This window comes from Beta vulgaris, chromosome 3, assembly GCF_026745355.1.
Source record: "Beta vulgaris subsp. vulgaris cultivar EL10 chromosome 3, EL10.2, whole genome shotgun sequence".
Taxonomy (NCBI): Eukaryota; Viridiplantae; Streptophyta; class Magnoliopsida; order Caryophyllales; family Amaranthaceae; genus Beta; species Beta vulgaris.
This window is the reverse complement of record NC_079204.1, coordinates 45,465,283-45,537,371: the sequence shown is the minus strand read 5'-3', so window position 1 is coordinate 45,537,371 and position 72,089 is coordinate 45,465,283. Positions and strand designations below refer to the sequence as shown.

At 36.1% G+C, this 72,089-nt stretch overlaps 1 protein-coding gene and 1 non-coding gene across 2 annotated transcripts; one reads left to right on the top strand and one right to left on the bottom strand.

Moving 5' to 3' along the window:
- The first annotated feature begins 28,601 nt into the window (after positions 1-28,601).
- On the top strand, positions 28,602-28,708 carry LOC125496140 (small nucleolar RNA R71). The gene has a single exon (XR_007272842.2). It is a non-coding gene; the product is annotated as a small nucleolar RNA R71 (small nucleolar RNA).
- Positions 28,709-35,926: 7,218 nt separating this feature from the next.
- Positions 35,927-36,436, bottom strand: LOC104888704 (arabinogalactan protein 13). Its single transcript, XM_010673736.4, has one exon. It carries the CDS (start codon positions 36,327-36,329, stop codon positions 36,150-36,152), a length of 180 nt encoding a protein of 59 aa, XP_010672038.2. The 5' UTR covers positions 36,330-36,436; the 3' UTR covers positions 35,927-36,149.
- Positions 36,437-72,089: the final 35,653 nt, after the last annotated feature.

Genomic DNA, 72,089 nt, shown 5'->3' with positions numbered 1-72,089 from the left:
TTAACAGATCTTTTTATGTGTCTCCATAAGGGCATTTGCATTGATTACCCTACAAAATCACACTTTTCCCACAATCATTAGAGAAGATTTTGTCTCTTCTTCCACATCATTTTCAATGTTCCAATCAACCTCTTCCCCATCATCACTATCCTCCACAACACTCTCTTTTGTAAGATCTATGTTTTGGTTGACAGTTTGTATTTCCATGATTTTTGGCACGAAAATTCACGAAAGGTGAATAAAAACCTGAATGATGACAAACCCTAGCATAGTAGCACTCCTCTAGACCTAATATACTCCTAGAGAAATGTAATCCCCTCATAATTTTAAAGGATTTTGTAAATATATTTTTGTATTTATATATTTATATTTTTAAACATAATTTAGTTTTAAATGGCTAATTATTTAAAGAAGGTTGACTATTTTAAAAGTCAAATGAAATTATTTAAGGATTTAAGGAAGTTAAAAATATTTTATTTAGGCATGCTTTGATAAATATTTGAAATATCAAGTTGATTTAGAAAAGAAGTCTAAGTGGGCTTGAGGAACCAAAATTCTAAATAGATGAGGAAAAAGGAGTTATATTGATGTTAGGAGTTCTATTTTTGTTATTTCCCTAGGAACACTACAAGAGGAGGGTGAATTGTAGGTGTAGAAATAAACGTAACTTTTTGCGGAAATTAAAACTTAAACGAATAAACAAGCTAAAGGAACACAAGGGATTTTTACGAGGAAAAACTTCTTGGGCCCAACAAGAAGAAACAACCTCGACCACTAGGGATTTTAAACTCAACACTTTCACTAATTAGGCCAAACAACTCTGTTACAACCTAATTCTAACTCGAGCCACACCTTGAGTTCCTAAACTCAAGTTCCTGAACCACTGTTCCCTTAACAGCAGTTCCTCTCAACTTCACTCGAAGTTTTCTCACACATACAAGCTTCACTCAAAGCCTTTCTCTTACAGAACTTCACTCAAAGTTCCCTTACCCCAAAAACCAAAATACAATTGATCGAAATAAGCTTAGTGGAATTAGAGTAAGAAGGCAAAGAACAAATGGCTATTATGAGAGAATGAAGGCACTGACACTTAATAAGTTAAACTCACTTAATTACTTAGTCAGACACAATTTGGAACTTATCTAGACTTCTATATTTATAGTGTTAATCATGAAGAACGTGGGATTAATGTTAGAGTACACGTTTTAATCCATTTACCCATGATGTTCCTTCCCCTAAGGAACACGTTTTACATCATGTCCCATGATCCCATGAACTATAAATGAACGTGGATAAAATGCAGCCATTACTCCTAAATAATAGGAGTTCCTTGAGCATTATCCGAAAATCAGTTTTTATAAACTCTTTTTATCTTTAAATCTGAATTTCTAATCTTTAAGAAAATAATATCTTTGAAATAAAATCTTTCTAACAACCGGATATTTATTTTCTTATTTTCCGAAAAATAAAATCTTTTCCAAAACAGATTTTCTTTTTAAAACTGATTTTATCATTTGAAATTAGAAATAACTAATTTCCTATAATCTAGGCATGACTTACTCCATTATCTTTTAACCGTTACACTAATTACACGCCTAAGTCTAGTTCCTTATATTAGTTCAGTTCCTTTAACATATTTGCTAAGTGCCACTTAGTTTGTTCCTTACAAAGGAACAAACGCTTCATTCTCAAATATATATTCTGCCACAGTTCCTTACCATTCTTTCTTTGTTCCTTTACATTGGAACTAGAAAATAAAACGCCTAGCTTCTATTATTCTTGATCCAATGCTTGCTCCAGTATCAACATAGAAACTTCTTTACTTAGCCTTTGAAATCCTCTCTTGACTTCTTCATTGACTTCGTATTCTCCCAGTTCCTTGCATTGATACCTTAAACACCATACACTTAAATAATTCATTAGTTCACTACTTAGTTTGTTCCTTTGTTTCTTTGTCATTATCAAAACTAGGGTTCAACAATTTCCCCCTTTTTGATGATGACAACAAAGGTACAAACTAAGGAAAATAACAAATAATATAAGTGAATGAAAATAAAAACATAAAGAAGAAAATGAAAAATAAAACACAATTATGTAAGTAACTGAAGTTTGATTTTTCATTTACCTTAACCTATTTTTGATTTTTCATTTACCTTATCCAATTTTTAATTTTTTTCAATTTTCATTTTTTAAGTTTATGTACAGTTTGTTCCTTAAATCCTTTTCCCCCTTTGTCATCCTCAAAAAGAATAGACTCTGCATGAATTGATGAATTGATTTAACACCTTAAGACCAATTAGCAAGCACCATTAGTGGTTAAGTTAGAAAATCAAAGAGTAAACTTGCTCAAACATCAATCACATAATACTAGCCATTCCAAGGAAGAAATTATGCAAATCATTTAGAAACATAGACAATATAGCAAAAGTCATTGATTATATAGCACTTGTTCCATAACAAAACAAAGAAAGAAAAGAAAAAAGAAGAAACAAAAGTTGTGTTCCTTGATGAAAGAAACAGGAACAAAAAACAACAATAAAAGAAACTAAGAAAGGGAAGGGGAATGGTGTTCCTCTACAACTTCTTCTTCAACCACATCCTCCAATTTTTCATCACCACCCCATGATTGTTCAACCTGTTCCTTCAGCTCCTCCAAGTACGAGCCATAGTGTCCATCTTCTTTTGCTGCGCAACCACGGTATCACTCAAATTCTTCATAAGACTTATCATAGTATCAGTTTTGGCATCCAAAGTCCAATGAAGATGATTGTAAAATTTTATCATATGTTGTGCAGGAAGGCAGACTTCATTAACCCAGTTAGTTCATCCGGATTTTCCTGTTCCTTACCCTTGGAACTAGAGGCAGAGGGGGGATGTTGTGAAGGAACTGGGAGGTTGAGTGGAAGGCTCATCTGTTCCAGGAATGGAAACAGAAGGTGAAGGGTGATAAATGGGAGGAAGAAATGGTGGTGTGGGTGGAAGAGTTGTGGAGGTGGAAGCAAAAGGATTTGGCCTTTTATTTCATCCTTCAACTGCTCAAAACTGAAGGAACAGAGAAGGACGAAGGTGAAATGGAGGGTATTTTTGTGAAAGGAACAGAGAGTTTGGGAGATGGTGGGGTATGGTTCCTTGAGAGTAGAGGGTACCTGTTCCTCATTATCCGAAAGGACTAAAGGAGAGTCCTCGTTGGAAGGAACAGGAAAGGAGCAATTTTTCGACGAGTGCTCTTTCTCACTCTCAAGGAACAGAGGGTTTAGGCTTAGTGGCAATGTGTTTGCGCCTCTTAGGTTTGTGTTCCTCCGGTTAGGAACAGGGTTATCCAAGATTACATCATCATCTTCTTCAAGTCAGTTTGGCAGTTTTCTTTTTCCTGAGGAACTGGAAGCCATTCTTTCCTTGAATGAGAACACCTTCTTGGACAGACAACCAAGTCCATTTAGGGTCTTCTCATTCAAGATGTTCCCTTGTTTGACCCTATGGTGGTCCAACCAGTAAGTCTTACTTCAAAATGATGAAGTAAGAAGTTATCAAGGCACCGTACCAATACACAAATTTCTCAATCAGTGGTTAAGTGTTGAATGAAGAGGGAAGGGAAATTGATTTGTATGTGTGGTCAAGCAAAACATGTAACACATATCCAAGAGACCCACTTCATTCCTCTTTTCAGTTCGAGGAATGAGTGCTCTCCAAACCAAGTTAAACAGTACTTTGTGAAGGGGAGAGAGTAGGTATGGTTAAGTTTGTTTTGGCCAGCTGTTCCTCCAAAATATTCTAAGATTTTGTCTTGAGGAAAATTCGGAAAGGAAACAGTTCCTTTCCTTTTAAAATACAAATCAGTTCCTTTGCAAGGAACTTCCCATACTTTGCTTAAAGTTGCTTGATTAAACCTTATTTTCTTCCTCTAACTTCAGTTGTGCAAGTTCCATTAGTATTAACAAATTTGCACAAAACTCATCCATAGCTAGAGGAACAAGAGCATTATTAAAGGCGAATTCAAACAAGAATTCCATGCCTTGTTCCTTTAGAATGGGGTTAATTCTAGAAATTCAATTTTTTGCCCATTCTAAATCGACGCAAAAGCCCAAGACATACCTAGATTCACTTCGTTCGACCCTTTTCTTGGAAGACGAAGAAACAGTTCCTTTGGAAGGAACAGGTGCAGTTTCTTCTTCTTCCCCCTGAGATTGTTCCGGGGTTTCTTCTTCATCTCTTCCCCAATCAATTTTCTTCTCCATGCTCCTTCTAGGAGATTCTAATTGCTGTTCCTCTATGGGGTTTTCTTGAATTATGTCGGTTTCAAGGGTTTTAGTTGGAGATGAAGAAATTTCCATTTTTGAAGTGTCGGTTGTTTTTGGTGTTGGAAAAGGTGAGTTTCTTGAAGTTTTTGCCATGATTTATGAAGGTTTGGAGGTTTTTATGGAGTATCAAAGGGTGTGATGAGGTTTCGGATTTGGTGAAGATGAAGCGTTTGAGAGGAACACGGTTTCTTAGATGAATTGAAGAAGGAAGTTTTGCATGTAATAGTAATTATGACACGCGGGAAAGAAATAAAGCAAAAGAAATAAAAATAAAAATAAAAATAAAAAGGAAGAAAACGAAAAGATAAAAAGAACCAAGATTTAATTAAACTGGTTCCCCTTATTTTTGGGATTTTATCGGATTTTTCGGATTTTTATGAATTTTAATTTTTGAAAGAAAATAAATGCTAAGGAACTTGTGCTATAGGAACAACTAATGCTACATATCAATATCCTTCATACTATGCATGTTTCTTGACCTTAGGAACAGTAAGGGGAGTATTATGTGACATTTGTGAGTTGTTTATTTCTTTGACTTCTATTTATGTTTTGCAACATTCCAATTTGCAATGGTCTTAGGCAATTAAACACAATTATTTTTAGCACACAAAGTCACTCAAATTGATTCAAACATGGGGGAATTGACATAGGAACAATCACTTAATTTTTATTAAGCCTAACTCAAGCCTTAATTTTCATATCTATCTCTTTGCAAAGGCTTAGTTAGGATATCAGCAATCTGATAATCAGTTTGACAAAACTCAAGTTTGATCAAACCTTTTTCAACATTTTCTCTTAAAAAGTGATGTCTAATATGTATATGCTTTACTCTAGAGTGATGCACTGGATCTTTAGATATACTATAGCACTTGTATTGTCACAATAAATAGGAACACATTCAAAGTTTATTCCATAGTCACTAAGTTGTTGTTTTATCCAAAGCATTTGAGAGCAACATGCAGCAGCAGCTACATATTCTGCTTCAGCAGTGGATAAAGCAACTGTGTTTTGTTTCTTGGTACTCCAAGAAACTAAACTATGACCAAGGAATTGTGCCATACCTGAGGTGCTTTTCCTATTACAAGATCTCCAGCATAATCTGCATCTGCATATCCTTTTAGTTCGAATGTATCACTTCTTGGATAGTAGAGTCCAAGATCATCTGTTCCTTTAAGGTATCTAAGAATTCTCTTCACAGCAGTGAGGTGAGACTCCTTTGGATTTGCTTGAAATCTAGCACACAAACCAACACTGAAAGCTATGTCTGGACGACTAGCAGTTAGATACAAAAGTGAACCAATCATTCCTCTATATTTTGTTTGATCAACACTTGTTCCTATGGAGTCTTCATCTAATCTAGTTGAAGTTCCCATAGGAGTGTGATTTATCTTTGAATTTTCGAGGCCATATTTCTTTAATAGTTCCTTTATGTATTTTTGTTGGTGAACAATTATACCTTTTTCAGTTTGTTTGATTTGTAGTCCAAGAAAGAAATTTAACTCACCCATCATACTCATTTCAAATTCATTGCTCATGAGACTTGAGAATTCTTTGCACAATGTTTCATTAGTAGCTCCGAATATGATGTCATCAACATATATTTGAACAAGCAAAATATCAGTTCCTTTAGATTTTAGGAACAAGGTTTTATCAACCTTTCCTCTTTTAAAGTTGTTTCTAAAAGGAACTTGATAATCTCTCATACCATGATCTAGGTGCTTGTTTTAACCCATAAAGAGCTTTATCAAGCTTGTAGACATGATTTGGGAGATTTTATTTTCAAACCAGGGGGTTGTTCAACATATACATCTTCGTTTAGATAGCCATTTAAAAATGCACACTTAACATCCATTTGATATAATTTGAATCCCATGTAAGCAGCAAATGCAATTAAGATTCTAATGGCTTCTAATCTAGCTACAGGAGCAAAGGTTTCTTCATAATCAATTCCTTCTTGTTGGTTATAACCTTTTACTACAAGTCTAGCTTTGTTTCTTACAATGGTTCCATATTCATCTAGTTTGTTTCTAAACACCCATTTTAAGCCAATTACTTTTTGTTGTTTAGATGAAGGAACTAGATGCCATACCTTGTTTCTTTCAAACTCATTTAATTCAGCTTGCATTGCAATAATCCAATCAGAGTCAGTTAAGGCTTCTTCATGATTTCTTGGTTCCATCATTGATAGGAACGCATGAAATGCACAAAAGTTCCTTAACTGAGATCTAGTTTGCGTACCTTTGGATATGTCGCTGATTATGAGTTCCACAGGATGTGACTTTTGTAATCTCCAAGGTTTTGGTTGAAACTCTCTTATAGGAACATGTTGTTCCTCATGAGTTCCTTGAGTGGATGAGGAACTCTGCTCAGTTGTTCCTCTGTTAGCCTCGGTGGACTCAGTTCCTTCATTTAGAGGAACAGGAGCATCTTCTCCTCCTTGAGGAACAGGAATCATTGATTCATTATTTTCGAATTCCTCGTTCCTTTCCTCTTTCACTCTTCTTCTTCTTGTGAATCTGTGTTCCTTACTAGGTTGTGCTAACCCTATCTCATAGTCATCAACCTGTATGCTTGGATTATGTTTGTCAGATTCATCAAAGATTACATGAATGCTTTCTTCAACACACATAGTTCTCTTGTTATATACTCTATAAGCTTTACTATGTGAGGAGTATCCTAAAAATGTTGCTTCATCACTCCTTGCATCAAATTTTCCAAGATTATCTTTTCCATTATTATGCACATAACATTTGCATCCAAATGTTCTAAAATAGGTGATGTTTGGTTTCTTTCCAAAGTAAAGTTCATAAGGAGTTTTATTAATGATAGGTCTCATCATGGCACGATTAATTATGTGACAAGCAGTATTAACAGCTTCAGCCCAAAAGTTCCTTGGAAGTTCACTAGCAATTAACATGGTTCTAGACATTTCCTCCAAAGTTCTATTTTTCCTTTCTACAACACCATTTTGTTGTGGTGTTCTAGGGGCAGAAAAATTATGATCTAGGCCATTATCTCTGCTTAGGTCATCAAATTTATAATTTTCGAATTCCTTGCCATGATCTGATCTAATGTGCATTATTTTATGTCCACTTAGGTTTTGAACTCTTTTAGCAAAGACAAGGAACTCATCATAAGTTTCATCTTTACTAGAGAGAAAAATAACCCAAGTGTACCTAGAGTAGTCATCTACAATCACAAGTACATACCTCTTTCCACTTCTGCTTTGAATTCTCATGGGTCCACATAAGTCCATATGAATTAACTCTAATGGTTTAGTGGTACTTACAATCGTTTTAGATTTGAAAGAGGATCTTACTTGTTTACCTCGTGCACATGCATCACAAACTTGATCAATATGAAATTTTATGGATGGTAATCCTAAAACAAGGTCTTTTGATCTAAGTTTCTCAAGTAATGAAAAGCTAGCATGTCCTAGACGCTTGTGCCATAGAAGTGAATCATCTTCAATAACACTAAGACAAGTTAAATTGATTTGAGGAACAAGGTCTAGATCCACAATGTATGTGTTCCCTTTCCTTGTTCCTTCCAAATAACCTTCTTAGTTTTAATGTTGATGATTAAGCATTTTTCTTATCAAATTTTACAGTATTTCCTTTGTCACAGAATTGAGAAATGCTTAATAGATTATGTTTTAGACCTTCAACTAAAAATACATTTTCAATGGAGTGTAATGGTGACTTACCGACCTTACCCATAGCAACAATGTTACCTTTCTTATTATCACCAAATGTTACACTGCCACCTTCATAGGTTGTGAGTGAGAGAAACTTCGTTTTGTCTCCTGTCATGTGCTTGGAACAACCACTATCGAGATACCAAGTGTTGTTCCCCCTCACTCCAACCTGCAAAAATCAACTAGTTGTTAGTTGAAGGAACCCCATCTTTCGTGGGTTCCTGTTCTTGACTAGGATTTGTTTTGACAACCCATTTTTTCTTACTTATTGTCACATTTTTCCCAATCATCTCAGATTTTAGTTGACATTGATTTATGTAATGACCTACCTTGCCACAATACATACAGAACTTATCACTAGGTAGATCAACATATTTCTTTGTCTTGTTCCTTTTCTTGTAGTTTTCAAAACCAAGACCTTCCTTCCTTTTGGTCTGTGGTTTCTCAATCCACTTAGGAACTTTCATGATTTTGCCTCTGTTCCTTGCGACAACCAGTTCCTTTTTAAGATTACAGATCTGTTCCTTTAAAATATTTTTCTCTTTATTTATTTTTTCAATCTCAGATCTGTATCCTTTCAAAGGGGTTGATCTTATATCAAAGGAACTCAGAACAGGGACAAATTCCTTCAAGTGTGAAATCTCTAAATTAATTAGATAATTTTCATTTTTCAAACTCTCATAACATTCTTTGATTTTTAAGTTTTTATCAAACAAATCAAAAATCTAGTTTCGACATCAGTTCTCATTTTCTTAAGCCATTCTATGTGTTCCTTGCAAACCTTTAAGGCTTGTTCCGTTTGTTCACGTTTTTCACGTTCATCTCTACATTCAAGAATTGCATCATAAAGAAGATCATATATTTCAGTCCTAGTTTTACCATCTAGTTCTGACTCAAGTCCATGTTGACTTACCTCAATTTTTTCTTCATCTTCTTTTTCGTCAGTGTTTGCCATGAGGCAAAGGTTTGCTGTTTCTTCAGTTGGTTGTTCCTCTTCTTCTTCCGTCTCTGAATCTCCCCAAGCAGCTATCATAGCTTTGCGCACATTTGCCTTAGAGAAAGGTGCTTTTGATTCTTTGTTCCTTTCAGCAAAGCGTTCCTTGTTCCTTTCTTTGGTTTTGTCTTTTCCCAAAGAGGACATTCTTTGATGAAGTGATCTGTACTTCCACATTTATGACAAGCAGCTTTGTTAGAAAATTTCTTAGTTTTACCTTTGAAGTTTCCATTCTTCATGTTCCTGTACATCTTTCGAAATTTTCGAACCATGAGGGCTGCTTCTTCTTCTTCAGAGTCCGAATCATCTTCATCATCTGCTTTGAGAGCAATTGATTTTGATTTGGAGCTTTCACCATATTCAGTATCAAGGTGAAGCTCATGAGTCATAAGTGACCCTGCCAGCTGTTCTAAGTTGAACTTAGTGAAGTCTTTTGTTTCTTGAAGACGTGACTTTAGCCATCCATCTGTCCTTAGGAAGACTCCTAAGAACCTTTCGAACCTGTTCCTCAGATGAAATAAACTTTCCAAGAGAAGCCAACTCATTTATAATGTTAGTAAAACGAGTAAACATGTCTCGGATGCTTTCTTTGGATTTCATGCAGAACAGTTCATATTGATTCATAAGTAAATCAATTTTCGATCTTTTAACTTCATTAGTTCCTTCGTGGGTTACTTCTAGTAAATCCCATATTTGCTTTGCGGATTTGCATCCCATGATCCTATTATGTTCATGGGGTCCAAGTCCACAATGCAATAATTTAATAGCCATGGCATTTACTTCCATTTTTTCAAAATCAGATTTTCATAATCAGAGAGGGGTTTAAGAGTTACCTCATTTTTGTCATTTGTAGTTGTGACTTCGAAATCACCAACTTCAATGACTCTCCATACCTGATAGTTTTCAGCCTTGATGAATATCTCCATGCGGTTCTTCCAATAGTTGTAGTACTTCCCATTGAACATAGGAGGCCTTTGAGTGGAATAACCTTCTTCAAGTTTCTCGGTGGTATTCATTGTTCCTTGGATCTTTTCCTCAATAGGGTTTCCTATCTTACGTGAGTTCTAGCTCTGATACCAATTGTTATTTCCCTAGGAACACTACAAGAGGGGGGGTGAATTGTAGGTGTAGAAATAAACGTAACTTTTTGCGGAAATTAAAACTTAAACGAATAAACAAGCTAAAGGAACACAAGGGATTTTTACGAGGAAAAACTTCTTGGGCCCAACAAGAAGAAACAACCTCGACCACTAGGGATTTTAAACTCAACACTTTCACTAATTAGGCCAAACAACTCTGTTACAACCTAATTCTAACTCGAGCCACACCTTGAGTTCCTAAACTCAAGTTCCTAACCACTGTTCCCTTAACAGCAGTTCCTCTCAACTTCACTCGAAGTTTTCTCACACATACAAGCTTCACTCAAAGCCTTTCTCTTACAGAACTTCACTCAAAGTTCCCTTACCCCAAAAACCAAAATACAATTGATCGAAATAAGCTTAGTGGAATTAGAGTAAGAAGGCAAAGAACAAATGGCTATTATGAGAGAATGAAGGCACTGACACTTAATAAGTTAAACTCACTTAATTACTTAGTCAGACACAATTTGGAACTTATCTAGACTTCTATATTTATAGTGTTAATCATGAAGAACGTGGGATTAATGTTAGAGTACACGTTTTAATCCATTTACCCATGATGTTCCTTCCCCTAAGGAACACGTTTTACATCATGTCCCATGATCCCATGAACTATAAATGAACGTGGATAAAATGCAGCCATTACTCCTAATTAATAGGAGTTCCTTGAGCATTATCCGAAAATCAGTTTTAAAACTCTTTTTATCTTTAAATCTGAATTTCTAATCTTTAAGAAAATAATATCTTTGAAATAAAATCTTTCTAACAACCGGATATTTATTTTCTTATTTTCCGAAAAATAAAATCTTTTCCAAAACAGATTTTCTTTTTTTAAAACTGATTTTATCATTTGAAATTAGAAATAACTAATTTCCTATAATCTAGGCATGACTTACTCCATTATCTTTTAACCGTTACACTAATTACACGCCTAAGTCTAGTTCCTTATATTAGTTCAGTTCCTTTAACATATTTGCTAAGTGCCACTTAGTTTGTTCCTTACATTGGAACTAGAAAATAAAACGCCTAGCTTCTATTATTCTTGATCCAATGCTTGCTCCAGTATTAACATAGAAACTTCTTTACTTAGCCTTTGAAATCCTCTCTCGACTTCTTCATTGACTTCGTATTCTCCCAGTTCCTTGCATTGATACCTTAAACACCATACACTTAAATAATTCATTAGTTCACTACTTAGTTTGTTCCTTTGTTTCTTTGTCATTATCAAAACTAGGGTTCAACAATTTTATTTATGCTATTCATCATCAAAATTTAAATGAGTCCAGTCTCCTTTTTTCTTAGCCCAAAAGGAAGTCTCCTTATGAATATTCTAATACCCAATTATTTTACCCCATACAATGATTATTTTCTCTCTCTTCTCTCTCAAAACTCCCGGCAGCTTTATTCTCCTCCCTCACCATTTTCTTTTCTCTCTCTCTCAAATCTTTTCTTCTTCATCAAGTAGCGTTTCTTCTTCAACAAGAAACGTCAAAAAACCTTCAAACCATTAAGTTGTGCGTTGAACTGCTGCTGTCGTGTACATCCTGTTTTCTGGCGCACCTTCCTTCTTCATTGTTCTTGGATATGTTGGTTAATTTCTTTTCTTCTCCCTCAAGTTTCCATTAAAGACTATGTTTTTATACTTTATTTTAATGCTAATCATGATTATTGATTTTAATTTTCTGTTTTAATAAATAATCTTGATTCATATATATATTATGTTATAAGAATAAAACTGTAGATTTGTTTATTATTTTTAGATTGAAGTTTTAATCATCAAACCAAGAATTTTAGGGTGTTAATTGTTAGAAAACCATAGTAGTATGTTGTACACTATGAGTTTATTTTAGATTATGAATTTAAGCATGTTTACATATGTTTAAAGAGGATTTTATGGTTTTATAAGTTGCTGGAATTTTAGAAAAGGCTTTAATAATGGAGTTTTAAGGATTTTAATTACTAGTATGGTAGTACTATGCTAGGAATTGAAAGTAATTGAAGTTTTGATAGTAAAATCAACTTTTGAATATGTTTAAAGGAGATTTTTAATTTTTTAACGTTGCTGTATTTTTTATTTAAGAGTATTGATTTTAGTTTATATTGATTATTTTAGGCGGAGAATACTCAGTATGTGACTTTTAAGGAATTAAAGGTGGCCTGCCAACTAGTTTACACGAGGTACGTACATACCTGTGTGCTATGTTATTAGTATCATGATTTAAGGAGAAAAAGTTGTAGTATCATGTATACGAACTTTATAAGTTCATATGTGATTTCTTGTATGATTGAATTTTACATGTTTTATGCCTGTGTGCAAGCATGTTATTTATAAGATTTATTATGAGTTAAAGATTTTCATGTTTGTATGGATTTATTGAAGCAAGCATGTGGATGGAAACTTTAGTTATTAATTCACATGGGGGAATGATATGTTATTGAGATTGAATCATGTTTTATTTATGTGTTCCTTACAATTATTATTTTCACTACTTTATGAGGAATGTGGGCCTTATTTGATAAGTTGATAAGTTATGCCTTTGAAAGGTAAGATTGATTGTTGGCTAGGTTCAACAAAATAAGAAAGATTGGGATTAAAGAAAGTAATCTTGGGTTGTAAGTTGTGACCACTTATTAAATCCTAAGATGAAAGAAGTTCATATGTGAATGCTTGATTTGATATTTCTGTGATTACTTGTGTGTGTGTCATAACAAGTAATAAAGTGTAAATCACGTAAAGTGTAACGAGGATAGCTATAGACTTTAGACTGGTGCACGTCTAGAGTTGGAGATTAGGAGTTGGGGTACATGTTGGTAGTTCATGGCTTTTCCTGGGAGATGGATTGATCACCATTCCTATTATAATAATAATAATAATAATGATAATGATAATGATAATAATAATAATAATAATAATACTAATAATAATAATAATAATAATAATAATAATTATTATTATTATTATTTTATTTATTTATTTATTTATTTCAAAGGTTCCTCAATATCGCAGGTCATTCTGGAATATGTGGCGCTCCCGTATTTCGTCTTCTTAGTGAAGGCATTAGTAGATAATACAACTCAAGTCCAATAATTATTCCATTAAAGTAATAAAAAGATGTTTAGAGTTTAGTTTAGTAAAAGTTATCTGCACAATGTTATATGATTATATTATTATTTATCCCTGCATGTTATTGATTAGTACTACCTCCGTTTCCTAACGATCTTTCTTGTTATTGTTCCTACAGATACCAAGGAGGATCCATTTGTGTGGGGTATGGAGTGGGTAAAGTAGGAGAGAGAAAGGGGTTAAGATAAATAAACAAATAAAAAGGGGTTAGAGTAGGAGAGAGAAATGGAGTAAAATTGAATAATAATGTAATGGTGGACTATATGATAGGGACATGAGAGGATAAAAAGGGAAATAAAAATTTCAAATAAGGAATAAAGTAAAAGAGGGAAGATCATTTGAAAACACACTTAAACGGAAAGAGGGAAGATCTTTAGGAAATGGAGGGAGTATCATGTTAGGAATGTTTATGTATTAGTATGTAGTACTCAGCTTTGCTGATTACATGCTTTGTTTGTGGTTTTTGATCATGGTTTTGCCTTATTGATCCTGTGATGATCCATTTTGGTGAGCAGATTCTTTAAAGAATTGACATTTACAGGTTCGCAGATGATGTATCATTAGGAATCTGGAAAAGGAGAGAATGTGTAATCTAGTACGTATATCTTATTTTCTGCAATAGTAGGAATGTACTTTAATAAGATTGTTTAAATAGACATATTTAGAATGTTCAATTTTAAGTACTTATTTATTTATTTATGATAATAAAGTTTTAAAATTTATTTATATGTTTTCCGCCGCAAAAATCTGAATAAGCCGATACGTTATCACACGGGCGATAATACTTGGGAAATTCTCTAAGTTTTATATTATAAAGGTATTTCTAAAAAGAGAGAATTATCGGGGTGTTACACGAAGGGAGGCTTCTTTCCGTAAATATTATTTGCGCCGATTTGGGGAGATGTTTTTTGGATTTAAGAGATATTATTTGATAAAGATAAAAAGATTCTTTAGAAAACCACGTTAAATAAAAAGGTTGTCCAGATCATAGTTGTGTCTAGCACAACGCTTTACGTCAGGCACACTCATGTGGATTGCACTAAATTCGGTGCTTGGCACACGTGGCATACGTGTGTGATGCACAGCTTTGCGTGCCCTACAATCTTTTGTGTGACGCACAATGTTCTTTCTTATCTTCTTTAAAAAAGTTTTCCTATAGATAGGTTAATGATTTCCACATCTCGTATACACTTTTTACACCCGAGTACTTGCGATCTCTCAAGGAGAAAAACACTCTCATGCTCTCATACTTACACACTTTCATGCTCAGTAAATAAACACATATTTTTACTTTGATCGATCTTCACAAGATTTCATTGAAAGGGTTCACGATTGCTCATCATGAAGGTTGTTATTCTCTCAATACCCAAATCGCATCGGTATATTCCGGAGGATCCTTAAATCTTTCTTTTCTTATTTATTTTATTGAAGTTACTAACGATCTTTTTATGATGTAGATCTTTAATAAAAATTGTTCTTTTATACATTATAAATATCTACTCCTTGTCTCCTTCTTATTTTCTTATATTTTTTATGATTGTCTTGCTTATGCTTTCATAACAAACATGTTATTATTGCTATACAAGGCCTAAGATATTGTTCTAACACCTAATCGGATAATGTGGACAACCTAATAGGAACCCAATAATTTTAATTGCTTAATAATGTGTCACTAAAAAAGTAGTATTTTTATGTGTTTGATGAACCAATCTAGACTATTTTTTTAGGGTGCTTGAAAATATTAATTATTTGGTTGTTATTTTGCATAAACTTAATCAATGTTAAGTTGATGCCATCAATCGGCGAACGTGTTCGTACCCTCACCCCCTAACTCAATTTTTGGTTCATGACCATTAATGAAATTATGGCGCAGAAATCTACATTGGATAAGTCCCTAAGTTTTAAATATTCAATTAGGTTTATGAGTTTTCCTCTAAACACTTGTTGGCGATTTTAAAACGGTTTTTTCACCAAATACCCCCGACAAATCGTTAAATTCACAATATACCCTCAATGTTTCAACAATTCACCACATACCCTTGACTTTTCATTTTTGTGCACCAAATACCCTTTTTCTAACCGCCGTTAAGTCACCGTTAGCTTTATTTACGATTTTGCCATTATTAACTCCTAACCCTTACTTCTAAACCTAATTCCTAACCCTAATCTAAACCTTAATTCCTGATCATAATCTAACCCCTAAACCACCCTACCCCCACCCCTTCCCCTCCACCCCAACGTAGCCCCCACTGCCCCACCACCTCACCCCGCACTGCCCACCAGTCTGCAGCCCCCGCAACCCCCTCCCCCGTCAGACTCGCAACCCCCCTCCCCCTGCCTCGCAACCCCCTCCCCCGTCAGACTCGCAACCCCCCCCCCTGCCTCGCAACCCCCTCCCTCTGCCTCGCAACCCCCTCCCTCTGCCTTGCATTTCCGACAAACCCACAACCCCCTCCCCCTGCCTCGCATTTCCGACGGACCCGCAACCCCCCTCCATCACAACCCCTTTCTCCCTTCAGACCCGCAACCCATTTTCGACAAACCCCCTCCCTCTGCCTCGCATTTCCGACGGACCTGCAACCCCCTCCATCGAAACCCCCATTTTTGAAAAAAAAATCAAAATTCGAAGGGGAGGGGAGGAGGAGAAGGTTGCGCGTCTGACGGGAGGGGAGGGGAGGAAGGTGCGCGTCTGGAAGGTTGCGCGTCTGACGGGAGGGGAGGGGGAGGAAGGTTGCACGTCTGGAAGGAGAAGGAGGGGGTTGTGCATCTGACGGGAGGGGGAGGGGAGGGTGAGGAAGGTTGCACGTCTGACGGGAGGGGGGTTGCGCGTTTGACGGGAGGCTTCGACGGGATGCTGTCGGGGAGGGGGGAGGCCGACGGTGGAAGGGAGGGGGATGCGGCGGTGGAGGGGGAAGGGGTGGGGCTGGGGGTCGGGGTGGGGGGGTTGGGCCTGGGGTGGAGGGGTGTTGGGCTGGGTTAGGGTTTGGGGTAAGGGTAAGGGTTAGATTAGGGTTAGGGTTAGATTAGAATTAGGGTTTAGGGTTAATAATGGCAATATCGTAAATAAAGCTAACGGTGACTTAACGGCAGTTAGAAAAAGAGTATTTGGTGAACGTTTTCGAACACTTAGGGGTATGTGGTGCATTTCTGGAACATTGAGGGTATATTATGAATTTGTTGATTTGTCGGGGGTATTTGGTGAAATAACCGATTTTAGAAATCTTTTTTTTATAAAACCTTAACAATGGGGTAGTCAATTGCGTGCTCACACCGCGTAGGCGAATGAAATCACCCCTACAATTGATATGTATTTATAAACATCATAAAAGTATGGGGGATTACACTAACTCTTTAGAGATATATTCCCGCCAACAAAGGAACTTCATACAAGGAAAGTTCAGGACACTACAAATTTGTACAAAGGATTCTAGTCATTCTCTAAATAAAACCTCTTATAAATATCTTCTAGACTTCCCAAGACCCTTCCGGAGCACTCTAAAACTTCCCGGATAGCAACACCATATGTGATGCTACTCCACGCCACTATCTCATGTTCTGGACCTCATCTTGAGAATCCGGCTCAATTAATCTCTTCACTAGGCCAAAATATGGTGTATTCCCAAGTTTTGTAACATTGGATCCCCGTTTAACGCAATAAATGGCCAATTATTGCATTATTGCATAATGTATGTTTGTTAGGAAAATTGCGTTTTTCATAGATAAACCCTCTTTAGGGAGAGGCGACACTCATCAACCCATGATGAACCCCCTAGCCCCCAATTTGCAACGTTGTTTAGGGATAATAGACGCGATGCCTTTGACGGAGGGGAAACAACTCGTGACAAATAGCTCTTTTATCCTTATGTAAAGTAGTGAATCCCAAGTGTCATTGCCATTTAAGGCTTTAGCTTTCCTTTTATATTGCAAGAACCAACCCAAATGATTTTTTAAGGTGTGTTCTTTTTACCTTTCCCCCTACCTGTTTGCACTTAGCATGGAGTACTTAAGCAGATGCTTGGGAGAGCTAAGTAAGAACCCTGATTTTAACTTTCATCCCAAATGTGAAAGGGTTCATCTGACTCATTTGATGTTTGCAGATGATCTGCTACTTTTCTGTAGAGCAGATCATAGCTTAGTGTCTAAGATTTGTACTGTTGTGGAAAAGTTTTCAGCTGCCTCTGTAAGTCCTGAGAAGAGTAATATTTACTTGGCTGGGCTGAAAACTGAGGAAGCTACTAGACTAATTGAGGTTAGTATTATGCAGTTGGGCACTTTACCATTCAAATACCTGGGTATCACTCTAAGTGCTAAAAAACTTACATACCCTCAGTGTTAACCACTAATTGAGAGAATAACAAATAGAGCTCATGGGTGGATTGCAAAGCTTCTATCTTATTGTTGGACGTCTTCAACTGGTCAGGAGTATCCTAAGTAGTATGCAAATTATTGGGGCCATATATTTACTTTACCAAAGAAAGTGATTAAAGAAGTTGAAGCTATCTGTAGAAGGTTCTTATGGACAGGGAACACCATTGAATCTAAGAAGGCTCATATAGCATGGAGAAAAATTTATGAACCTAAAACTTGTGGAGGCTGGAATTTGATTAATATGTCTCTTTGGAATAAGGCTGCATTGCTTAAGCTTTTGTGGGCTATTGCATACAAATCTGATAGATTGTGGGTGAAATGAGTGCATGCATATTATATTAAAAGACTCACATACTCCACTGCGAGCATCACTGCCAACTCTTCTTGGCTGCTGAGGAAGATTATTGACACTAGAGACACTCTGATTTTGCTTGGGGGATGGAATAACCTCAATAAGGCAGGCAAGTTTAGTATTACGCAAACTTATAGGCTTCTTCAGGGAGATCATCAGGGTGTTACATGGAAGAGACTAATGTGTAATAATCATGATTCACCTAAGAGCAAGTTTATTTTATGGTTAGCACTATATAACAGACTGGCTACTACAGATAGATTAAGCAAATGGAATATCCCTTGTAGAGTAACATGAAGTCTCTGTGATGGGGATGATGAAAGTGTCCAGCATTTGTTTTTTGCTTGTTCCTACTCTGCCAGTATCTGGAGCAGGGTTTGTTAGATTATCAAAATTGCTTGTTCAGGTGATATTTTTGATCATGAGTATACCAAAGCAATTGCAAAAGCAAGAGGCAAGTCTAGACAGGCAAGGCTTTGCACAATGTGCTTCACTGAAACCATTTATGCTGTGTGGGCTCAAAGAAACAACAAAATTTTCAATGGGAAATGTGTAGAGTGTAGGCAGGTGGTAAAATATATCATTTTCAAGGTTGCTTGTTTATGTAAAGAGGATGATAGGCAGATGTTAGTCTATTAATCCTCCTGGTTGGAGTTCCTTGCTTTTATTTTGCTTGTTGTGTTGTTGTCTGTGCTCAGGTAGAGTCTGTTCTACTGAGGACAGCTTCATGTGTTTTGGTTGTACCCTTTACCATATTTTTTTGGTAGTCAATAACAATTTTGAATTGCCAAAAAAAAAGATGTAATCATAATTAAGGTAAAAAATCAGATGTGATTAGGACCAATCAGAGCTAATAAGTTTAGTTCATATAAGTACAAGTGGAGAGAACGCTGATAGGCTAAAGTCGTATCACCTAATAAAAAATAACCTAAGGTCCACTAACTAGTAGTCAGGGAAGTCAGGATCGAATCCACATGGAGAAGTTATAATATCGTATCTGAACTCTAGTATTACGCTAACGAAATTAGATGAATGGTTGTGTTACTAAACTAAGCAGATAGCAGAACTAAATATGAAGGTGTAAATATATTAATAAACAACTAGAATCATGGATACAATAACAAGAATCATATAAACGCTCATACTTTGAAACATGGCAAATAACTAAGAAAATAATCTAATTACCAATGGAAGAAATAACAAAGAAATAATGAAGAAAGATTACAGAATTATATTGAACTATGAATAAGTAAAAGGTTTGATCTTGAATTGAAATCACAAAGCACTAAATTAAGGTTCTTGAAACACTCTCTAAAGAAAACTAATAATAAAAACCAAAAGAAGACTAATAATTCTGATTTTCCCTATTTATACAAGCCCTAAAACAATAGCCAAAAGTCTCGAAAAAGGGCCCGCATTCATCAAAAAACCCGCGTCTCGTCATCGCCCGATCGGGCCAAAGACGCCCGATGGAATCGGCTCCAAAGCGGGGAAAAAGCCAAAATCCCCAGTCGCCCGATGAGATCGGGCTGACCCGCCCGATGACATCGGGCGGTCTGATAACGTGGTAGGTAGCAGCAGCTGGCATGGGCGCCCGACGTCGGGCCAGGTCGCCCGATCGGGCGAGACACTGAATCACGACTGGGCGTCTGACGCCCGATCGGGCCCGCAATAGAAACATAAAACCTGCTTCTTCGCCCGATCGGGCTGGGCCGCCCGATCCTTAAGGGCCGATCAGTTTAAGCTCGTTTCTTGTTCTTCCTTTGCTCAAACTCCCGGAAAGCATCCTCGGGATCTAGAAACTCAGCGTCCAACCTCTCTAATCCAGTCTGCAATCATATAAAGTAGGTAATAGCTCCCTAAAACCTACAATCCAATACAGAACAGCAAACCACAACTAGATGGAGAGAGTTAGTACCAAATGGCTCCTAAGAACACCATAACCATAACTTTAGCACATAAATAGGGGAGAAAACTCTATATAAAATCATAATATCAAACTCCCCCAAGCTAAACCTTTGCTTGTCCCTAAGCAAAGCACAACATGAATATGAATAGAATTTGCTTCACCCCTCAAAGTATGAAACTCAAACATTTTGACCTCAAAAACCTTCAAGCAAGCAAAGTTCAAGTTCAGTTGATCAGATCATTTTGTTACCAATCACTTAAGCAAATTGTCCGAAATAGCAGCCATACATAACTTGCACATCTTGAAAAGGGACTCACCAGGGTGTCATCCTCTCAATTTTTATGGCGAGCATAAAGTGTGCCCGGACGCTCACCAACCCAACCATAATATCCCTTCTCTCTCACCTCTCATGTGTTTAGAAAAGGTAAAATATCGCTCATCCAATCAAGTCGACTCGAATAACAAACGTAAACTTCAACTTTGGCACATTGACTCTGTATCATTCTAATAAACATTCAAACAAGTGCTCAAAAGGTCTTTCTGAGGGTTGTAATGGGGTCGGGTAAAGGTATGGAATTATTTGGGGAATGTGGTGGAAAAGCCCATAAAAGGGGAGCAATCAACACTATTAAAACTAGGTGTGGTAAAAAAAACTTCCATGGTCTCAATCACATGCCCAAAATAATGACCAACTTTAGATTCTTCGAACCAACCAACAATTGTCTCCTTGATAGTTTTCAGCAAAATGTATTGTTCTGATTTTTACTCTTTTTTCTTTTCATGACTCGTGACTTCTTGATTCTTTTCATATGTTATTTTCTATATTTTTTTTCTTTGTTTTCTTTTCTCTTATTCACTTCACCTCATGTCAACATGGGCATATTATTTCCAATCAACCCGCAAAATCAACCCCACAATATAGTACTAACCTAACAAATGCTCCCCCAAGCTAGGCTTGGGACAATAAACATTGAAAAGGCTTAAGGCATGTAATGTGGCTTGATATAGATCCAAAAAGTCATTAGGCTCAGCGGGCTAGGGGAAATGATTCTTTTAAAAATTCTGAGGCCAAAAATCAAACAATTGAACGCTCTATCACAGCACAATGTCAAAGTCATCAGAAATCAACGAGTACAATGCCAAAGTCAAGATAAGAATGATATGAGGAACAACACACAAGGATAATTCGGACGTAAATATGCATCCGAAGGCTCGAATGAATCCTTACAATGTAACCAGTTCAAGCATGCAGTTAAAGTAGGTGTTTTATCATCAAAATCTACTCAAGACCAAGGCAATCAAAGATCACATCACAACATCCCAATCACAAATGCCCGACTATCCAGTATAATAAGTTAAAGCATTTTTCAAGGCAAAGTTTGGGGCACAGGGAAGCAATTAGACTATTCATGTTCAACTCGTATTTTTGGATTTTTTCAGCAATATTTCATTTTTTGTTGTTTTTTTTTATGAAAAGAAAAAAATTAACTAATTAACTAACTTAATCTAGCCTAAGAACACATAACTAACTATCTAAAAAGCAATAATATAGAGAGTGTACTTACAGAATCCTCCCCCAAGCTGAACGTGGCAATGACCTCATTGCAACAAGGGAAGGAGAGACATGGATATCAGTCATCCATGTGCATATCCTCACTAGCCTCATCTCCATCCACTCATCGTTCGGCTACTGTAGCTCGGGTTCCAAGTATACCAAGAGGGATGTGCATCATGCTCGCAATGCGATGAAGCGCAGTTCTCGTCGTACATCAATACACAGCCAGGTGCTGATCATGGCTAATGTATCGACCCGCTGACTGAGATTCTGAAGAAGACACCATTGGCATCAACCTGCTGGCTGATGCCCTGGATGGCCGCTGTGTTGGCTGCGATGCCAGTATCCATACGCTGAAGCAGGGTCATCATCTCCTGAAAATCAAAGGAAGGAGGAGCAGTAGAATATGGGGGAGGGGGAGCATCAGAAGATGAGGGATATCCTCAAATGGTGGACGACGGTAGTAGGTACGCTCAGGAATCGGGGGGTGAGGGGGTGGGAAAGTCAGAACCAGCAATGGGTAGGTGATAGTGAGGTTGGCCAGGTTTGATTTTTGCCAAAGGGTTGGGCAGTTCAATGGAAGCATTCCGTTAACTTGCCACTGTATGTATCCCCACCCCGTCAACCAATGAAGGCGAGTGAAATAGGCATAGTCCAATAAGGTAGGTCCTAAAGCCGGCTGATAACGAGTCTCGTCAAAGTCGGGAATGGCCCTAGCAAAAAGAGTGACTAGCCCCCCGTTTACGATGGGACGAGAGGAAAAGTCCCATCGGCGCGCCGCTTAGGGTATATGTGGCAATACGCTCCATTTGGACGCAACATGATGAGGGATTGTAGTGAAACGGCGGAGTACCCCGATACATATACTACCAATCAGATAAAGCTCATCCCCCGAATGAGCTGCCTTCAACCCTCTCAAACAAAGTCTTGACATAAAACGAACCCAAATTTTAAAATGAGGGTTGGTGGTATGTACCGACATGACAATGTTGCGGTAAAATCAGTTTCGTCCCCTGTAATGGCATAGTAAATGTCCTGTGATGATAGTCAGGGGGGTGCCCAATCTCCCCCCGGTTGAGGACACGGAGTATGCGAGCAAACTCCGGGAGGGTGAGGGTGAAGTCCCTATTTAAGAGCCGATAGGAAACATGCGAAATTGGTCCTGAGCGAGGGTGGGTCACTTTTAAGCTACTGTAAAATTCATACACAAGCACGGATATGTGTTGACATGAACAGTAAAAATGGATTCCATACCAATTATTTTCATAAAATCTCTAAATTCATTAGCAATCCCAATTTATCCAAAAATTCAATATCAAGGAACGTTGTAGGACTTACCTCGCCCCTTAGGCGCTGAAATCGTTCTCTTTGTTCCTCGTGGAGAAGATGACGTCCGGGAAGGTCTCATCTCGGGGAATTTCCGGTGGTGGTGGTGGTGGTGGTTGTGAGCCCGTTGTAGATTTTCGTCGCCTTGTGAACATGGTCTTGAATGTGCAAAAATGAAGCTTCAACTCACTCTCTAATGGGGAAAAGAGGGAAAACATTATCACTCAAATCCTCACTTTAATGGTGGAAAAGATGAAGAAGAAGATGGAGGGGAGAGATAGAGTGGGAGAAAAGTGAAGAAAGTGGAGTGAGAGATGAGTAGAAAGTGATGGAGAGAAAAATTGGTGAGAATTTGAAGGTTTGAGGAAGGGTCTTCAATGGTTGAAAGGGGGGTTTGGAGAAGAAGATGAGAAATTTGGGGTTAGGGTTTGGAGGAGAGAAAATGTGAGAGGAAGTGAGTGAAAAAGGGGAAAAACCCCTTTAATTTGCCACCGGACCGAGCCCGATCGGGCGTGATGCCCGATGCATCGGGCGTGTTTTTTTTTTCTTGAAATTTCTGAATCTGTTGCGGCCCGATCGGGACCTCCGATGCTTCCCAAAAGAATTGTTGCGAGCCCGATCGGGTGTCCACGCCCGATCGGGCGATTTTTTGTCTTCCCAGTTCTGGTTGCGGGCCCGATCGGGCGTCTGCCAATTCCTTGAGTTTTTGTCGTAAATTGAGTTGACGGAACTTCGCCCGATCGGGCGTCCAGGCCCGATCCCATCGGGCGATTGCTTTTTTTTTTTTTGTTCTATTCATGTTCCGTTGCGCGCCCGATGGCCTCGGGCTATGCCCAGTAAGCAATGGCTCGTATTTTTGAATGAACTTTTCCAGTGGGTAAGCAATCCTGCACACATGTAACCTGAAGAGGAATATCAGTACCCTCTCACTCTCTCACCAAACTACAAAAATAAGCAAAGTAAAAAATAAAATCTAGAAAAAAAACTACGAAAGAAAAGGAAAGAAATCGGGTTGCCTCCCGATTAGCGCTGGTTTATAAAGGTCCCGCACGACCATAATGCTTCATCCCTCAAACAGAAGGGGATGGGGGTTGAAGGTATAACTCCTCCACAGATCCAACAGGGATTCCGGTATAGTACAACTTCAGACGTTGTCCATTAACTTTGAACTTCTCACCTGTTGCATTCATCACCTCAATAGAACCAAACTTGTTAGTGTTAGTGACAGAAAAGGGACCAAACCACCTAGACTTTAGCTTACCAGGAAAAAGCTTTAGTCTAGAGTTGTACAATAAAACCTTGTCACCAATATTGAACTCCCTACTCAGAATTTTCTTATCATGCCATCTCTTAGTGCGCTCTTTGTAGAGACGCGAACTATCATAAGCATTTAGTCTAAGTTCATCAAGCTCATTGATTTGCAATAACGCTTTTCTCCTGCTAATTTAGCATCAAGGTTCAACTCTTTAACCGCCCAAAAAGCCTTATACTCTAGTTCGACAGGTAGGTGGCATGCTTTTCCATAGACTAGTCGATAAGGGGTGGTACCAATAGGGGTCTTAAAAGCAGTTCTATAAGCCCATAAGGTGTCATCTAACTTATCACTCCAATCTTTTCTCGATTTAGCTACCACTTTCTCCAAAATAGACTTTATTTCACGGTTAGACACTTCTACTTGCCCACTTGTCTGAGGGTGGTATGCTAGGCCAGTCCTATGGTAGACACCATACTTTTTGAGTAGGGCTTCAAAGGTTCTTTTGTGAAAGTGGGATCCCCATCACTAATGACAACTCTTGGTACCCCAAACCGTGGAAAGATAATCTTTTTGAACATTTTCATGATGACCTTAGAGTCATTGGTGGTGATGCAATAGCTTCTACCCACTTAGAACATAGTCAACAGCAACAAGTATGAAATTGTTGCCTGAGGAAGAGGAAAGACCCATAAAATCAATACCCCACACATCAAATAGTTCAACTTCTAGGATGGGGTTTGGGGCATCTCATGTCTACGGGAAATATTTCCTGTTCGTTGGCATGCATCACAAGACTTAACAAAAGTAAGCATCATGAAAAAGTGTTGGCCAATAAAAACCAGATTGAAGTACCTTTGCTACTGTTTTGGAGGGCCCAGCATGGCCTCCACATGGAAGGGAGTGAGAGTGCTTCAGAATGTCATGCACCTCCCACTCTGGGATACATCGCCTATAGATGGTGTCAGCACAGAGCTTGTAAAGAGAGGGTCATCCCAAAAGTATGTTTGGCATCATGGAGAAATTTCTTTCTCTGCTGGTAGCTCAGCTCTGGAGGGGTTTGTCCACTCACACAAAAGTTGGCGAAGTCCGCATACCACGGGGTAACAGAAGTGACTGCCAGGAGCTTATCATCAAGAAAGGAGTCTCAATGGGAGACCTTCTTCCATATCTTCATACTGCAATCGGGACAAATGGTCAGCCACTACATTTTCTGCACCCTTTTTATCTCTGATCTCCAAGTCGAATTCTTGGAGCAGCAAAATCCACCGAATGAGTCGAGGCTTGGCCTCCTTTTTGGCAGGAGGTACTTCAATGCAGCATGATCAGTGTAGACAATGACTTTAGACCCAAGCAGATAGGTCCTGAACTTGTCCAAGTGCATAGACCACAGCTAGAAGCTCTTTCTCTGTGGCATAATTAACTTGAGCTTCATCGAGTGTCTTGCTAGCATAGTAGATGGCATGGAGGATGTTGTCTTTTCTCTGACCAAGGACAGCTCCCACAGCATAATCACTGGCATCACACATAATCTCAAATGGGAGGGTCCAATCTGGAGATCGGATGATAGGAGCAGTAATCAGAGCTTGCTTGATCCTGTTAAAAGACACTAGACACTCATCAGTAAACAGGAAGGGGCATCCTTGAGGAGCAACTGAGTAAGTGGTTTAGCAATTTTAGAGAAGTCCTTGATAAAGCGGCGATAAAATCCCGCATGACCAAGAAAACCTCTAACACCCTTAACATTCACAGGAGGGGGTAATTGCTCAATCACTTGAATTTTTGCTTTGTCCACCTGGATGCCTCGTTCAGAAATAATATGACCAAGTACCACTCCTTCAGTAACCATGAAGTGGCACTTCTCCCAGTTCAAGACAAGGTGGACATCCTCACATCTTTTCAGTACTTTAGTCAAATTCAGCAAACATGCATCAAAATCAATGCCATACACACTAAAGTCATCCATAAATACTTCCATGATGGACTCAATAAATTCAGAAAATATGGCCATCATACAACGTTGGAAAGTAGCAGGGGCATTACATAGGCCAAAGGGCATCCTTCATATGCAAAGGTACCATAAGGACATGTAAAGGTGGTCTTCTCCTGGTCATCTGGGTGGATAGGGATTTGGAAGAAACCAGAATAGCCATCTAGATAACAAAAATGAGAATGACAAGCTAGACGTTCCAACATCTGATCAATGAAGGGAAGGGGAAAATGGTCTTTCTTAGTGGCAACATTTAATTTCCTATAATCAATGCACATACGCACCCAGTAACTACTCTTGTAGCAATTAATTCATTTTTCTCATTTTTAACTACAGTAGTACCACCCTTTTTAGGAACCACTTGAACTGGACTCACCCACTTAGAATCAGAAATAGGATAGATAATCCCAGCATCAAGCAATTTCATAACCTCTTTTTTGACAACTTCCTGCATATTCGGGTTCAAACGACGCTGACCTTGTATACTAGGACGATGATCATCCTCAAGATGAATTTTATGCATGCAAAAGTCAGGGCTTATGCCTTTCAAATCATCAATATTATATCCAATGGCCTTTTTATGTTGTCGCAAAACAGACAAAAGTTGAGACATTTGACCATCATTTAATGCAGCACTAACAATCACAGGGCAATTTTCAGAATCATCCAGAAAAGCATACGCAAGAGAGAAGGGGAAGGGGTTTCAGTTCAGGTTTCTTTACCTCTACCGGTGGAGTAGCACATACTAACCGTTTCCTCATGAGTGGTATACCGTCAAGCTCGACACAGGTAAAAGCTGCTTCCCAAGCATCCACTTCAGTAGTTCGGATAATATCATCACCTGTGGAAGAGGTAAAACAAAGCAAAGCCTCCAGTGGATCCCGCAAAAGGGATTGAGGCATGTCATCATTAACCAGCACATCAATGACATTTATTCTGTAACAGGCTTCCTCTAGCATGGGACTTTTCAAGGCATTGGTCAAACTAAAAGTTACCTTATCATCCCCACAGTCAAAGTAATTTCCCATTTTTTACATCTATGACAGCTCCAGCAGTATGAAGGAATGGTCTCCCTAAAATGATTGGGATTTGAGTATCCTCTTCCATGTCAAGCACAACAAAATCCACAGGAATTAAAATTTACCTACCCTCACAGGAACGTCCTCTAAGATACCTAGGGGGTATTTAACAGAACGGTCAGCCATTTGAAGAGTAATGTTGGTACATTTTAAATCTCCCATGTCAAGCTTTTGCAAACAGTCAAGGGCATGACACTAACACTAGCACCTAAATCACATAAGGCTTTGTCAATAAATATGGTGCCAATATTACAAGGGATGGAGAAACTCCCGGATCTTTCAATTTAGGAGGGGATTGATTTTGCAAAAGAGCACTACATTCTTCAGTAAAGGCAACAGTTTCTACTGCATTAAAGGCTCTTTTCCTAGTCAAAATTTCCTTCAAAAATTTAGCATATGCAGGTACTTGAGTAATGAGTTCAGTAAATGGAACAGTTACCTGAAGATTTTTCACTACCTCCATAAACTTACCAAGTTGGTGATCCAGCTTATTCTTTGATAGACGAGTGGGAATGGACCTTATCGCAGGAGTGGTGGAGGATTTTTTCAGGTACTATCTGCTTCTCTGCATTTGTGTTGGTGGTAGCCTCAGGAGCTGACGAAGTTTCAGTTGCTGCATTTTTTTCTGGCTCAACCGGACCATCCTTAGGCATTGGGGGACCATCATAATGTGTTCCACTCCTAAGAGTGATGGCATTGGCAGTGTCCCTTGGTTGCATTGATTGTGAAGGTAAGGCCCCAGGTGGCCTACTAGCAGAAGAACTAGCCAACTGAGCTAGTTGAGTCTCCAACATCTTGTTATGCGTGCCCAAATTTTCCAGTTGAGCTTTTGTGTCAGCTTGAAAAGCATTGAACCCTTTCTGCATCTGGAACATCATATTCTTCAACTCTGTCATGGCTGGGTCAGCAGAGGAGCAGGCTGTGGAGGTGCTTGATTTCTCTGAAAACCAGGTGGAGCTTGTTGTGAGGTTGGTATTGTTGACCCTGTTGTTGAGGTGGATATGGTTGTTGAGGTTGAGGGTTCAACACATTAGTACTCCTATATGAGAGGTTGGATGTGTCTTAACCCAGGATTTAGGTGTTGGAATAGGGTTGAACTGGTTCCTAGGTTGTGACTGGAAAGCATTGACGGCCTCACAGTTATTTCCCAAGCGCAGGACACTCTTGAGAGTTGTGCCCAGATATTCCACAAGCATCACATATATGCACATTATAGTTAGAAGCACTAGCCATCGCATTAACACTCATGGGAGGAATCATTACCTAACTTCAGGGATCAATTTTCTGAGTTAGAGAGCTAGTTGCCCAGACAGTAGGAAATGGCTTCAACATCATGTTTACCCCTTTTTCAAAGAGGAACGAATGGTAGAGGCTTGATTAGATGCTAGCTTCTCCAAAAGTTCATACCCTTCCTCAATTGCTTTATCCATGAAGAACCCACCAGATGCTCCATCAATTACCCGTCGTGTATCTGCATCAACTCTAGTGTAGAAAATCTGACACAAGTACCACTGGTCCAACCCATGATGAGGACATAGACGCTGCAGATCCTTGAACCGCTCCCAAGCTTCATATAGAGATTCACCAGGATCTTGGGTGAAAGTAACTATGGCATGTCTCATATCTGCAGTTTTCTGGTAAGGGTACCACTTGATAAGAAAAATCTTGGAAAGTTCTGGCCAGGTGGTGATGGTGGAAGGCAGCTTTTATACCAGAACAAAGCTTTATCGCGCAGAGAGAAACCAAATAGAGGAGTTTCATCTCATCAGGAGTACAGCTTGCTTCTGAGTAGCACAACACTGTAAAAATCTCTGCAGTGCTGATTTGGGTCTTCAGATGGTAACCCAGCGAACTGATTGTTCTGAACCATATTCAGAACATGAGACTTGATCTCAAAATTTGTAGCAGCAATAGTGGGCATCCGTACCCCAGTAGGCACGTTATCAGGAGATGGTTGTGCATAGTCTCTGAAGGTTCGAGTAACATTCTCACCCATGTTGAGTAATAGGTGAGGTGGGGTTTCTTGGTGTGGGGAAGATGGTGGAAAGGTGTCTTTTGGGAGGGTGTCCCTGCAGACAGCTTAGCTTGTTTAGTTTTCTTTCTGAGTCTACGAGCGGTCTTTTCAATCTCGGATCGAACGGGATGAGATTTGGAGATTTCAATTTCCTGCTCATACACCAAAAACACTAAAACAAACGTGAGATGCTCCAAAGAACAGGTGTTCTTCAGAGTAGAGGTTAGTTTAATACTATAATTCAGACAAAATAAAATAAACCGTCTCCCCGGCAACGGCGCCAAAATTTGATAGGCTGAAGTCGTATCACCTAATCAAAAATAACCTAAGGTCCACTAACTAGTAGTCAGGGAAGTCAGGATCGAATCCACAGGAAGAAGTTATAATATCGTATCTGAACTCTAATATTACGCTAACGAAATCAGATGAATGGTTGTGTTACTAAACTAAGCAGATAGCAGAACTAAATATGAAGGTGTAAATATATTAATAAACAACTAGAATCATGGATACAATAACAAGAATCATACAAACGCTCATAACTAAGAAAATAATCTAATTACCAATGGAAGAAATAATAAAGAAATAATGAAGAAAGATTACCGAATTATATTGAACTATGAATAAGTAAAGGTTTGATCTTGAATTGAAATCACAAAGCACTAAATTAAGGTTCTTGAAACACTCTCTAGAGAAAACTAATAATAAAAACCAGAAGAAGACTAATAATTCTGATTTTCCCTATTTATACAAGCCCTAAAACAATAGCCAAAAGTCTCGAAAAAAGGGCCCGCATTCATTAAAAACCCGCGTCTCGTCAGTCGCCCGATCGGGCCAAAGACCCCGATGGAATCGGGCTCCAAAGCGGAGCAAAAAGCAAAAATCCCCAGTCTCCCGATGAGATCGGGCTGACCCGCCCGATGACATCGGCGGTCTGATAACGTGGTAGGTAAGCAGCAGCTGGCATGGGCGCCCGACGTCGGGCCAGGTCGCCCAATCGGGCGAGACACCGAATCAAGACTAGGCGTCTGACGCCCGATCGGGCCCGCAACAGAAACATAAAACCTGCTTCTTCGCCCGATCGGGCTGGGCCGCCCGATCCTGTCGGGCCGATCAGTTTAAGCTCGTTTCTTGTTCTTCCTTTGCTCAAACTCCCGGAAAGCATTCTCGGGATCTAGAAACTCAGCGTCCAACCTCTCTAATCCAGTGTGCAATCATATAAAGTAGGTAATAGCTCCCTAAAACCTACAATCTAATACAAACAGCAACCAGCACTAGATGGAGAGAGTTAGTACCAAAATGGCTCCTAAGAGCACCATAACCATAACTTTAGCACATAAATAGGGGAGAAAACTATATATAAAATCATAATATCAAACACACCATTACTTTTTTATAAAATTCGCACAAACCATTACATTGGAAAGAAATTATTTCGTATTAGAGTCAAAGTTATCTTCATCACACCTTAAGTGTTTTACACTTTATTTAGCTTGACTAATCTGAAATAAACTTATTCATACTTATTTTAACTTATACCTTGTGTTTTAGGTAAAACTTTTGAGTAGGGATCTAACTGAGGTGTCAAGGAGATATGGTTTAAATAATGTCCGACATCCTTCGAAGAGTGTCATATTCTTGCAAAATAGAGGTTCGACTACCTCGAGGGTGGATTTGCAATCACCACTCTAATGCTTAAGTCAGTAAACTGTCAAAGGTGAGGTCTAGAGAGAAAAAGTAGAAAGAGAGTATGTTGGGTATTGTTCATTATCTCAATAAATGGGGAGCTAGTCCTTATATATAGCGACCAAAGTGATTATTTTTGCTAACGATAGACACAATGCTTGAATGATTCCATGTATATGGGCATATATTTTCACAAAATAAATCAAACATTATTTTATATGAGATTCACTTCTTTTTAAGTCCGTTTTTGGAGAGACGGTCTCACGTTAGTGTTAACGTTGTGAGACCACTGATGTCATGATGACATCACGCATGTGCATCAAACCACCAGTAAAATTAGTTAAGCGCTTGCTCCTATTAGTTATGCTAGCCTTAAATTGCTTCTGGATAAATTAGTTAAGCACTGAAGTATATACTAGTTAAGCGCTAGAGCATATTAGTTAAACGCTGGAGTATATTCCTTATATCATATATTCCAGATTATAATGCATTTTATTGACCCTAACTTCAGTATCACACTTATACATTCTCTCTTTCTTCTCTAATTCATCGAGACGTCCGACGTCCTAAAACCTATATTGTTTTCCTCCTCCATTCTCTACATACAACCTGCATTGGATGTTTAATTTTGATGCAAGTAAAATATATGAGCACGAGTTTGCAATGACAATTTCCACAAACACTTACTTTATTTTTTCATCTGATAAGATGTTTATCATGTTTGAAGTGAAAGAAGAGTTTAACACATATTTATCACAAAGGGTAATATATACTGCCCATTGTTAGATGATAACTTGCACTTGCAAAAACTTTGAAGAAACATATCAGATCACTTTTTGGTACCGAAAACTTAACTTTTGCTTTGGAAAGTGTAACTTTTTATTTGAAAAACATAACTAATACCTAAATGTTATTAGTTATTAATTTTATTCGTAATAGTTAAATAATATGAAGTAATAGTTATGCTGCTAGGATTATTGTTGAATTTTTATGCCTTGAGAATCATGCACATGCGTTCAATCACAAAAATACTACATAAGTATATGTACAAAAGATGGATTAGATATATAAAGAGGAAAGTGTGGAAAAGAGAAATGAATAGATAAACCAATTTAACCCCATGGCGATATGAAACCGTGAAAAATTAGTTCTCCAATCTCATTCTCAAAAGTCAGGATAATGAAAATGCAATAAAGACACTCCAAGAAGTCTATGAAAATACCACTGCAATTATAAACAAAGTCTTAACTACAAACTAATCGTAAAAGAACGATGCTCATCAAGTACAACTACATTGGTATTTTATACTCTTATGGTTCAAAAACAAAGATCGAAAGTGCAAGAAAGAAAAATCATTTTGAGAAGACTAAAAAAATAAATTCCAAGAACCAAACTGAAATTGGTACAATAATTACTCCAAATGTTAGGTTGTTTTAAGTTATTTTTTCAGGTTGTCTTTTGTATATGACATTTTAGATTTGTAAAAAAATGGTTTCTTCATTTATATTAGAAATCAAAATAATGCTCAATTAATCTTAACTAATTATAGAACAGCACTAACTAATGTATTGAATATGTTAACAAAAAAACAATGGAAGTCTACATAAAGATTACCAGCTCTAAACTATTGTGCTAAAATACTTAACTAATTCGCCAAAAATATTAACTAATTCGCCAAAATATTATCGTGAGAATTTGTAAGACGCGGACCGTTTTCAAAAAATATATATATCTTGGGTTGGTCAGGTCTCACATTAAGACTAACGTGAGACCATCTTTTTTAAGACTTTGTGCTTTTTTTTATTTCTCTTTAATCACATGGATTCCTCTTTTTCTTCCTTTCTATATTTCTCCTAATCCCGTGTCAAAATCTTATATTTTATTTAAAACAAAACGGATAAAGTATTATCTAAATGGAAGAGTTATTTACTAGTTGTTATGCTTCATATTAGAAGATCTCACATGAGTGTCTGACTGAGATTTACCGCACATTAGCACATGGGTGACTAGGTGTTGTCGAGTGTTTTTCTCCCTACCCTCCCTCATCAAACTACAGAATCACATGCGACAATTATTAAGCTTGTTTTAGCCTTTTAGGTCTACTAATCCATGTTTACCGAGCTATAATTTTAAGTAAGACATTGCTCGTAAAGGGTATCGTTGCTTATATCTTACAGATGGAAGTTACGACAAAAATTAGTCGACACTAGACCTTATTCTCGTGAAAATTTACTAATCGGTGATAAGAATATGTTCCAAAAATTTTGCAATTGAGTTCATTTTTGCACCTGAAATTTCACGATTTCAAAAAGTCTCAACATCAAACTAGTCATACTTTTGTAAAAAAAAGCTAGTCAATACAAGTACACAACTTGTGAAAACGGCAAACGAGTAAACGACCATATATCTACTTACACCTCTAAATAAATGTGGTTATTTCACTAAATACTCCTGACAAAAAAATTTATTCACCAAATATCTGTGACAAAAAAATTTATTCACCAAATACCTCCACTTTTTTCAAAATTCAACAAATACTCTTGACTTTTATAGAAATTCACTAGATACCCCTAACCTTTTAAAAAAATACCCAAAATTCCCTTAATGACTAACGGCGGTTAATTCCGCTAGTCATTAACGTTAATTAATCCTAAAAACTCTAATTAATCCTAAAAATCCTAAAAACCTAAAAAATCCTAACACACTCTCTCCCATAACCCACCCCTCCAGCCCCCTCACCCAAACAACCCCAACCCCACCAGCCCCGCTCCCCCTCCTTCTCCCTCGCAGCTCCACCCCCCCGCAGCTCCCCCCATTCCCGCAGTCGCGCCTCCTCCTCCCCCTTTCCCTCCCCCAGCTCGAATCCCCCTCCTCCCCCACCACTTCGAATCCCGAGCCCCTCACCCCCAGCTCGAATCCCCCTCGTCCCCGACCCCATCAAATCCCGATCCCTCACCCCCAGCCCGCAGAGAAGCCACTTCTTATAGACCTCGAATTCTACGATGCCATATATCTTGACGTTGTCGGTGCTAACATAGGTAACCTTAGAGGAATATTTGTCGACACGATCTCTTCGAAGAGTAGGCAATGACGTTTCGAAAACAGGGACACGATAGCTGTTATTTTCTAGTGGAACTCCGAGTTCTTCGCGATGGTATTGGCGGCATCGATTGCCCAAGGTGGGGGAGCTTGATTCGAAGGGAGGGAGGGGATTGCTGGATTCGATTGGGTGGAGGAGAGGTGGGGCTGCGAGCTAGGGTGGTGGGGGTGCAGCTTGAAGGTGGTTGGGTATGGTGGGGGGTTTGTGTCGGTGGAGGGAGGGGTAACGTGGGGCTGCGAGCTAGGGTGGTGGGGGTGCAGCTTGAAGGTGGTTGGGTATGGTGGGGGGTTTGTGTCGGTGGAGGGAGGGGTAACGTGGGGCGGCGACGAGAGTAGGGGAGGGGCTGCGTGACTGCTACTGCTGGGGAGGGGGCTAGTGGGGGTTGGTGGAGTTGGGGTTGGGTGGGGGCCTGGGGTCGGGTTAGGCCTAGTTAGGGTTTTTAGAGTTATTAGGGGTAACTTAAGGTCTTTTTGGATTAATTAGGTTTTTTAGGGTTAATTTAACGTTAATGACTAATGGAGTTAATCGCCGTTAGTCATTAAGAGGATCTGGTGAATTTTTCTAAAGGTTAGGGGTATCTGGTGAATCTTGAAAACAAGTGGAGGTATTTGGTGAATAAATTTTTTTGTCAAGGGTATTTGGTGAAATAACCGAAATAAATGTGTGATTTGAAATTTTAATTAGATAAAAAAGACTAATAGTGTGATTAGAGTTAGTTGATAGTTAACCTTGTATTAGAAGCTCTTCTTCCACGTGTTTAATTTTTAAACCTTGCAAAACGAAATTCTAATTTCTCCCACCAATTTGCAAGAGAACTACATCTAACATAAATATACCTTATCAATCTTCGTAGTTTAACTTTACACTTTTGCCAATTTATATTTTTAATGATAAATATTTTCTCTTTAAACTACGATAAATATTTTCAATAATTTTACACTTTTGCCAATCTTTAGCTAGCCATTGAAGTTGCTCTAAGTGGTTTGGTTATCAATTATTGAAAAGTAAATGTGGTAAAAGTTAATATTTAGTAAAAATAATATTAGTGTATTTTAAGGAGAAAATGTGGGCCAAGGTTAAAGTTTTTTTTTGACGGGAAGGTTAAAGTTGATAGGTAATAAAAATGATATTATTTTATTTGGAAGAGAGAGAATATAAACAATTATTAAAAGATAGAATGATTAGAACAATAGTAAGTCGTATTCTAAAATAGAAGTGTAAAGAATATTATGAGACAGATAAAAAGAAAATGTAAAAAGTATTTTGATACGGAAGGAGTTTGCATGGAGAAAAATTTAGAATATTGTATGTTATTCTAAGTAGCTCTAATATTCAATTAGAGCATCAATAAGTAACGCAAGAGTGGGTTATAAAACGGAAAATATTTTCTGCCAACTTTACGGATATAAAGTATTCATTCAATAGTTCTTAAGCAAATTGGAGTTAGAATTAAAATAGGAGTGGTTCTTGCAACAATAGAGCACAACAACAAGAGCAATATACTCTCTCCATTTCTTTTTAGGGTTATGCTATATGCAGCCTTTAGGGTTGCATATAAGACATAAATACATTGCTTAAAATGGAATTTAGTTGTAAATTTATGACAAAAGTTTGCATTAATCTATGTAATAAATGATAAGTTAATGTTTGTTTTTTCCATTTTTAACTTCTTATATGCAGCCCTTAGCGCTACATCTAGCTTTTTCCTTCTTTTTAATCTACAAACTTTTCTTTTTAGTCCGTTCCGTTCCTTTTTAATCTATACACTGTTGCTTTTTCTATATTTGATAACATATCAAATCTATTTTCTCCTTTTTTTTTCGTCCATGTCATTTACTTTTTAATATTTTAATCCACTCTTTTATTTTTCTTTCTACCTTTTTAATTTCTCTCTTATACTTTTGTAATTTTTTTCTTGGTTCTCCCAAAATAAACTTTTGTAATTTTTTTCTTGGTTCTCCCAAAATAAAATGAGTTAGTATGAAACGGAGAGAGTAAATGACAGCCAGAATGTTTGAAAAACAAGGCAACAGCCAACAAATATAGATCGAATAATGATAAGGTATATATAAATATATCTGATATTGAAACCACAACCATAATAGTAATTAAACAAAAAAGTTCCAATCCATATTATATATTACAAAAGAAAGAATGTGAAAACCATCCAAAATCCCACTCTACATCAGATAATCCAATCAATGAATGGTACCATAAATCCAATACCAAAATCTCCCCCGCCACCAAAAAAAACATACTATTAAATTTAGTAAAGTAGGCCGAAAGCAAGCGCAACAAGGGATGTCAATGCGACGGGAAAGAAAGCAGCAGCGTCAGATGTGGGTGCTGGCGCAGGGGCATCAACAGCAGCCACATTTTGGAATGAAAAGATAGCAATAATCATCAAAACGATGGCGAAAGCAGCTCTCATTCTCATTGCCTCCATTTTATTCTATCTCCTATAAAATTGATGAAGATGTTAAGGAATAAATAGGAGAGAGAGAGAGTGTGTTGAAGAAGTGTGAAATGTTGTTGACGGGTTAAGGAGAGAATAGAAGGAGGGGTTTATAAAGAGGGTTAGAAAGCCGAGAATCACGGGCAGGGGAGGAAATAGAGCCGTTGGTGATGGGGCTTAAAGAGAAAGGATATTAAAGAAAGAATAAAAGTGCCCGTTGCCCGAAGTAAGTGAGGGTTTGGAAGAGTTGTTTTGACAGACTGGAGTTAACTTCTAGATTGTTGGATACAGCTGGTATTATTGGGGATTGCAATTTGCGGCTGTTGTTAGGGGCCCATTTGATGCCTTGTCGTTTAACAACCACCTTTTCATTCGAGTATTGTACATTGTAATATAACAGGGAAATCAGGAATCATGATTCATGGCGATGCTTTTTAGGACGAATTTGCCCCTACTTTATGTAGAAGTGTGTGTCAAAATTAGAGTTGGTAAAGGTCGTTCCAAGCGAATAAGGGTTGGAGGGCGAGAGATAGTCTAGGATCGATTCTCACCCCTAATAAGTTAGGTTTTCTTTTATTTCCCTCAACTTGTTAAAGTTTCTTATTAGCTTGTTAAAAAAAATCGAATAAGGATTGGATCTATTTGATATACATTGGGTTCATTTGTGCTCGAGTCTAATAGGGAGTCTATGGTGTTGGATTAAAGTTTGGGATTAGCTCGGATCCACTTTAGTGGTACGTATAACGGGTCAAATCAAATGTTTGGATTTTCAATATTCCAGTATGAATTTCAATCTTTATTAAGATAATTTGAAATAATCAATAAAAGTTATAATAATACTAAATACACTTTAAAAATTTAGCCTTTAAATGGCATATGAGTCATATATATTCGAGTGATTAAGCTCTAGTCAATTTCTGTTCATGTCAATTTAGAGTTGCTAAGTTTAGGTTGGTACATTTAGGTCGATTGAGTTATTTTCCGATTTTTTGCAACCTTTTACATAATCTATACAATCCTTTCTCATAGTAGGCCAATAGTAATCATGTTCATGCAACACCCATCTTTTTTATAAGCAGTTTTGATGGGCACCACATAGCCATTGATGAATTTCTGCCATGAGGGTTAAAGCATCTCTAGCATTCACACATTTCCAAAAGTAATCCTTCTGGATCCTTTCTGTGTAGCTCACCAAGTTGGATGCAAAATTTGGTTGCATTCATTTTAACTATATCTGGCACTTTTATCCCAGTTGGGTTATAGAGATAGTGAATAATTTCATTTCTCTAGTCCTCATCCTGATCCTCCCTTAATATTGAAATTCTATAGACTTTCAATATGTTCTCTGATATTTCTTTATCAACTTCATTAAGAGGATCTAGGATCTTTTCCTGAAGAATAATATCTTCATTTTCTGAAGGTATCTCTTCTGTAGTAGAAGCTATTGGGATAACTGGTCTGCTATTCTATTTTCTTCTCTAGAAATGTGTATGAAAGTAATCTTCCTAAATTGTTTAGACAATTCTTGTGCTTTCTTGCTACGTTCCTGTGATACTGATGATATACATTTATATTCCTCAATCATTTGATAAATGGCCAGCTGAGAATCTCCATATATCTTGGCATTTTTAGCCCCCAGTTCTAATAGCAATTCCAACCCAACCAATAAAGCTTCGTATTATGCTCTATTGTTAGTGCATGGACCCTTTAGAGTTACTGCTAATTTGGTTGGAATCCCATCAGCAGATAGAATGTATATTCTAGCTCCTGCTGTCTCTCTGGTGTAAGATCCATCAAAGAACAATACCCATGGAAGTATGTCCTCATCAATGATTCAAGATTCACAGCAAGGATGGGTTACTAAGAAGTCGGCTAGAGTTTGACCTTTTACTGCCTTTTATGGCACATATACTAGGTCAAATTGTAGTAGGTGTAGACTCCATTTACTTAACCTACCTTTTATGAAATGTTGGGATATCATATACTCCCTCCGTCCCAAAATATAGTTCCCATTTTCCTTTTTTCACGGTAATTTATGCAAGTAGAATCTAAGAGGGATAGTAAATTTGTTTATTTAAATAAATGTTGTATGGAAAAAGATGATTTTATGAGAGAGAGTGGAGAATAATTGATAAAATAGCATTAATTGTAACATTTTGGTTGAATAAACAAAGGAAAAAACAAATTTCAAGAAAAAAATAAATGATGGGACACGGTTTTTCTAGACAAATTACGGAAAAATGTGGAACTAAATATGGAAATGGGAACTATATTTTGGGACACCCAAAATGAAAATGGGAACTATATTTTGGGATGGAGGGAGTATTTTATGACATCTATTGGAGACACCACTTCTACTGTAAAGGCTCAAAATAATGTATGAGCTTAATGGATGCATCATATAAGCACAAACATCATTTTTCTGCCATGGTATACCTTCGCTCTATGTCATGCAGGATTCCACTTAGATAGAAAATGGCCTGCTCATGTCCCTTCTCGTTTTCTTGAGTAAGGAGACTACCAATGGAATCTTCACAGGTTGATAGGTATAACCTTACTGGTTTTCCATTTTACCTTGGACGGATCAATACAGGAGGACATGCCAAATCTTGCTTGATTTCATCAAAAGCCTTTTGATGCTCCTCATTCCATTTGAAATCTGATTCATTTTTTAATCTCAATAGAGGTGAAAACTTTTTAGTCTTTCTTGCTAGATTGGCCATGAATCTTCTAACATACTTAACCTGCCCAAGGAATCTTTGCAGTTGCTTTTTATTAGAAGGTGGCTAAGCTATCAATAGTGCTTTTGTCTTATTTTGGTCAATTTCCATTCCGTTTTTATGGATGAGAAATCCCAAAAAGTTCTTGGCCTTAACTCCGAATGCACACTTAAGTGGATTCATTTTTAGATGATATTCTCTCATTCTTGTAAATGACTTAACCAAATGTTCTTTATGTCTTAGAAAATCATTTGATTTTACGAGTATGTTATCCATATAAACTTCCATAATCTTGCCAATCATATCTTAAAAGACTGCGTTCATGGCTCGTTGGTATGTAGCGCCAATATTTTTCAAACCAAATGGCATGGCCACGTATTCGAACAAACCTAATGATTTTGGACATCTAAAGGTTGTTTTATTACAGTCTTCTTGTGCACTCCTTAACTGGTGGTATCATGCATACCCATCAATAGAAGATATGTATTCATATCTTGAGGTTGCATCTATTAGAAGATCATCTACATGCATAGAATATCGGGCTTTAGGTGTTGCTATATTTAAATCCCTAAAGTCAATGCAGATTCTTATCTTCCCATTCTTCTTAACTACTGGGACTATATTAGAAATCCAGTCAGAATATTGGCAAGGCCTTATGAACTTTGGCTTAAGGAGTTGGTTTATCTCCTCTTGTATAGATTCTGTTAGTTTCTGGCTCCAGCCTTCTAGGACTTCGGGCCACAGGCTTATATCCTTCTTTGATAGGTAGTTTATGTTCTAATATTTTTCTATCAATACGAGGTATTTCATGATGCTCCCAAGCAAAAAAAATCTTTAAATTCTTTTAGAATTTCAATTATTTCGTGTTTTTCTTGATAAGTGAGAAGCTTACTTATGTAAGTAAAACGCGAATTTTCGTTATCCCCTAAATTTATTTCTTCTAGTGGATGATGAACTTCCTGTTTAATATCCTCACTTTTAGCCCATACTTTATCATCATATTCTTCTAGAGATTCAGATTCATGTAGGGTTGAGCAACATGTACTAGAATTTATGAGAAAATCCTCTTAGTATTTTCTAAAAACTAATTCTTTCATAACTTGGTCAACAATAGGGGTAAACCCATTACAACATTTTTTGTGGTCTACAAGCATGATAAACTTAAAAAAAAATATAGTCTAACTCTATAAAATAACTAGAGCTAGTGATTGATCATATCTTGACGCCTGTTGAATAAATTCATATTTTGATTGAATGTCTTCAACTTCTGGGACGTCTTCGATTTCTTGAATGAGAATTGCACTTGAGTCTTCTATCTCTTGGTGAGTTTGTGACTCAAGTTGTAGAGCAACCTCAATCCTGATAGCGAGAACTGGCTTTAGAGAGTCCTTGATTAAAACAGAATCAGGAGATGTTATTAGGCAAACTTCCTCATCTACTTGTACCATTTCATAGGTGTCACCATTACATAAAATTAGAATTTGATGGAGTGATGATGGTATAGTATAATTATGATGCAACCAATCTCTTCCTAGTACGGCATTAAAGTCGGCATCATTTTCTAATATGAAAAAACCGGTAAAGGTAGTTTTAGTTCCTACTCTGATCTTTAATATAGCCATTCCTTCAACCTATTCTGATAGACCGGAAAAACCTGTTATGTTGATTTGTATATTATGCAAATCTTTTCTAGTTTTTCCTAATTTCATAGATACAAAGAGTGGCATGATATTGACAGTAGCTCCGGTATCTACCAATACTTTGCCTAAACGAACCCCCTCAAAGTCTACATTTAGGAATATAACCTTAGTATATATGTTTATTATCAACATCGTATGATCAAAAGATTTTATCTATAATTAGCTTCTCTAAATCAGCTTTTAAGGATGTTTCACTAAGCACTCTTTTCTGTGGTGGATACAAATAAGAAGATAAACTTCGAGAAGAAGTAACTTTGAATTTACCTGCTCTCTCTTCTTTGTCAACCTCATCTGCCCATAATGTAGTAGTGGCTTGGAATCCTGGTTGTCCTCTGATTTCTTGAATTCCGTTGGTAGTATGACTACGTTACATTGCATGTTCTGGCTCTCATTAACTCCTGGCTGAGGTTCAATCATCAATGGATCTCCATCTAGCAACAGATCACTGTCTGATACCAACAAATCCAGATCTTCAGATCCAAATTCTGAATCATATTCTTTATTAACACCATTTCCCAAAGCCTCTTTCATAAGAGAATCTTTTACTTGAAGTTGCTGGTTATCCATCTTTAGAGATGATAAATTAGACTGCTTTTCTTCTGGAGGCAATAACCTTGTGATACGCTTCCCAATCCATTCTGATGTTTGCTATGAGAGACTCTTGCACGTTTTGAGTGTTGATTTGAGCCCTATCGGCAGCAACCTTGATGCTTAACTCTTTCATCCTTGATGACCTACTTTTATGTAGGTTTTGATCATCTTGTGGTGGTGCTACCTTTACCATTGACTTAAGTCATGTAACTCCTTGATTTCCTTTTGAATTTTCCTTTTTTATGAGGATCTTGGGCCTAGGAGTTTGACTTAGGTCGCTTTCTTTTCCTTTTGAGGAAAAGTACGACCCATGGCCATTGTTTTTCCTTGGTCCTTAACTTCTGGACCTTTTTTGGAATAGGCGCTGATAAGCAAGTATGTATATAGGATCATATTGTATAACATGTGTTCTAACCATTTCAAAGGTTAGTTTGTTTGCACATGATGAGCACATACCTCCCCTTAGAGCCTTTAATCCCTCTATTGCCCTGGTTTGCAACAAGCACATACCTCCCTTTAGAGCCAACCAAGTCGTGTATCTCCTCCCTCGTTTGCACATGTTCTTTCTCCTGCCCTCTCTTTTTCCCTCTCACCGAACTCTCTCTCTCTCTCGTGTTTCTCTCTCTCCTCGTGCGCCGACGAACCCAAGCCCAGCACCGCCAGAATTTCGCGCCGATGAGCCACGCCCAGTACCGCCGTGCTGCCGGAGCACCAGTCCACCACCCCACCTTCCTTCCTTCTTCCCCTGTTCCTTGTCTGCTCAATTGAGCAGAGGTATTAAAATACCTCTCTTAACTTTGTTTTCATTTCATTCTTTTGTTTAAATGAGTTAAGCCCAAACTTAGTCTTGTTACTCACTCAACTTGTTGGGCCAATAATCTGATTTTTGGTTCAATTAAACTAATCTACAAAATTCATCAACTTATTAAGCTTAATGGACTAATTAATTAGGTTACATTTTTAATTAGTTGTACTAATCAAGCAATAAGAACTAAAGTAATTTAGATAATTATCACCAATGGTTCACCTCATTCTTGTAATACAAAATTTGTTAGATTACTTAAGCTTAAAAATTAAATTATAAATTTAAGACAACTATTTATGATTATATTAGATAAACGTATAATCTTACGAATTGACGAGTAAACTTAGCAATAACATCACTTAGTAATAATAAAAGTATTAATAATAACTAAAGGTCAGTTGTTAAAATAAATCGAATATTTATACTTTTGTTGCGTCATTTCATGGTTAGATTAAACGAAAAGGATACTACAGCCTCCCCCGGCTTTCAAGGTTATTAAGCAAGAATCGAGGTAACATCTATTGCTAACACCCACGATCCCCTTCGAAACGTGTTTGTGAAATGATGTTTATAATTATGTTAAGGATTTTGTGATGTGATTATGTATATATGGATTGTGGGATACTTAAATTGTTTTCAAATGAGTTTCGCAAATGATGATCTTATGAGTTATTGATGTCCAAGTATGATTCATGAAAGATCTACGGCTTATGCCAATGAATGCAAAACAAACAAAAAGATGATAAATAAAAGTGGAAGAGGTTCTTGTAGTATAATGTTACGCTTATCTATTTTATGGCCGTGCACGTACCTTCGCACGTGTCGTACACTCGAAAAGGGACCCGGGTTCCTTGAGGGGTACCGCATGTTATGTTGCTACTTTATTTTTGGTGCGAGCGGTGTATCCAAAAAGGGAGCTGGGCTCCTTGAGGATCATCGCATGGTGGGAGACGTCCCGCATGTCTATTCTTGCCAGTTACCAAGCTAAAAGATGAAAAAATAATGGGAACTTATGAAGTTTCAAGACGCTACTTAAACTTGTTCACCTTCTTATTATTTCATTATTGATTTCTAACGTGTTTTACTATATTCTCTTCTCCCTGTTTGCAAATAAAATAAATTGAAATGAATTTACGTTGTTAGGTTAGTGTGTTACTGAGCTTCGGCTCACGATGTTGCTTTTGGCTTTAGAAATGATGAAGGTGACGGGTTGGCGTAGAAGTGAGGATGGTCAACTACTTTACTTTATGAAAAACTATATTAGTTAAACTTATGAACACTAGACCACGAACTTAGTTTAACTATAACTACGTAATTATCTATGCTTAGCTATTTATATTTGTATAATTAAGATGCTTATGAATTTTAATAATTATAATATGTTTATCGTCATGAACGAATGTTTGCCTTGTATTTTCTCGAAAGGAAAATACGACAGTAGCGCACCGACCATCTAAGTTCCGCTGCTAACGATGGATTAATTAACTTAAAAATGATGTTTAGAGGTCGGGGAGTTACAATATGCCATCTGCACATATCTTCTAATCCTTCTTTGTTGCTATCTTTGGCAAAATTAAGACTCCTTCATCAAGTAGTCTGTTGAAGAGCTGGTTACCAATTTCAGTAGCTTGAGATGCCTGTAGAAAATTACTGTTAATTTCCACCATATTACATAATTCAAATGGTTCTCCCATTCTAATCATATTAACATTTTCTTCATCAGGGAACATGATATCTTTCTTATCAATTTCATCCGGAATTGTGTTTCTAAACACAATACATTCAGAAGTATCATGGGATACTGAATCATGTCATTTACAGTATTTTTTACTCTTAACTTCATCAATGGTTTTTAATTTATGCCTTCCCACTAGTTTTATCTTTTTGTTAGATAATAACCAATCAAAGATGGCATTAGATTTTTTAGCATCAAATGTTCTCTTTTGTCAAGATTTCAAGTCCTTTGGTGCCAAGAATTCTTTCTTCTCAAGGGGAGAACATTATAAGGTACTCCCTGAATGATTTCAACCACATCCACTTCTTTTGCAGTTTCAAAGTGGAAAGGCTCTTCATTCTGAGCAAAGAACCTCTGGTGTCTTGCTGCACTCTCAGCTTGTAGGTTTCTTTCATACTTTACGGCTAATTCTGCTAACTCAACAAAATCAACAAAGGCATGACCATCAAACCTTTTACGAAACTGAATCATCATTCCCTTTTACGCCATTTATACAAATTCTCTTTCAGGGATGCTAACATGAAACCTGATCTTGGCCATTTTGAATCTAGATAGGTAGTCTTCTACAGACTCACCCAACTTTTGTTGGATTCTAGCCAGGTCACTTAGGTTTACTCCAGGCTTAGTGCGTGCAAAATGATTTGTAAATTGCACTTGTATGTCCTGCCATGAGGGGGATAGAGTTTGGTGCGTGGTAAATTTGTGTACCACCAAAAAGTTGTCTCAGTTAGAGACATGAAAAATATTCTTAATTTGAAAAACTCACTGTTAGCTGCTTTCCTACACTGACAATTGAACCTAACTAAATGTTTCTCAGCTAATACTCTATCAATTCCTGAGAATAAAGTAAAGTCAGGTATTTCCTACTAGTCTTTGGACTAGTGCCTCAACTTGTGCTGCTAAGTGATCCCGATTTCTCCCCGGATATCCCATATTCCCATTCCTCATACTTTCTAACTGGTCATACATAGGTTTCGGGTTAGGTATGAAAGATTGATTTTGATAACCTCCCATAGGAACATCATGGCGCTGCACATAGTTAGGATTAGTTGTTCCTTGTGCCATTTGTGGCTGGAATGCATGCCCATTTGTGGGTACTCCCTGTTGGAAAACTCCAGTTACTTGAGAAAATGGAGTCTGGTTCCGACTATAACCTGGAGCATTCCCATAGTGAGACGTCCCATGATAGGTGGTTGGTAAGGCATATAAGTAGAAGGTGAAGGGTTCCCAACCATAGTTGGTGAGGCACATATACATGAGGTGAACAGTTGTTGTTTGCAACAAAGTACCTTGCCTCTGTCCTCCATTTGATGGTCCAGATTATTGTGTTGTCACCAAAATGTCCACCATCCATGAAAAATGAAGGGTGGTGACTACCTAACGCCTGGTGCCAGCCTGGCTCCACGCCCGCTACCATTCCATCACTTCTCCTAAAGTTCCCATGATTATTCTCTCCAAGGCTCAAGGAAATTGCCCTTGTTTGGCGCTCATGGGAGGAAGTTTGTGGATCATTTATGACCAATGGATCTCTATTTTCAAGATGGGAAAAATGTACCCTTGGTGGATAAGCTAGTGGAAGATCTGTTGTTACGCCATGATCTCCTTGTGTTCTATTTAGTGGGACCTCTTCTAAAGCCTTAAGCAGTTTCTCATTTAACTGATAGTGTTTTACAACTAGCGGTTATAAGCGAGTAACTACTTCAGTAGCAAGAGACGTTGACATTGTCGTAAAAGTTACACTCGTAGTATCATTGATATCTACAAGTATTCGGTCAATTTGCTAGAGTTGATATCTCTATTCTCCTCACTTATCCTTTGAAAGATATCAGTGAAGACTCTGGCTGACTCGTGGGCAAGAGTTTTATAGCTAGAATCAAACTGTTGTCTTTGACTCTCTTTGGCTTCCAATAATAATTGTTTTACTATATCTGTGAATTTTCCATACAATTGATGTACGAATTCACGACCAGTGCTACCTGGAGATGAAACCTCCTTTTAGGGAATTTCTTCATTTGACTCTCCTAGGACATGATGAATTGGTTCACCACTATCCTTTGGTACCCTAGTCTCTGAAGGTATTGAATCATTATTTTTCATGTTTTGGAAGGTTGATTCAACTCTAGGACCTTCCATATTCCTTCGAGAACGTGTATCCGACATTTAAAAGAAAAATAACCATGGCTGTTTTGAACAGTTAAATTGTAAAATTTTAAAGAAGAAATTTCACAATTTGTTATGAATCTTTCTTCTCCCATTGTGGTCGCCAAAAAACTTGTTGGTGCAAAATCAGTTGGTGGACTTTGCAAACAAATCAATGCACACCCAATAGTTTGATACTGAGCGCAAAAGGAGTCTTAGTCCCTAGGGGTTACCAGTTTTAATTTAAGAAAACCTTGCTAATGTAATTTGTTGTAATCTAATTGGTTAAACTACAACACCTAATAAATTCAGGTGAAAAACTTTAAATAGAACAAGACGTGCAATAATTAATCTGTTAATTGAAACCAAATATTCCCATTCACATCATAAACTTCTAGAATAAACTTTTATAACACATATGAGGATAATCCAGGCTGGGAAATTTAAGGGAAAACACAAAGATGATTACCTTCATGAGTTCCGGCTAAAATTGGAGATGAACAAACTCGTCACTAGTACATGCTCTAGATCTAAGAACTAAACTATAACCTCCGAAGGGGGTTGGCTAGGCTAGGCTAAGGCTACGCTAGAAAGTAAGTTGCAAGTTGTTGTGTGTTGTGTTTGTTATTGTTTGCTTGATACTTTCGCTTATATTTATACGCCAACATGATACATAACTCCCATGCATCTTTGGAGGGAAATGATTTGAATCATTCTTTATTCAAATCATAATTGCTTTTCTGGCGCTGGAATAAGCACGTTCTGATGCCCTGGTAGCTTGCCTCATGATCATGTTGTTAAATGCCCACGCCTTCGTCGTCGTTTGATTCCATCTCATGAACACTTCACTTGATCGTCCTTGACTTATGTTGACCTTCTTTCATAGGCTTCCTATTATGATTGGGCTTCTATATTAACATAAATATTAAACCCTTTATGGCCTAATACAGTGTATCATAATAAATGCTTAGTCATCATCTAAAAATGATAATAACAAACAAATAGAATTTGTGTGCATAACAAATAACATTTGTTGTGTATAACAAATAGTGTTTGTTTACTAACAGTATATGTTATACTTTGCTAAATGTTTAAGGTTATATGTAAGTGAAATTAGAAGGTACGAAAATTAGTGTTCGTGCTGAATATGTAACGTACTTGATACATAATCTAGTATGTGTAATCCATAATTATAGTGTTTTCGACTTAACTATCCTCCGTTTACAATTTTTATCATAAACCTAGGTGTAGCATTAGCGTGGTACACTCAAGATTTTTTTTTTTTTTTTTTTTTGCTCCTTACTCATTTGAAACCTTCAAAATAAACATAATCACATAATAGGTAGAGTTCCAAATGAGCAAATGAGCGACTATAATTAATGCACTCTCTTTCGTTAATGTGTTGCACGTAATATATGTGTGAGCTGAAATGCAAAAAATAGTGTTTAATATATAAGTAATATAGTGTTTGTGATTAATTAATATAGTCTTTGTGATTAATTAAGTTTTTTTTTTCTGACATGTATCCTTAGTGATCGATGGTATGTCAAAAAATATGATTTAAGTAAATAAAAGTTGTTGTTGGGGTAAATATACTTAGTGGAGAGAACTGAAGGGAACTACATCAATGTTGAGTGACTGTGGAAGATAAATTATATATATATATATTTAAGATAACATGATAATTATTTACGAGCTAACCAAAATAATATACATGAGAGTTAATTTGGCCTTTATCAATACTGAACCCAAACCAAAATCCATATATGACCCAAATTGCAAATCCAAACGTTGACCCGACTGACCTCATCCCAGAAAACATAGATATGAACCTCAAACAAACTTTAGTTAATTAACCTGACCCAAAACCAAGGAGACCTAAAACCAACATGATATGAATTGGTCTGAGTCCAATTTGAACAACTCAGGCTATGTTTAGTTCACCTGAAATTTTCTGATCTGAACTTATCTGATCTGATCTGAACTTATTTTTTCTGATCTGATCTGATCTGATCTGAACTGATCTGATTACAAGATCTTATCTTTTAGATTTTTCTCAATCTATAAGAAAAAAATATAGTCATGTGGGGTCTTGTTTGATTCGTCTCAATGAGTACTTTATTAATATTAAATTATTATAATTTTTACTAATATGTAATGAAAGATATAATGATTTTTAAATATAAGCATGATCTGAACTGATCTGATCTGAACTTATTTTTTCTGATTTGATCTGATCTGATCTGATCTGATCTGATTAGATCTGAAATAAGCAAAAATAAGGTGAACTGAACATAGCCTCAATCGACGCCTACAATTATTGTCTGTTTGTTCCATTATAATGTTAGACTTTATATTTTAAGATTTAACATTATATACACATTCTATATTTTATTATTTACAAGTAAATGATCTTTTTAGATTCATCTCAATGGGTTTTAAAAAAAAAATTAATAATTTTTTTACAAATATACAATTAAAAATATTGATGTTCAAGCAAAAAGGCAAAACTTTCAATTATCTTTCTAAGTACTTTATTCTATAAACAAGAGATGACTTGCTTTTGCATTCAGTTTATGTTTCTTTGTTCATTTTTCTTCCCACGAATACCCTCTTTTTAACTTTTTATTCCCTTGGCAATTTACTGACAAAATCAATTATTTTACATTTTTTTTTTATGTTTTAGTATTTTAATTTGAAATAGATGTTCGGAAACATCTACTTGTTAGCCAGTTATCATCTTTCTAGTGTAAATAGTCCCAAGTGAATGTATATATTTTTTACATGTAAAAAAGTGTTACATTAATTAAAGAACAACCAAAAACGACAAGTGTTGCATTAATTTTCGAAAAAGTAGTACAAGTTTGGCCCCTTAATCAAATTTTTTGTAGTTCCACATCAAAGTTTGATTTATATAAATCGCAACCTTGTCTTGTGCATGATGAAAGTACATGGATGAATAAAAGGGAGTTTAGTTGGATCAACTGACACGTACCCCTGAGTGATTCAAAAGCAAACGATGTTTGATAATTCTCATCCTTTTTAGAAAGTAGTTAATTTGAATTCTATCTTTTATGATTACATTATAATTTCTAACCTATTTTCAAACTAAATTGTCGTTTTCTTGCTTGCGGTGATGTGATACGGGCAATAATAGAGTTAATTTTATAAAAATAAATAAATATATGGAATGGTTGAACATGGTCTATCGATAAGCATAAATGTAATTGCAGTAATACTGGCGATGGTAAATCATTAATTTAACCTCGTTGCGATTAGTCTTATAATTAAGGATGTGAATCAGTCCAAGACCGAACCAAAACCAGCTTGATCGAAAATTTGCTACCTCACACAACTTATCACTTACCCATTAACCCACCTATGTCTTGTACCTTAAAACTTATTTTGGATACTATAATCTATGTCTTAATACATTTTTCTACTTGACTTGCGTTTATATGTTGGTTTTAGTGCAGTCATTACTACCTAATAAGGCCATTAAGTATTTCAATCTTGCAAAAGACTTGTTCACAAAACAAAGAAATTTTGTGGCCTTGGATACTCTCCAAATTATCTTCGAAAAAATATGAGAGACAGAACTACGAAGAAACAAAAAAAACACTAAGGAAAAAAGCTGGGTTTTTTTTTTGTCCAATTTTTTTTTTCGGATCTTTATAGTAACATAATTTTGTTTTGACTTTTTTTCCAGGAATTTAGCGTTGCGTCACGCAACAAACAGGATGATATGAAATTAGGCGAAAATGATGAACTAAATTTGTCATTGTTAGTTTTATTTTACTGATTTTATTTTGAGGTGAAAATTATTTCTTTTAAATTTTAGTGGCATTATGTTTGTTTGATTCATGGCGGCGTTCCTATAAGTTTTAAACCAATGATTTCTAATTAGTCAAAAAATAAAAGTATGAAAAACAATTTACAGTATCATACTATCAAATTTTTGGACAATTTACCGCATTTACAGAAATAGATGATGTAAACTCTTTACGACTAATCTTATAATTAAGAATTTGCACCAATCCAAGAACGGACAAAAATCAGATGGACCGAAAATTCAAAATTAGCCATTTTGGACTATTGGAGATTGGACCGCAAAATGTTTATGTCTGTACCGGTTTGGACCGGTTTCTTGAATTAAAAGTTCTTAAATAATATTTTAGTAATTTGTTTCTCGTGAAATTTTCAGTTGTACATTATTTATATTAATTATATCAATGATAAATCACTTTCATTAAGAAAAATTAAAAAATACATATTTTTTAACATAAACTCAACTCAAAAATATTTTTTTTTTTTTTTTTGAACGAACTCAAAAATATTTACTTAAAGTTGCATTAGGATACCTATATTTCATTTCAAATAGTTCGATTCAAATTCAGAATTTCAATTTCTGGAATTCAATTCCAAGTCTAGTGTTTGAAAAACATAAGAATTTCAAACATGGAATTTCAAATTCTAACAAGTTGTTTGGGAATACATATAATTTCAAATCTTGAATTCCAAATTCAAATACTATTTGGCAAACCAAGATAAAGTTTAGGATTGTATTTCAATCTCAATAACCATCGAAATAAAATGGTAATCACTAATGCATAATAAAATCATGTCTAACTTTTTCTTCCCTGCTAAATGTTTTAGCATATCAAACTCATTCACCGTCCCATTCATAAACCTCTTCACAACCTTAAGCACTTGTTGACGCGAAACGCAAGAAAAATATAGACACTACATCGTAGATCTCTTGGGAACTTGGTTTTAGAGAGTCTTGTGTTTTACTCACATACTCCTTAAAAGAGTTCACAAAGCTACTAATGACATCCGCTAGACGATCTCTCTTAAGCTTCTTGTTTGAACCTCCAGAAGAAGTCGCCCTTTTAGTTTCAGTGTCCATAGCAGCAGCGGACTCCTCGTGTTGCTCAGCCCCATCACCGATTGCCCTATCCAAAGCAAACAAAGTAACTATATGATTCCAATTTTCAATACATTTCTTCAAGTAGCAGAGGCATTAGGATTTTCTTGAACGATAAAGCAACAAAATGAATCATGTAATATCGTAGACACATAATCGTGTCTCCCCATTTAAGGATCTAATTATGAAACATACCGTGGTCTTTTGGTCCAACCCAAGGGGAGAGCAGTCAGAAAAGCCAACCTAAAACTATTTTTATAGTGTTAAAGATTACTTTAATCTTATTTTAAAGCCCAATAATTATTCCTGATAATTAATTGTGTTTTGAGCTCATAAATAAAGATTTGTGGCCAATCCTTTGAAAAAGCCCAATAATTAATTATTTTTTTTGAATAAATAATTATTTTCAAAGATATTTTTATAATTAAAATCGAATTACCGGAGGTTGAAGATAGAAGAAAACAGTTAAAACGCGTTTTATTAAAAAAGTTGTCAAGACGTTTCGAAAGCAAGGCGGTTTGCCTGGCGCACCAATGTGCACTGTACTACCCCGACAATCTTCTATTTTCCAAAATATCTTTTTAATATAAAACTTAGAGAATTATCGAAACATTATCGCCCGTGTGATAACATATCACCTTATTCAGAATTTTGAGTGGAAAATAATAAATAACTTTGAAAACAATAACTTAGTCAACCATAAGTTAACTCCAAAACCAAACCAAAGTCAAACCAACATAAAGTCAAACTCCACCTATAAATTAAAAATCAACTATGAGAGTAATAAAGTTAACACAAGCTCTCCATGAAATCCTGAACGCATGATGCATCAGCATCTTCAAACTTGAATGTACGATGCACTATTGATCCTGAGAGACTACTCACCAAATCAAATGGGTCATCACAGGATCAATAAGACACAACCATGATCGACATACACACAAAAGCACGTCATCAACAAAGTTGAGTACTATATAGTAAATAAATATAAAACCTAACATGATATTAATTAGAGGTGATCATGGTCGAGCCGAGGTCGGGTCGGGTCGGGCCCCAAAAAAATGCCCGTTGGTCGGAACGAGCCAAAATGATCGGGCTTTTCGGACCAAAAATTGGGTCGGGCCAAAAAAATAGAATAAAAAGTCATTTTTGGCTTACCTAAACCCACCCAAAAATCGGGTCGAACTGGAGTTGATCAGCTCTAATACTAATGAATGTTAAAGTAAAGTTCAATAATAATATAATAATAGGACAGACTAACTTTACAGAACTTGACTCCAGAACTAATAAGTTAATTAGATTTTAGAGTTGTCCAAACTAAAACAGTCTTCAATTTAGAAGACGATGTACGAGCGTGACCCCGTACTCACATGACCAACGATATCGATGAACCTTTTATATAAAACAGGACACAGATCGGATACCAAGAAAGTCATGGGCTACCACCATGTACTCCAACTCATACTAGTCCAACACTTTAGACATGCACAAGTCTAAAGGTTATTGTTATTCACTTTCCACTTTAAGTGATTAATAATTTATTTAGTTGTTATGACTCACAAATGTAAGACAGACAATATAATCATCAAGGATACATAAAACTTTCATTTTTATCTTAGGATTAGATTAAGTGGTCAACAACTAATAATCCAAGAATAGTTCCAATACTAATTCCATAACCATTTTTTATTTGTTGAACTAAGTCAACAATCAACCAACCTTTCATAGGTGAATAACCAACTTACCAAATAAGTATATCGGTACTCATAAAGTAAATAAAAGAATCCAAAGAGAACAACCTGATCCAATTTATAATCCAATAACAAAATAATTATTAATCCCTCATGTGAATTAATAAAATAAAGTTCTCAATCTCATATGCCTGAATCAATCATCCATACAAAAATAATATAACCAACAGAGGCAACATGGTTCACACAACGACACAAAACATGTAAATCCACTTGAATATAAATCACATATGAACTATAAGTTCCCTATACATGATACCACATCAATCCTAATCTTATGACATGATTCTAGTCTACCAACACATAGGTATGTACGTACCTTGTGTAGACAATAAGCAAGGCCACTTTAACTACCTTAGAAGTCGCCTAAAGAGAATTCTCCGCCTACCAAATACCAATACAACCACTAATCAATACTCTAATTGTTTATTGCTGCAGTGATATTGCTGCGGTTTTACCCATACGCAGCAATATCACGTAAAAAGAAAAGGAAAAATATAAAATAACCATATTGCTGCGATTTCGGTCGAAAATCGCAGCAATATGGTTTCAGCAAATTTTTTTTGACTTTGACCAAACATATTATTGCGGTTTCTGGCAAGAACCTCAGCAATACATTAAAATAATATTTAAAAAATATTATTTGAACCAATTATTGCGGTTCCTAAAAAACCGCAGCAATAGGGTTTTAGAATTAATATTAAAAGGTTCAGCTAGGGTTTCACGCATCTTCTCTCTCATCCTCTCATCCTCTCATCAGTTTCACTCATCTTCTCTCTCTCTGACCCGTCGACCCCTCTCTCTCTCTTACAGGTCGACCTCTTTCATTTGTCCTCACCGAGAAACCATGGTGCACCAGATCGTTCGCACCTCTCCACAACACCCGTCGACCTCTCCCACTCTCTGACCCATCGACCCCTCTTTCTCTCTCTCTGACCCGTCAACCTGTAATCCCCCTATTTTTAAAGAGCATTTTTTTTATAGCTAAATATGATCATTAGCGTGATTATATATTAATACTCCCCGAGTTTATAAAAAAATAATTTGTATTTGGTTATACACTTAGTGACAAACTAATTATATTTAATTATTGAACTTTATTGTAATGGAATTAATTTGAGAAATATTGAGTTTATTTTTTTTAACGAGTACGAGTTGTTATTGTTTTATATGAAGTTGTATTAGTATTTTTTATCATCAAAAGGTAATAGATGTACTTAGATATATATAAAAGGAGAGGGATTTAAAGGTAATTGGACCAAATAGTTAAATGGGGAAGGTTGAATTATACTTCCTCTGTTTCTTAATAAGTGCAACATAGAAAAAGTGGGAGAATACCAAGGAATGTAGAGAGAGAAAGTTGGGACCACAATAAAATAGAGTAATTCAAGAGATGAAAAAAAAAAAAATTTGGTCCCCTCTTACTTTTTGGTGGCATATTTGTAATAATATTGAACTTTTTATACCATTTTGAGCTTGGTTGCACTTATAATGACTATTCCAAATAAGGAAAGTGTTGCACTTATTAAGAAACGGAGGTAGTATTAAACTAGAGGAAAAAAAGGAAAAAAGAAAAATAGATGGGAAGAAATATGTGGAAGGAAAGGAAAGGAGGTAGGGGTGAGTCATTTAAGGGCCTGTTCTCCCCCAACTTATTTTCTAGTTCAGTTCAGTTCAGTTCAGTTCATTTCAGCTCCAATAAGTTCAGTTCAGTCCAGCTCCAATAAGTTCAGTTCAGTTCAGCTCCAATAAGTTCAGTTCAGTTCAGCTCAGCTCCATTCTTTTATAATCATTTTGTTAAATATTATTATTATGTTGGTATAATTTATTTTACTAATCACTCTTATTATTATTATTATTATTATTATTATTATTATTATTATTATTATTATTATTATTATTATTATTATTATATTATTATTATTATTATTATTATTATTATTATTGTTGTTGTTGTTGTTGTTGTTGTTGTTGTTGTTGTTGTTGTTGTTGTTGTTGTTGTTGTTGTTTCTATATATTATTTTGTTCATTATACCTTTACTCATTATTATTACTATTATTATTAGGAGGAACATGATTTAGGTCAAAGCACAAATAAACCCACTTTTTTTAGCCCATAAACCAATCAAATCGCGTCAAGACGGTTTATGATGTAATTTTCGCGGTCCAACCCAATCATTATTTTTTTTTTTATTATTATTATTATTATTATTATTATTATTATTATTATTATTATTGTTATTGTTGTTGTTGTTGTTGTTGTTGTTGTTGTTGTTGTTGTTGTTGTTGTTGTTGTTGTTGTTGTTGTTGTTGTTGTTGTTGTTGTTGTTGTTGTTGTTGTTGTTGTTGTTGTTGTTGTTGTTGTTTCTATGTATTATTTCGTTTATTATACCTTTACTCATTATTATTACTATTATTATTAGGAGGAACATGATTTAGGTCAAAGCACAAATAAAGCCACTTTTTTTAGCCCATAAACCAATCAAATCGCGTCAAGACGTTTTATGATGTAATTTTCGCGGTCCAACCCAATCATTATTTTTATTACTAAATATTTTTATATTATTAAATCTAATTATTAAAATAGTAATATTAATTTACTTCTTAGTTATTATTGTTATTATATATCATCATCAAGTATTAATATATTAATACAAATAATATAAAATAATTATTATTAATTATCATTATTATCATTAATTATTATTATTATTATTAATTTATGATTATTATTATTAATTTATGATTATTAATATTATTTATTTATAACTATCATTTAAAAATATCCAAAATACTATTATTATTATTATTCATTATTATTACTTATCATTATAATTATTATTTAATATTCATATTATTATTGTTTAAAATATTATTTATATATTTATTACATTCAATTTAATTCAATTTAATTCAATTCAATTCAATTCAGTTCAGTTCAGTTCAGTTAAGTTCAGCTGTTTTATGCCGAAGAGAATAGACCCTAAGTGGGAAAAAAAAAGAGAAAAAAAAAGAAAGAAAACAAAAGGGAAAAATGAAGCGTGATATTGTTTTCTTCAGCAAAGAGAAATGAAAGGAGGAAAGGTGGAAGAGGGAGTTCGAAGGAGAGAGAAGAGAAAGTGGAGGATGGCGGGCTCCGGCGAGCCATTCACGGCATCGATGGCGTCGAAGCGGATGCACGTATGCACAAGAAGGAAGAGAGAAAGAAGACACACGAAGAGGAGCGAGTAAGAGGACGTTTTTGTTCGTTTGGGGGCGTTTAGTGCGTGTTTTATGATCAAATCTCCAGGCTAAAGCGGATGCACGTATGCACAAGAAGGAAGAGAGAAAGAAGGCACACGAAGAGGAGGGAGTAAGAGCACGGTTTTGTTCGTTAGGGGGCGTTTAGTGCGTGTTTTATGATCAAATCTCCAGGCTTACTTCATCCTTAATCTTCCATAGTAGTGGGTAAGTTAAGTTCTTAATTTAATTTCAGTTTTTTTCCAAGTTAAAGAAGTTAGGGTTTGTGATTGAAATTGAATTGGGGTTTTTAATTTGAAGGTTGTGAGTGTGAATTGATTGAATAGAATAGTTAGTTTGGATTGATAAAATGATGATTAAACTTGTTAGTGTGAGTTGGGATGGCTTGAGATTTGATTGAATGGAAGGTTTGTATTTTAATGCTATGTAGAATAATAAAATGTTGTAATTCGTTAGCAAAACATGTCAGTTTTTTAAATTGCGTGTTTCAAAAGTTTTCGTGCGTTTTTAGCAAAAATACTATTTCACAAAAGTTGTTCGTGTCAAAATTTTACTCAAGATAGGCTCAAGAAACGCTTGATTTGGAGTTCGAATGAGAAAGTTATGTCCATTTTAAGTTTCTGCTGAAATTAATAAATTGTATATTAGTTTCGAGTGTTTTACGTTTGAATGTTTTCATGTGAATGTTTCCTAATGGATTTTGGAGTACCTAAATATATATTATGAAACTTAAGTGTTGGTTTTATATAAACTAAGATAGATTTTTAGTATTGTTAGTATTAGTTAGTTATGTCATTTGAAGTAAGAGGCTCATATTTTATAAGACTAGAGTTAGTTAAAGCTCATTACTAGTTAGCCAAGACTATTATTATTTATTGAACACATATATGTTATTATGTAGCTTTCGAGTTCACTAAAGAGTCGTTTTGGAGGCGGTTGTTTTGCTGTGATTAGTAAGAGGTAAGATTTCTTACTCAAATAATTTATAGTTTACAAGCAAAGTATTGAAAATTGTGATTTTGGTTTGAAAGGGAGGATATTCCTCCAAAGATCGAAAGTTAAGTTTCCAAAGAAACTTTTATAGTTTACAAGAAGTGTTTTTAAAGAATCGCGATTTTGTTGAGAATGGATTGAATGGGAGGATGTTCCTCCAAATATATAAAGTTTGATTTTCGAACTACAATTAAAGGAAAGATTATGGAAAGATATTTCTAATAGTTTTATGTTTTGAAAGTTGATGGGATTACCTAAGTTGTATCTCAAGGAATTGGAACTTCGTTGGGTTCGTCTCGACTTTACAGATACAGAATAGTTGGGGGTACGTTGATCAGTACCTCGGACTTAGATCTTCTACTGCGGTTTGGCCATATGTAGGGTGTGCACACTAGGGGTCTTTGTCTATAGTTATCCGGAGGTCCTAGCTAGCCTAATGGGAAAGAAAATCCGTTCCATTCCTAAAGACTAGGCTCCCATCCAAACTCATACACCCATGTGGGTATATGGACTTCTAGACTGGTTCTTCCTCGCTTTTCGCTTCTTCATTGCTTTGGCCTTGCTTCACCATCTCCATTAAAACCCAACAAAGTGATCCTCTTTTGGGTGGCTGAAAACGAGTAACAATTGTTTTAATAGGTGCATGCACAAGGCAATTCATCCAAAGATTGGGCCATCAAGCAAGTTAAAGCATTTTTTAGGTCTATCTTGTGCTTAAACAACAATGAAATTTTTTCTACTCTTATTTGTTGATCTAGATGACTTCTACGACATCAAGCAATAGGCTTTAAAGGTTGTTTGTTATTTCGACTGTAAGAGCATGAGCAATGGGGTTGGTTTTGGTTGGTCTAGCAAAAAGTAAAGCTAGCTTTACTTCTTTTTTTTTTTTTTGAAAGTAACATTAATTATTCATTGATTCAAAGTCATACGACATCTACAATAAAAGTCAAAACTAAACAAATACATATCAAATGAAATAAAATACAATTCTAATATGATAAAACCACGATAGTTGAATAGATCTAACACTTCTGAAAACCCTTGTCTTTCACATCGCTGTCTGATGTAGCCTTCTGCAAGGGGGTCTATCGATCTTTTATAGTTTTGAAGTAGAACCAGATTCAATTCAAGTGATTGTAAACGAAGTCTTGACATCTGTTGCAACTCCGCACAAATTTCGATCAACAAATTAATATCTTGAAATACACAAAAACCCAAAAATAAATTCTCTAAACTCTCACATGGAGAGAGATAAAACCCAATATATGGGTAGGCATAACCCAATATATGGGTAAAAAAACTCTCCATTAGAGAGAGACTAAGATTTATTGGAAACATAAACGTAAAAAGCTAGTAATAAAACGAGAAAAGGGGCTTACCACCGCCCAAAAGGAGAGTGAAGAGAGAAAAAGGAGGAGAGAGGAGGCCAAAGCTAGCTTTACTTAGTTTTACTATTGAAGCAATTGGCCCCTTAGCGTTGGATGGTCTGGAATGCTAGACCAACCATGCCTTGAATGGTGTGCATAGCAACGAATGGGGTGTTGCCATATGTATCAATTTTGCTTTATTGTTGCTATTTTTTTTTTTACAAGATTGTGTTTTTTGTTTTAAAGTAAATAAAATCGGCTTATAATTTATTTAAAAAAATTACATCACAAATAAAAAAAATTATCTATAAATTGAGCCTAAATTTGATATATTTTACCAAATTTTTTCACAACCTACTTTTCTTTCTAATAACTTTCTCCTACCTAAAATTATGTATATAAAGTAATTAATATATCACTAATTAAAATATGAATAAAAATTTTCTACTCTATATAAAAATAAGAACATTTTGGATAGGAAAAAGAGTATATGATGGAGTATACCAAAAGTAAGAGAGAGAATTAGAAAAGCCAAGTATGACTAGTCTACCCATTGTGAGAAAAAAAAAGATAAGTTGGTGGGAAGTTAGTGGGATATGAGGTGTAAGAAGGAGAAAAGGAGAGGGAATGGAAAAAATATAAAGACCAACAAAAACCCACCCACCCATTGTACATGCTCTCATGGACTATATTTAAATATTTCTTTTGCTGAACTAGGCTACTTCTTGAGCACCATTATTCATGATCTTAAACAAAGATCATCCCACTCTCTTTCTAACTTTCTCTTTCTAAAAAATAACATTCCACAATCTTTTCCTATACTAGTGGTTTGACCGCGCGCTACGTGCGCGCATGGCTAGTAGTAACCAAATTGTAGTAAATGCAGGTCAAATGGCCTATAATTTCTTGTTATTATAAGAATTGCCCATTTTTGTCACGAGAAGCACATTATTTTTCCTTGTGGTAACTTCATTTTTTATCTAATACTCCCCCAAAATATCGTAATGGTAAGAGTCAAATGAAGTTTATGTATATAGTAGAGAGCAAATATTCTAATACTAAAATATAACTTAGTAAATAAGAGGTATATTTAATAGAATTATACTATCTTCTACATCATGATCGAGCAATAATTTTTGGTTCATAATCATGCAAGTCATTTTAAATTGACTTAGTAAATTAATAGGTAAACTTTATCTTCTTATGATATTACATATATCTCAAAAAACAAAATAAAATTTCAACACTGAGAGCTTCGAAAATAACCAAACACGAGACCAATGATACGGGAGCAATATGTGTGGTATTTCAAGTTACTGAATCTAGTACGGTGTTACTACAAATTATTCGACATCATGATGAGGTAATAATTTACGTTACGTAAGAAATTTCTAATAACAATTTTCAAGATTTGTTTGCATTGGACATGAGTGCTAGAGATTTCAATAGGCTTTTATGAGCAATTCAAAATCAATCTTTAAGAAAACATAATTTTCCTGAAATTATATATACTTGTGTTAGACAACATAAGAAACTAACGACAAGATACCATTTTTCAACCCAAAAAAGCATAGTACAAAATAATCGGTCAACATGTATTTGAGACAATTATACTGTACTAATCGCAAAAATAAAGTAACAAAGCCGACAAACACACTGCCCATTATTACCGGTTTTGAGCAAGTAGTGGGCGCTCCAATGATATTGACAGCCTAAGAGACCTTGAGTCGATGCTTCGCCTTAACAGGAGCAAACACTAAATAGTGCACTCCTTCACACTATGTCCTCCACCAAGTGGTACTCTTAGTCTGAATTATGCAGATATCAACAAGGACAAACAACTTGAAACCGATGCTCTAGGACAAAATTAAGAGCATGTTAGTGATAAAATCTATTGACAGAAATATCGAGAAGAAAAAGGAAGCCGACATCCTGGAAAGCATTTATTTGGTCAAAGACTCAAAGCTTAGAATTGATGACCAAAGCCTTGTTAACTTTTATGATAAGTAAATATCCGCTTTCATTAACAAAGATCAGTTTTCATCAGCAAAATCACTTTAATTAATAGTAAGATTCAGTTCTAATCAGTAAATTAAGAGACAGACAAAGAGGATCTTGTGTCACCACGTGGAAGGGAAAAGGCCCAGTTATTTCTATCTCAAGCTAAAGCCCGTGGGAAGTTTAGTTTTGACACAATGTCCGCAATCATTTGAGCTTGACAAATATAGATACATTACAAAGCATGCAGACTTAAACGACTAGGTACAACATCACATTCGATACCTCATGAAGGTACAGGCCAACTATGAAGTATATCAGCGGAGGTGTGTCGAATGTACATGCTGTAATCCAAAAGTTAAAATAAATTGAAAGCTATAAGAACTAAAAGCATTCAAACATGGGAAGATGCTTCCTCTCACATGTTAGATTAAAAAGCTTCTGCATAGCATTTTAAGAATTATTTTATATATGTATATGGGAACTTCAGCTAGGACCTGATCAAGCAACCAAGTTATTCTGAAGTCCACTAACACAATTTCAGCAATGCTTGCTCTAGAATGAATAGGAACCCATTGGGATCTATACAAGTTAACATCGAATTGTAGAGAAGAAGGCAGAAATACACTTACCTACGACTTTCAAATTCTTTTTATCATCATCAACTTCAGCAAAGTGGAACCTTGGTAGCAGATGAACGTGAATAAGAACAGCAGCAAATAACTTTTTCAAATGAAGCTAAAGATCCTTTCTATATGCTTCCAAATTTTCAGTACCTCTTCCTGTCTACTTAGATGTAGACTATCCATCAAAAAAAGTACTTAGATATAGCCATCTCAGCTCAACTTGTATTTTAGTTCGACGCTTTGACTTATCGCCACTCAGCGTTTGTTAGACACCTAAACAAACCAGAACTTGAGAATATTGCAAATAAAGTTTCTTCCTCAAATCTCTCTGGAATACCTCCTCTCAACTCTTTCCAAGTCAACCAATCCTAAGACTCAGGTTACTCATATCCCCTGTCAATCCTACACTAAATTACAATAAACTTAACATCTACAAGAAAAGTTAAGTACATCTCAAATTGCAGAGCATCAAATATATTATCACCCTGGCATATATGGGTTGGTCAACTTCTGCTTAACGCTGCTTCTTAACCCAAATAAATATGCTATAGATATAAATATAAACTTTGATATATCTTGCAAGCTAAGATAGGTTTGTTTATAAATACCATGACATAGATCATGTTTCATGCATATGAACACTGTTTTCTACTAATTATTTATGGACATTTGCTTTTCTCTATTGGTGGCTTTCTCCTTTAGACCTTGACGGCAAGTGGTTTTTCTTTATCTCGATTTTCTTTACTTATTTTCAGCTTAGTGACTATCTAGATTAAAAGCATTAATTTTAGAGGAAAAATCAACAGACTGCAATTCATTCCAGGTTCCACACGTAAAAATGTGGATTTGTGTACAGAATTGAGGTAGACTACATAAGAAACCATCCATGCATGTTCAAAAATAGACTTTAAGAGCATATAAGCAAAAATTGAAGGAAACTACCTGTGATGTGAAAGCAAGATATCCACCTCGGAGGTCAGGTTGCACGGTTAGACCATTAACACTGTAACAAAACACAATCATTATCTTGAAGAGAGAATACATCACATGTAAAAGCAAAACAGAAAGTTCTTTTTTTATTACGGTACCTTCTTTTTTACAAAATTATTGGCCCTGCATTCGACCTATCTAATAATGATCCTATTCGTCAAAAACTATGTCCAATATAGTTCCTTTCATCTTGACCATTCCTTATGCCTCCCATTAATCATGCAAAATTATTAGGTGATTATTTTTCCCCGGTCTCCACCAATTATTACCATATGACAATTAAGTTATGTAATACCTCAATCCTTAACTTCTTCTAATTCTAGACCTCCAACTTCTTCATTCTTTTTCCTTCTACCATATCCTCCCTCCATACCTATCTTTTTCTTTAATTAGTTTTAGACATTTTACGAAAGCCGAACTATTTCTATTTTGTCATGTTTCCCCCTTCCTTCGTAGCTCAATTTTCCTAGTTTTATCCTAACTTCTCTAATTTAGATATGAGTTTCTATCACGTCTTAATTTAGATACGAGCAAACATTAATTAAAGTAGATAATCAAGAGATACATTCAAGGAGAGATGGGTAACTTACCCGGAATTAAAATTGTTTCGTCTGCAATCATATATTTCTAAGGAGCTGCACTAATGAGGATTATGGAGAAAGTGGGACGGGTGGTTTTGTGGTATTTCGTAATTCCAAAATATTATAATTCGTAATTTAAGGTTTTGCATAACCATGTAAAATATGGATATCACATCCTAAATCAAGAGATATCCATTAGGGCATTGAAGGAGTTTCATGTGAACATGGCATGTAAAATTAGGATGTAAAAATTAGGCTTGTGTTTGGAAATCAATTAGGATGTTTGCAGGGGAAATAGCTTCACATTGGATTCAAAGTGAAGCTCACACACAAATGTTTTCAGGGATCTTAACTAAAAATTAGGCTTGTGTTTGAAAATCAATTAAATCCAGAGTATGGAAATCAATTAGGATATACCCTGCAAAATTAGGCTTCACAATTTAGGCTATAATCAGCATATTATGTTCACATGAAAGCCTAAATATATATAGAGTTTCAGGTTCACGTAGAGGAGGGTGTCTGCAGGGGGCAGGGTTGTATGTGCACGAGGTGGGCAGGGTTGTGTTTGCACTATGCAGTGTGTGTGCACTGTTGTGGTGTGAGCAGGGGTGTGGGCACTCATCTCACTCCCTTAGTGATCTAAAGGGACTGCCTCACTGCCCACTCATGTGCCATGTTTATGTCCTTGATTTTCTAGCCGCAAGCACATATGTACAATAAAGCATCCATAATGTGATTGTGTATTTGCTTAAGTTTATATATTGTTCTAGTAGACTTGCTAATGCTCTAATAAGTGATAGCTGGTTATATTCAGTTTGTGTGTTACTCTAATAAGCACTTTCAACCAGGTTTTTTTTTTTCTAAAATTGCAATTTTTTGTGTTACAGCCGTATTCTGGAAGCACTAATATGTTTAGTTATGGATTTTTTTATAGAGGGAAGTACAATATATAATCCTTGCATTAATTTGTTAAGTGGTATGTTTTTAAATCTATCATTCATATGCATCAAGCTTTGTAGTTTAGGAATGGATGAGGTAATTGTCATTGTTCGGATGTCATGCTATGTTCTACCATAAATTATTTCCTATTATTCTTCAAGGCTAAAGATAACCAGTCTTGAAGACATAGATATACCAATCATACTACGATTACTATCCATCCTTTTCATATCCAATAAGGGGGTGTTAGGTCGGGTGTTTTTTAATGGTATGGAATGGTTTGACATCCATTCCGATGTTTGGTTACCCTTATTTAGGGTAGAATCTCATACCTAATGGTTTCTATCTCCACCCCATCCCCCTAGAATCCCATACCCTCATACCCTCCTAAGTTTCTAAATCCATTTCCCTCTACTATCAAACCCTAAGTTAACCTCAAGTCTGAACCACCATCCTCAAAACTCCAACCTCTACTGTTCTTCTTCTTTGACATCTTGTTATCATCTGCTTCTTCAACATCTGGCCATCTACTTCGATCTCCTTCCTTCTACTTCTTTGGTCCCGCCGTCATCTACTTTTCCGATGCCCCGTCGAATTCTACTTTTCCGACGCCCCATCATCATCTACTTATGTCATATCGTAATCTATTTTTATCGTCTATAATCAACAAGATTATTGGATCTTTTATGGGAATATGTTGCAAATGTTTAATCTTTACGAAAATTTACCATGAATTGAGAAGTCTATAATAATTTTTTTATGTGTGCGTGAACTTCTCGCTTGAACTTCTCGTATTATGAGCACAAAATCCATGTTTACATTCCAAGTGTAAATTAAACAATAAGGATAGAGGTAGAATCCATTGTAAAATTAAACAATACGAAGAATTGGGAGGCAGTGATGGTGGTGTTACACCAACGTCATAAATGGAACATTATTTCTAAACAATAATAATTATATATTATATGTATATAATTATATTATATATACATATAGTTGGTACAATTATATTAAAATAAAAATTGGATGCAGAATCCATTCCAAAAGTGAACCAAACAGCAGAAATGGACATTGAATCCATTACAGGATTGAACCAAACAGTTTGAAACTGGTATGGGGTTCTGGATCTATACCACCCTGGTATGGACATCCATACCATTCCATTTCAGTTTAGTGAACCAAACAGGCCCTAAAAGCTTTCTAAGCGAAGCTTGAATTTCATAGTTTACAATAATAGCAGAAAGCAAAGAACAGAACGAAATGCAAACTAAAAATAATATATTAAAAAATTAAGTACATGTAAAACCGACCTCTTGGTGAGCACATCTGCGAAGTCTGTCAGTCTGTCGAGCAAGTTGAATCTACTTCATGACATACCTAAATAGAACATCACCATCAGCACAAGAACCACATATGTATATAAGATGTCATGATTCCCAAAATTAGTCAAAAAATGCTTCACCATCAGCCTTCCATCGCTACTACTACTAAACAAATCATTCATATATATTGCACCAAAATTTTCCAATAACAATCCAAGAAAACACACAAGTGAATGATCAATCAAGTATACGGACTACAGAAACTAAAAAAGGAAGTTAGAATGCCACGAGTTAGGGAACTACAACTCAATGTAACTAGCTTATCTTGAGGACAATTGTGCCACGCACTTATCCAGTTTCAGCAATGAAAAACAAATTCAAGCACACAAAGACATGAACAAAATAATCATGCCTAGTAAACTCTGTAATCCTTGGATTTTAAGTTCAAGGTATTGCCAGACACCTCTCATCCTTGAAACTTAGCATCCATCCGAAACGCAAGCAATCAAATACTCCTTTATGCTATTCTTTAGGAAACAACCATAATCATAAAATTCATATTGAAGAATTCAAAAATCCAACAGAATTGCGACTAATGCAGGAAGCATATAATCATTACCTTACCAAAAAAAAATCACCATCACCTCAAACATAGCAGAATTTTTGATAATCCATGAAATCACGTACTGCAAAATAAGTAATTTGTAATACCCAAAACAAAGTAAATGGAGTCCAAAATATTGTTCCTGGCCCATTTAGCCAAACAAGCATATATTGCACGCCACACCTACGATTCCTCTAGAATAACCTGATCTCCGTTATTGATCACATATTACATAGCGTTTCACTATAGAAAGGTCAAGACTTCATAGCATGTCAATATAGAAAGTCCGGATCAAATATCCCAAACATATCTCATGGTTTCTATGACACTTCAAACAAGATACAAACTTTCAAGACCTTTAAAAAAAACCCAGAGCAGAAAAATATTGCGTGACAAAGCACATTGTTTGTATTTCACTATATATCAGTTTATTGCAGAAACTCGAGGTGTAGTAAAGCCCAAATTGCAAAAATTATAATATGGAGCAAAGAACAGGCCAAACTAATCCAAGCAAAACATGTCTACTAACTCTTGTAGTTACCAATTTATAAAGAACACCCTAAATCCAATTTTTGACTTAGTTGATTGTATAGTTAGATTTCTGTATTGATGTCCCTATTTAGGTTCACAAAGAAAAAGTGACAATAGACATTGAAGTGAAAATTTGGGAGGAGACATGAATTGATGAAAGGAAGGTGTTTTCTCGATTGCTGTGCGAAAGGCTGAAGTATACAAAAGCAAATTACCCATTTTCAACTTAAATGAAACCCTAAAACATGAATTATCAGGCCTTTGAGATTAATCAAATTTGAAATTGAAAAGAAACCCTTAATGATGAAATATCAAGCCATTGAAAAATGAAAATCGACAAGGTTTTCTTACCTGCATAATGCTATCATGGCAGAAAAAGTTGCGACTTGCGAGAAGAATAGAACAACGCTTCTACATCATTTTAGGGAAGGATTAGAAAACATTTTTTTAAGAAATGGATGAAGAATAATCTGATTTCTCACTCAAATTTGTGTGAAAGTGACAATTTAAAAGCTTGTATGAAGACTTACTCGTAAACATACCTTCGATTTTTGGGATATTCGAGTTCCAATCTCGTCAACAGAGTTTATTCTCCCGTAAAACGTTTCTCTAAATATTCCTGAAACCGGGAGAAGGCAATTTGACCAACTACTGCGTTGATCTAAAAAGAATAGTGAGAGGAAAAACAACTTCCATAAACACTCAAATTTCAGAAAATATGACACACAAAAAATAAAGAGAAAGAAAATAAAAAAAGAAATGAAGACAGAAAGAAAGGAGAGAAACAAAAACCTTATTACGTCAATCTTGTTGCATCTTGTTGTAGAAGAAGGAGCCTAACTCACAAATCGCAAAAAAAAAATGAATTAGAAACTGGAATTCTTCCAAATCGTGGTCTACTATTTCAATTCCTGAATCCTGAATATTAAAGGCTCGAAATTGCTGCAAATGGAGTCCAAAATGTGCATCATGAACTTGAAATTGAAATTCGGAAGGGAAAACCCTAGAATTGGGGGAAAGTATGCTAGGGTTTTTTGTTGAATTATCTGAAGAAGTTGTGGAGAGAAACTGGAGAGAGAAGAGACGGAAGACAGAAAAAGAGGAGAGAGGAGAGACGCATTAGAATTTAGAGAGGAGGGCACTAGTAGAATAAATGCTATTTGCTGCGGTGATATTGCTGCGGTTTTACCTATAAGCAGCAATATAACACGCAAAAAGAAAAAAAAAATTGAAATTGACAATATTGTTACGGTTCCCGCCCAAAACCGCAGCAATATTGTATAACAGATACTTTTTAAAATAAAGTGGGGCCTTAAACAACAAATATTGTTGCGGTTTCCACGTAGGACCGCAACAATATATTAAAAAAATGTTATTTTAATATATTGCTGCGGTCCTACGTGGAAACCGCAGCAATATTAGCTGGCAAAAAATTAGGGTTTTATAATATTACGAGAGGTCAGTCGTTTCCTCACGCTCTCTATCGCTCCTCTTTAGATCTCAATTCTCTCTCTTCACCCATCAGCCTTCCTCTCCTCTCTCCTCTCTCCTCTCGCATCTCCCATCTCCTCTCACAGTCGTTCTTCTTCCGGTCTTCTCACAATCGCTCGACCGTCGTTCGCCAGCCTTCGTGGTCGCCGTCGACCATCAGCCTTCGTTCGTTCTATCGGTCGTCGTCGATCGTTCGTTCGTCGCTCGCCAGAAAACAAGAAGAATCATTCGTGGGTTCGTTCATTCTCGACGCTGATGCTCTCTTTCTCTCTCTTTTCTCTCGTTCGTCGTTCTCGGCTCTACTGAACTCGTGGTGGTGGTGTTTCTCGCGCCGCTTTCATTCTCCTCTTCGCCGGTCGATCTATTGACACGAATGCTTGTTTTTCGTCTCTGGTGCCTCCAACTGGTATGTTATTTGTTGATGATGATTACGATTGTGAGAAATCTTGATTAGGTTTTTAGTTTTTGCGTTGATTGTGTTGCTGATTACGATTTGTTGTATTTAATTTTCAGATCTAGTTGCGTTGATTACGATTTGTCGAGTGCTGAGGAGGTTTTAGTTGCGTTAGACTTGACCCTTGGAAAGACTTGCTCGTCGGCCGCGCTGAATTCGTTCCATCTCCAGATTTTGTTTTGTTTTTTCTGCATTTTTATGTTTTAAGATTCAATATGATGTTATTGGATTTTGTGTATCATTTATGTTTTTGAATTTTGTGTATCTTTTCTGTTTTTGGATATTTTGTTTTTTGAATCTCTTTTCTTTTGTATCTTTTCTTATGATGTTAGTTTCGAAACTGGTATCTCAATTATTTGATAAATTTGAATTTGTTGTGTTTTATTTTTTTTTCAGTATTTTTATTTTTCAAATTTGATGATAAAACGCAAAAAAAAAAAAATTTTTGCCTATACAAGTACATATTGCTGCGGTTTTCACTAAAAAACCGCAGCAATATGTCTAGTTTTTTATTATTAACTACTAAATATTGCTGCGGTTTGGTCTTTAAAACCGCAACAATTGTGGAGAATGTGCTTACAGCAGATTAATATGGTAAATCAGCCTCGACTACTAGCAGGAGATGTTCAAGCTATTGCTGATGTGGCTAAGAAGAAGAATCCTCAGCACCAACTGTTATTGATGCTATATGCTGAAACAGTATACCATATATGGCAACAGCGTAATCAAGTTGTTTTTGGGAAGGATTGTATGTCATCTAGGCACAGCTTTAAGCAGATTGTTTTTAAGGTTGCGTGTAGATGTAATGATGTGATTAGGCAAATGCTTATTATATGAGCTTTAGATTGCTTTCTGAGTAGGGCTGGACATGGTTTGGTGCCTCCAAACCCTTCCTAGAAGGTGGGGGAGTCTCCAATCTTGTTTTGTAGATGCATTTGGTTGTACCTTTTTTTTGGTTATCAATAACAACTTTGAATTGCCAAAAAAAAAAAAAAAAAAAACCGCAACAATATTTCTTTATATTGCTGCGGTTTAAAACCGCAGCAATATTATTAATACCTATTGCCGCGCCCTTAATTGCTGCGCGCCCTAATCCGCAGCAATAGGGCACTTTTTAACCGCAGCAAGTAGCCTTTATTCTACTAGTGGGGAAAAGAAAAAACGTGTGGCTCAGATGGAAGGAAGAGATGGACGGCTGAAATTGCCCAAAGCCTTATGAACAGTTAATTTCACCCATTACACTATTGATTTGAATAGTGTCTAACTTTGCCACTTTTAAAAGGTTATGGATTATGGATATCCTCTTAACCATGACCAAAAAGAAAATCATCGAAACTCATTTTTCCTCTTTCCCACTTTTTTTTTTTTTGACCCCACCCAACTATTTTCTCTCTCTTACTCTTTATTTTTATTTTTTTGAAGTGTAAAAATGAAAGATATTTCATATAAAATAAGCAAAATTAGAGAAAAAAAGTAAATAGCTGAATTTTTTTTATCCAAGATATAGCAAAATGGGTCTCTATTTATAGAGCTTGAGAAAATACAGCTATATATATTTTTTTTTATTTTTTTTCACTTGGTATTTTTTAAAATAAAACCATTGAAAATTTTATAACAATTACTATATTCTAAAATCCAATCAGAATGTGACATTTGGCAGCACTCATCTCACAATCTTATTCACCATTTCACTCACCCCATACAAAATTTTCATCCCAATCAACCCATGATTTTATTTTCATTCATTATTAAGAGCATCTTTTTTAAGATCGCCCACTTGATCTTTGTTTTCAATCACCACTAAGGGTGCACCATAACTCACAATCTTAAAAAAAGATCATCCCACTCTCTTTCTAACTTTCTCTCACTAAAAAATGACATCCCACTATCTTTTCCTACTTATCTTCTTAACAATGAACCAAAAAAAAGATCATCCCAACTACTTTTACCTACTCAACTACTTTTTTACCCCACCCAACTCTTTTTTCTCTCTCATCACCCCATCACCATTGTATAATATTTTTATTATTTACTTTTTAATAATATTAAATATTCATTACTAATTGATACAAAAATTAATTTATAAATACATAATTAGCGTTTTTAGCATTAACTAAATTAAATGTACAAAAATATTGTTTATTTTTTTTAAAGTGTAAAAGTGGAAGATATTTCATATAAAATAAGCAAAATTATAGAAAATTAGTAAATAGCTAGAAAAAAAATTATCCAAAATATTACAAAATGGGTCTCTAATTGTAGATCTCTGAAAAATAGAGCCATTGGTATTCTTTTTTATATTTTTTAGCTTTGTATTTTTTAAGATATTGCATTTTAAATATTTTTAATTGTATTATTTCTCTCACCTGTCAGAATTTGACTAGTGTCAAATTCTGATGCGCGCGTCAGAAATCTGACTAAAGATAATTTTTTTTGGCTTTCCCCAAGCCAAAACGATGTGTTTTGGCTGAACTCTAGCCAAAATACATCGTTTTGGCTGGGGGAAAGCCAAAAAAAATTATTTTTTGTCAGATCAGGCAGTGGGTCCCACTCCCACGCCTGATCATCTTTTCACTCACCCCAACCCTCTTTTTTCCCCCCAATCACCCCCATTCACCTCACAATCTTATTCTCAATTGTGATTAAGAGCATTTTTTTTCATGATCATTAACTTGGTCTTATTTCTCACTTGTGAATAAGGATGCTCTTAGAGCATCTACAATGGCTTAGTTTTAGCTTGGTCTAGCAAATAGTAAAACTAGTTTTACTTGGTTTTGCTGTTGGAGAAGTTGACTCTTTGGCTTGGTTGGTCTGGAAATCTAGACCATATGAACATGGGATGGAGTGCACAAGAGGTAGCACGGTGTGACGCGTGGCGAAAGAGCTCTGAAAAAAAAAATGGTGGCCCAGCTCAAAACGCAGCGCTTTGAAGGAAAGGGAGAAAGAGAAACCGAGCATTATCATCAAAACGCTGCTTTGAAGCAGCACGCTGGCCCAAAATAATTAATGGCTGTCAGTGGCCCTGACGCGCGTCAGAGGCCCACTGAACAGCCATTAATCGCGTGACACGCGTTTGATTACACCAACATTATCTTTTGCAATCTGATTTTTTATTTTGTAACGGTTATATTATAACGTTATAATTTGTAACGTTAATAAAAAAAATCAGCTTATTATTTTTTTTAAAAAAATTACACCAACGGTTATAAAATATTTTTATCTATAAATTGAGTCCAAATTTCATATATTTTACCAAACTTCTTCCCAACTTATTTTTTTCTTATTTCTCTCTTACCTAATATTACTTATATTAAGCCAATATTATGGATTCAAATAATCCTAATTACTCCCAAACTAATCCAAACCACCCACAAAATTCCCAAAATAATTTTCAAATCGATCCAAGTGTGCTACAAAATCCGGAATTTCAAAGAATATTTATGTTTTTTCAAAGCCAATGGAATAACCAAAATTCTCAACAAGTTACACAAGAATCTCCACAAAGTTCTAATCATCTATCCCAACAACGAGTTCAACCATATTTTCCTATATCCCAACATATGTCACAACAACATGAACAACCTAACGAAAAGGACGATGTGAACGAAATCCAATCACAAGAAATTCAAAACACTCCTTCTTCAAAAAAAGTCACAACACCAAAGTTTCCATGGAGTGCAGATGAAGATCATGCACTCATTTCGGCATATCTAGAGTGCTGAGGAGATGTGTTGAAGGGAACCGACCAAAATGGTGATGGTTTTTGGGGTTCGGTATTTGAGAAGGTTGAAGAGTCACGACGACTCAATCCAACTTTACGTCAAAGGACATTAAGAGCTATTACTAGTCGTTGGAAAAAAATCAACGGAGATGTGAATGCATGGGTCGGGATATATACCGAGGCGAAAAGGAAGAAGGGGTCCGGTTGCAATGACGAAGACGTCCTGACTGAAGCCCGTGAGATTGTGGATAAAAGTCCATGGGCCCCGATTTACATTGGAGCATGCATGGAATGTTCTGAAACACTACGACAAATGGACAGATGGCACCCAAATGAGCGGCGGAAGCTCAAAACGGTCTGGTCCAGATGAAGGTGTGAGCTCAATACGTCCTGACGGCGTCAAGAAAGTCAAGAGTAGGAGAAAAGCCCCAATATCCAGTTCTACATCTCCATCTCCATCCTCTTCGGAATTTACGAGGAGGATTCGTGTGGGAGAGGACTTACTTGAGTATCAAAAGGAGCGTGA

Bases quoted from the DNA above. Each gene is read 5' to 3' on its own strand.
- LOC104888704 (XM_010673736.4), bottom strand. From the start codon at position 36,329: ATGGAGGCAATGAGAATGAGAGCTGCTTTCGCCATCGTTTTGATGATT.